Source organism: Cnephaeus nilssonii (genome assembly GCF_951640355.1).
Source record: "Cnephaeus nilssonii genome assembly, chromosome: 6".
Lineage (NCBI taxonomy): Eukaryota > Metazoa > Chordata > Mammalia > Chiroptera > Vespertilionidae > Cnephaeus > Cnephaeus nilssonii.
In genome coordinates this window covers 33565690-33637778 of record NC_137077.1, presented here as the reverse complement: position 1 = coordinate 33637778, position 72089 = coordinate 33565690, and the positions used below count along the sequence as shown (strand labels likewise).

Genomic DNA, 72089 nt, shown 5'->3' with positions numbered 1-72089 from the left:
AGTGACTCCCAGATCAACGTTTTCCTTCCCAGCATAAAATGGACTTCAGAATGTATTATTGTCAGGCTATTTCATTGCCACTAGAAATTTTCTTTAGATCCCCTCCCCACTTTTTTTCTTGTGGACTGGTAATTGTGTGACATCTCCTGAGAGGTCCATTGCAACCCCATTAAAGGCAAAAGGATTGACACAACACTGGGAAGATTGATGATTTGGTAAGAAATGCCTTATTACTTGTATACTGAACCTTTCCATGCACCTAGAAGGGCCAACACTGAAATCCTGGTGCTCTTTATTTATTTTTAAATATATCTTTATGAATTTCAGAGAGAGGAAGATAGAGCTAGAAAAATCAATGATGAGAGAGAATCATTGGTTGACTGCCTCCTGCATACCCCATACTGGGGATCAAGCCCGCAACCTGGGCATGTGCCCTGACTGGGAATCGAACCATGACCTCCTGGTTCATAGATCGATGCTCAACCACTGAGCCCAGCCAGCTGGGCCTAGAACTCTTTAGAAATACTAACATGTAGCCCCCAGAGGACAGGTCTGGCTTTGAAAAGGACATCACCAAAAGCATAGGAAGGTGACTGGGAAGGAATATCCAATGCATATTGGCAATAGGAGCATTTGGAGTAGAGTCTAAAAGTAATCCTATATTTAAAGATTTGGAGTTGATGGGACTATCATCCCTTATTGCAAATCTAGTGCCACAATGAGAAAACCTGGTGCATATTAGTTACAGAGAGGGTTGTTACATTAACCAAAGACCAGACTTTAACCTAAAAGTCTGAAGTCTATCAGAAAGTCCTCTAAGAAAGCGTAGTCTGGAAGCTGTTCTCTATTTTGAATGTTAATTGTGAGCAAGTATGCCTTGATGGCTAAAGCTGGGTTTAAGGATAGAAAAAAGGTTCCTCATTGTCAAGTCAAGCCATAACTGAGTAGTTTTCCTGAGCACCAGGTCAAACATAATAAAACAATTCCTTCCTCTTTCATCTTGGGCCCACGTTTTCAAATTCAAAGATGGGTTGGGACACAAGGTTGATAATAGGTAATGTTAATGATAAACATAGATTGAGCCCTTCAAATGTTCCAGGCACTATTTCAAGCACATTACAGATATTAACCCATGTGATTTTCACAATGATCCTATGAGGTAGGTGCTCTTATTCCAATTTGATGGATGTAGGAACTTAGGTATAGAGTAGTTAGAGAATTTGTCCAAGTGTCTATAGCTAGTAAATGGTAGCAAAACCTAGACTTGGACTATTAGCAATCTGCCTGTTTCTAGAGTCAATTTTTAACCAAGGCCGAGAGGAAGCTCCCTTGGGAATTTCAGTTACTAATGCCATATAACCACCATCAAGAACACATTCTCAAAGAGGCGGCTTTGGTCTGCTCCTCGGTATTTCCCAGTCACACTTAGAGCTCCTTCTCTTCAACAGGGTCTTGGGTCCCCCTGAATCACCTTTTCTGTTTCTCTACTCACTCAGGGTCATTGCGATTGGGTGCAGATGAGTAAATTTTATTATAGTCTTTAAAAGGAGTAAAAGAAATATCCTGGAATATATTAGCAAAATGAATGTAAAGTTTTCTTCCCATCCCAGAAATAAACAAGAACTTGCTTAGCCTACCTGAGAATATTGAGCAGGGGTTTCCAACTTGTTGAAATCAAGAGGGTTGCATAAATACAGATCCCAATCAAACAGTAAAATATTTTAATTTATATGGCAAAGAATAAAGAAAAAAATGAAAGAAGAATTTATGCCAAATATTTATGTTTAAAAGGAAAAAGAGAGAGAGAGATTGAACCAAGTAACCTTGAGCATGTCACTTACTCTTGTTGGCCTCAGTTTGCGCTTCTGTAAAATGAGCAAGTTGGACAAGAAGGATCCCTTCCAGCTCTAACACCATGGTTTGAACACAAGAAGCACATGTTAAAGAGAAAGCTTCGGCAGTAAACTAAGAGAGATTGTAAAACATTATTCTCTTTTTATATGTTTCCTTATTATAGTAATACAAATGTAATAAATAACTTTGATTGTAAATAATATGACTCAGAATTTAAAACTTAAAAGCAGAAAAATATTTCTCCCATGTGCTTCATGTTGAGGGCCATGACTGAGCTTGGCAAAATGCACAGATGTAGAGTGTGTATGGGAATATATTCAGGAGGTACAGGATAAAGGATGTTTCTAAAAAACATTTTAAAGTACGATAATTTCATTTTTTTAAAAGCCCACCTGAAACCTAATTTCTCTTACAAAAGAGCACATGAACCTTCAGTAAATCCTAAGTTTCTACAGAACATAGTATGAAAACCCTGATACATTTTAAATACCTCACATTTTATTCACTCTGACAGTCCACCCCTTTTTCATGCAGAACTGCTTTTGAGTTATAAAAGGAAAGAGTACAATACTCTGCACATAGATAGCCAAGGGCATTTGTGCTAATGTCTCCCTGGTCCTTCTCCCTGGTTGTGGTTCTTCCTCTGAATGAAAGAAAAGCAGAGAAAGAGAGTAAACATGGGGCGTGCGGGAGGTGGTTTGAGGTGGAGTTTGGTGCTCCATGTCTATTTTTTGATGTCATAGTTCTACTTTCAGAGCAATGGATGTGGCTTGGAATGTCTGCTGATGGTCAGATCAGATCCTATTACATGTATCCTAAAGGTAAGGAAGGCACCCTTCCCCCAATAGGATAGTTTACTAATGTCTGTATTTAATTTTCATTTTTAATTCACAGGCCTGTAGTGAATCTAAATCTCATTTATCTTAGAGCTTCAGAGTATGCAATTTGTCCATTTATAGCCCTCTGCATTTAGGATTGGACAGAGGAAGCTTGCATTTGAAGCCCACTTCTGGCACCAGCCCAAGGGGTTTTTGGGGCAGTCAACATGTCCTGTTAAGAACAGTTAAGAACCTCTCTTGGGTTCTAGTGTTGACCTCTAGTGCTGATCTATCTGCACATAGATCCATAAAGTTCAAAAATACCAGTTTGCTATGAGCCATCTTATTGAAACAGAAAATTTGGACTGGAAATGCGCGATGCTCCCCTGGGCAGGATGGTTCCCGGGCTATTTGTCTGTTGGAGTAAGAATGAAACCAGGGATGGAAGGTGGTATAGCAAAGGTGGGAATTTATCCTATATAATAAAAGCTTAATATGCTAAGTGTCCGGTCATCCAGTTGTCCATTCAACCAATCAATAGCATAGTAATATGCTAATGATATGCTAAGGCCATTCAACTGCTCACTATGACGTGCACTGTTGTCCATTCAACCAATCAATTAGCATAGTAATATGCTAATGATATGCTAAGGCCACTCAACTGCTCACTATGACGTGCACCACAGAGGGCAGACACTCCGACCGGTAGGTTAGCTTGCTGCTGGGGTCCGGTTGATCGGGACTGAGCGAGATGGGTCGGACACGCCCTGGAGCACTCCCACAGTCCCTTCCTGGCTGGCCAACCTCCCGTGTCCCTCCCCGGCCTTGATCCTGCACCGGTGGGGTCCCTTGGCCTGGCCTGCACCCTCTTGCAATCCAGGCTGTGGGACTCCCACCCCCAAGTGCACAAATATTGTGCACTGGGCCTCTAGTTGAGAAATAAGCACAGATTCCCACGTGAGGAGGGGGAAAGGATCCCACAGCACAGACTCCCACGTGGGGGGGGGAGAAGGAAGAGTCCCACTGAGTCCCTTTTCCTACAGTTTATAAAGGCTGCAGTTATTTTCTGCCTCGATATCCCCTCTGACTGGTCACTATCCCCCTTTGATTTGGTCACTTTAGCAACTCCTGAGCTAAAGCCTCATGTGAAGTACGTGAGGTTCCCTCCTTCTTTTCCCTTATTGTTCTCCTATTTCCTCTGGGCTTTCTTCCTCCCTCTTTGAATGAGGGGCTTCCTTCCCTTTATTCTGTAACCATGTACATTTTGCTACTCTCAGTTCCCTTGTCTTATGGAAATGCACCCTTTGCAGCTCTGTAGCCCTGTGCTTTTTCCATGGACCCCTTAATTTTTAAAATTTCCTACACCTGCCTATTTCACCCCTAAAAACTCCTATTTTACCCCTAAAACTCCCCCTTTTATTCTTGTCACACAGCGGTCCCTGTCAGGAATTTGCCAAGGTTCTGCCCCTGCATGGAGCTGAGTCACTGGTACTAGGCAGGGGCTCAGGGCTAATGCCTGGGTCGGAAGAGGATACTCACCCAGCTAGCACTGAAGAAAGAAGTCATGTGTATCTGTGCAAACACTGAATTCATAAATCCACCAAGTCTCCAAAGGAGGGATGGAAGTTTTTCTTGTCTCAGTGTATTCAGCCCATTGCTTGAAGCTCTTTGTGACTTTTTTACCCCCTTAAAGGCACATGAGATATTTATTATAACCTGGAGTCACCTGTACCTATGGGAGTGGGAGAACATCCCACAGGATGGCTCTGGGCTCTAAAAGTCTTATTCTGGCCCTGGCATATCATCCCCCCAGGTCAGTGTGCCCAGAGCTCTCAGATACCAGGACTTTGAAACCCTAATCCAGTTTGCCCACTGCATAGAGATCATGGCTAGAAAAGAAACACAAGGAAATCATGTGTATTGCTCTTCCCATGTTTGCTAGGGAAAAGGGATTACAGAAGATAAAATCCATTAATTTGTGTGTTTTTGCAGAGTGCTTAGCTATAGAAATTTTAGGTGCTAGCACTGTTCTCTTCGTTTCCTGATGTACCCCTAAATTTTAATTTGTTGAAAGTTTATACTCATCATCACTATCATCATTAAGCACTTACAGATAATCATTCATTCATTTACTTTTCACAAAAACCCTATTATTATTTTTCAGATGAAGAAACTGAGGCAGGGAGACACAGAGAGGGTGGGTGGCTTACATGAGACCACACACTGGGATTTAAACCCAGGCAGTCTAATTCCAGAACCATACTCTTAATGAGCATAATAGATGGCCTCTCAAAAACTTATAGACACTTAATTCAAAGGGTCCTTAATATAACATTCTGGGATTTCCCAAGTCTACCTAAAGAGGGCCATATTTTTGTATATTATTTTTATGTATGTGCTCAAAATATGTAGTCTGTACTTAAAGAATTTTTTGCTAGAAATTTTATTTTTATTGCTACCTTGAAGTGATAGTTTATTGATATTTCAATTCTAGTCCTTTATACTACCCCTTAATTTTCCTGTGTTGTTTTTTTTTTTTAATCCCGTCTTCAAAATTCCCTATGCCAAAAGTATGTTTAAACATGGAATACACCAGTGGACACATAAGAAGAAATAACGACATAATTAGAAGTTTGTTGGTTTGGTAAATTTCCATGATTTCCAGTTGGAAGAAATTTTTCTTGTAGCTTTTGGGTAGAATTTGAATGAAGCTATTCTTTTAAAAAGAGTGTGTTACTATCTATAATAATAAAAGCTTACGTGACCATCGCAACCAAATAGACGACCGAACAGGCTGCATGGGGTGACCAGGCCGGCATGGGGGTTGGTGAAGGGCAACCAAACGACTGAGCAGACTGCATGGGGCGACCAGGCCAGCAGGGGGCTTAGTGAGGGGCAACCAAACAACTGAGCAGCAGGCTGCATGTTGCAACCAGGCTGGCGGGGGGGGTGGGGGGGGCAGTTGGGAGTGACCAGGCCAGCAGGAGGGGAAGTTAGGGGCGATCAGGCAGGCAGGCAGGTGAGCAGTTAGGAGCCAGTGGTCCCGGATTATGAGAGGGATGTCCGACTATTGGACATCCTCCTAGGAGTTCCGGATTGGAGAGGGTGCAGGCTGGGCTGAGGGGGGACCCCCCTCCAATGCATGAATTTCATGCACCGGGCCTCTAGTATTATTAATAATCTTCAGATAAGATTATTATGCAGGGATAGAGTTTCTACAAGTTCCCTAGACGATTCCTTCCATATATTATACATTCGTACTTGGGGATTTTTTTTCTACTGTGTATTTTAAATCCTTCTTACACAGCAAGTTAGCATTATAAAGGAAAATGGATTTATAATGACACTTCCATGAGCTACCCTGAGCTCTGCCTTTTGAGTTGTTCTTGCTGTACAAGTAGTCACCACCCATTTTTGGATGCAGCTTGTATTCAAATAAAATGGAAACTATCCCATTTTCTCATTTGAGGTGGACTTGAATTCCACCTTGTGTCATGGAAATTAAGAAACCAAAAGAAGTAGTTTTTTTTATATATATATATTTCAAAATTGGTGGGGTTTTCCAATTACATGGCCTAAAAGTTTGCCCTATCGCCTAGGCAAGTAGCTTGGGCTTCAGAGACCCTTGTAGAAATCACTCTTTTAAAACTAGAATGGAAGCCCCCTTCTAATCTCAGCACTTTCTAATTCAGTGAGCTAAATATAATGAGACCTGAGCCACATTTGCACACAAAACTCAGCACAGCAAGATTCCTTACATGCTCAGTGTTGGCTGCTGCTGTCCAAAGATCCATGCATTGAACTTGGTGGATTGGTACATGAAACAGATGTGTTAGGGAAGTGGCAGGGGCAGCTGTAGGAGGGGGAGAGAGTCCCTCACCTCTTTCCTCTTTGCAGCCCAGGTATGCTTCACACAAGGCTGCTGGAAATGCTGCACTTCACCAAGTTCAGGGAGGGGCCCTTTCTGAAAGCGTGGCTGAGGGCACACACGCCACAGAGCAGCGAAAGAAATGTGTTCCTCTACCTGAAACTAATCACGTAGCTGATCCCAGATGAGAAAACGTCTGCTGCAGAAAGAAAGAAGTAAGTGCCTTGGGGGATCCTTGAAAGACTATGAGGTCTCTGGGGAAGAGAGAACAGGCTAGAGCAGGCTGTCCTGTCTCTCTCTCTCCAGCTTCTCTCTCCAGGGCTGCTCTGGCAGCAGAACCAGATGGAAATGTCACCTAATGCAGAGTGTTTTATTCCTCCTGGTCTACACCCTGCCTTATACACTGAAAGCTCCTTGGCAACACCACAAAGAGGTTCTTTTCATTTTTAATTGAATCCTAAGAGGTATATATTTTTTTCTAGAGGTGCCAGCTCAAAGTAATTGCTAGAACTCCCAATAGGGCTAATCAGAGATTCATTGAAAATAAAGATGGAGAAGAAGACCTTACCCAAAGGGTTTCTTTCATTCTGCTCAGAAGGCTCTTACAGTCCAGGGCAACGGTCACAGTCCTTCGCATTGTGGGCTATTAATAGGAGCCTCAAAATAAATCCCTGCCCAGTGAGATAAGAGAAACTGATTGCATTGCCTGGGTATCTCTCCTCTGGTGACCAGACACCTTCCATTTTCATCAGCTGTTTATCAAAACCAGATTAATAAAAGAATAATCAGATCAGAATTGTTTATGCCTGTCTTACTCTTGAATTACAAATGACTTTCATGTGCTGCTTGGGCAAAGGACTGTGACCTATAGATGAACTAGGCTTCGTATTTCCTGCACCTTGTCCTGAACTCAGAATTTCGCAAAGACCACAGTCGTTGAGCTGTTGCTGATTATTGATCTAAGCAAGATAGGCGAGGCTCGCTTCATTGGGGCTGTGGGTAAGTGGTAATAGAGTCTATCTTTCTGATAAGTCATAAGTCACTAATGGGTTATTTTGCGCTCTCCCAAGTGGAAGACAATGGAGCATTTAGTAGGTTGTGCAGTTACGTAAGACATCTCTTTCCAAACAAAGAGGAGGCAGGACATCCAGCCAAAGGATTGAGTACAGGAGGCTGTGTGGTCTGGTGGTTCCAGGGAGAGACGTGGGGCCAGGGCTTCCTGGGTTCAGCTACCAGCCGAGACTCTGACTCAGGAGGAGCAGAGCCAAGTCTCTTGGCTTGAGGCGGATAGACTGTAAAACCCAGGAGACAGAAAACCGCAGGTCTGTGCTCAAGGACTCTGGGGGAAAAGCACATTTTGAAAATTAAAAAAAAAAAAAAAAAAGATCACACTGTTAAGTTACAATTTGGGACTTTTTCAACAAGAAATGAGCATTTTTTCTGCTTATTGCCTGACATGTCCTCCTCTGGGCAGCAGTGGGAAGCCAAGCCAGTCTCTGAGGGTGTTCTGTGTGGGATGAATAGAGAAGCCGGGGTATGAGCAAAGTTAGTCAACCTTGGTGAGTTGTCACAAGTAATGCTCAGGGAGCCCGACACTGGGGGCAAAGAGATTCTACATGAATTTCTCCCTTTTCTTACTTTCTACCTTCAACAATAAAATGCCCTCTTCTGAAATAGCAGGAGGAAAAAACCCTTCCCTCAGACTTCTGAATGCTTCTCTTCAACCAGTTTGAGTAGAGATTTGCTCAGCTACAGACCCACAAAGGGTCCCAAGTGTCAGTGGGAGCAGGGGCTGCTGGGAAATGCTCTCAAGGTTCCACCAGCTCTGAAACTGGTTCTTCTGATCAGACAGAGTAGGTGGCCACCTACATGGTTGGGTTGGGAGGACTACTGGCAGGTGTCTCCTCCCCGGCATCATGCCTCATTTCTCTGGGCCTGAAAAGTCTTCTGATCTTTAGGAATATGCTATTAAAATGAAAACAATATTTATAGAGCTCTCTGAATTTAGAGCCTTAACCTTCAGCACTTGAGTTAACAAAACCACAGTCGAGTCTCCTATAAATGGGATAGGGGATAAAAGAGGGGCAGATTTTGCTGTGGAATGAGGTTGGGGCAGGGAGGGGGACTAGCAGTCTCTGCTCTGGAAGAGTCAAGAGAGCCCCGGAGAGAAGTATTTAAATCCCAGAAGCGGACGTGGCCTTCTTGATCATTTTACCCAGAGCTGTACAGGGAACTTTAAAATCTAGGTGTCAGTGAGTGTAAGGGCTGATTGCTCTTACTCTAACTCAAGCTATGTCAGATGGCATCCAGGGTTTCACTGGTGGTCACCTTATACAGGCCCCAAATATACTCATGAAGCCACTCCTCCCTACATTTGCCTAGGTGCCCATCCCCAGCTATTGGTTAAATAGCCAAGCTCAATGTCCCATGTCTTAGGCTTCTCTATGTTAAAATAAAGTCAACTCTCTCTTCTTTTTCAATTGCATAACCAGCCTTTAGTCACCTTTATTGCAACCTAGAAAAAAAACATGTATAAAAAATTAAAAGTCTGCTTTTGCCCATAAAGGTTCCTAAGGGAACATTGTCTGTTCTGTAAGAGCCCATGGATTTAATCCTGAATGGAGAGAAAGAAAACTTGCATTGAGATTAGTGCCAACCTTAATCACCTACTTTTCAGACTCTGGTTCCTCTATTTCTGACAACTCACTGTGGCCAGCACACCACTTTCAGGCATTCCCTTTGTAACCAACGGTCTAACAAACACATGCCTGAGAAGATGTAGGGAGACTAATTAGGTAGACTTCATGAGAGTACAGTCATCTTCTCTGGTCCCAAGTGCCACTGCTCCCTGTGGTCCGTGAGAGTCATCCTCTTACTCTTTACAATCACACCTGGTCAGGCAATGACTACCCAGGGAGAGTTTCTGGAGAGAGGGGTCTGAGGAGGAATGCAAATAGAGTAAATGGAACTCCCCACACAGAGGCCAAAGTCTCTAAGTTTAGGGACTCCAAAGTGCCCGCTGACATCTCACTGTTCAGCCCCCTCATCAGGTATGATCCAAGCCTCCTCCACAGTTCCTGGCCGCCGTAGGTGGGCCTGGACCCCATCTCAGAAACCTCTGCCTCTTTCCCCAGCAGGCTCCACATGGAAGAGGAAGGACAAGAAAGGTCCCCCAGGTGAATCTCCAGGCCTCCTCTCCTCACCTCACCCCCAGGCAGAGAATCTTGTTAAACAGAAGACTTCATGCCTCAGTTGAAATCTTTGTACTTATACTATTACCCTTGTATCTGCTCTTCCCCAAGAATAACAGAGGAGTATATGTCCCACACCTTCTGGTTAAAGGGTCTTCCCAAATAACAACAAAAAGACTTCCTCTAAGAACGCATGCTTTGGAATAAACATATATAAATATTTGTTGGAAGGAAATGACAGAATGAATGGTCTCCAAGTTGGCATGCCTATCATTAGTTTTATTTTCATTTGCTTACAATCTAAATTTTTTTAAAATACTATAACCAATATTAGTCCTGCACTTCATAAAGAATAACTTATAAAAGATAGAAATGTGTCAAATGAAAAAAAATAATTTACAATAATTTATTATAAACTATAAAGATGGACTCTATTAAGAGAAAAAGTAGATTCCTGGCTGTAAAACTTCAATAATTAAATTTGCTACAAATGTAAAGATTCATGTATTTTCATATCCAGCCTGGAGAATGAAGCTCCAGGTGGTATTTCCCAACTATGCTCAAAAATAAATGTTTTTATGATTCTTGAATGGGAATCAGTGACCCACAGGGTCAAGCATACCAAAGGTATTTGATGGTTGGTTTTTAAATAAATAAGGGCTTATATATATACAGTGAACTGATAATGTATCAAAGCTCAATAAAGTATTGTGGGGGGTTTTTTACAGGAAATCAACATTTTCGTTTTTTTCTTTTTACTTCTTTTTTTTCTCTTTTTTAAAATCTTTATTGTTGAAAGTATTACATATGTCCTCTTTTTCCCCCCATTGACTTCCTCTAGCCCACCCCCAACCCCCACCCCAGGCAGTCACTACCCTATTGTCTGTGTCCATGGGTTATGCATATATGCATACAAGTTCTTTGGTCAATCTCTTCTCACCCACCCACTCTCCCCTGCCTTCACTCTGAGATTCCACAGTCTGTTCCATGCTTCTATGTCTCTGGACCTATTTTGTTCATCAGTTTATTTTGTTCATTAGATTCCACCTATGAGTGAGATCATGTGATATTTATCTTTCTCTGATTGGCTTATTTCAAAAGTTTTGTTTTTTTAAGTTGGGGTTACACATGCTTCTGTTACATTAAATGAGAAGTAATCCTATCTAATAAAGATGGAATATGCTAATTGACCCTCACGCCGTCGCAAATATGGCATCGCCCACAGCCAATAATGAAGGAATATGCTAATTGACTGCCCGACCTCAAAGATGGTGGTGCCCACAGCCACAAGATGGCGGCACCCAGTCCCCTCAACCCCACCAGGGTGGCAGGTGGGCCCTGCCTTGCCGAGCGCCTGCCTCTAGAGTTCCCCAGTCCCCTCAGCCCCCCAGCCACCCAGGGCAGGCCCAAGGCACAGGCAAGCCTCGGATGGCAGCTGCCCAGCTGCCCAGGGCTGCCCGAGGCTCAGGTAACCATGGCCGGCCAAGGCTTGCGCTGCCAGCAGTGGCAGCAGCAGAGGTGTGATGGGGGCATCGCCTTCCCCTGATCACCAGGTCGCCTCCCGCCCCTGAGGGCTCCTGGACTGTGAGAGGGGCAGGCTGGTCTGAGGAACCCCCTCCAGTGCATGAATTTTCATGCACCAGGCCTCTACTATGAAAATAAGGAGAAATGTCTCAGCTTCTACTTCTGCCTGGGAGAACCGAGAGAAGACAGCTGCATTCAAGAAATATCCAGGTGTATAAAGCAACAAACCCAGCCATCACACCATTCCGTGAGCTGGCATCAATAAGACCTGGTGTTATCTGACAGTAAAAGCAGAATTTCTGTTTGAGGCCCATTTGCTAATGTTTCTGGTTTATAAAAAGGAAATCACAGAGGGAAGAGCAAAACAGAGCTACTTTGCTAGTTGGATGTGGGGACAAGAGCCTGCATCAATAAGTATCACAAGGTACGTAAAACTCAGCTAAGGAAGGAAGAAACCAAATGCGTATTAAGCTCCCTCTAGGAGCCAGGCACTTTGCTAAGTGCTATTTCATTGAACTTTCCCATGATTCTGTGAGGCAGTGATGTTTTTCTCCACTTTACAAAAGAGGAAGTGAAAGACTAAATGGTTTATCCAAAATTACAGAGTCAGAAAGTGACAGATGTCCAAGCCTAAGACCTACAGCCCTGACAATAAGGATAGGAAATCCAGCTCAGAGTGTGTGTCCTAAGTCGTTCTCTCTTTCCTTTTGCATTCTACAAGTTTTTCTAACTAAATTAAACAAAAAGAACCCGTGCATTTTATAGCATAATCAACTACCTAAATAGCCTCAGAGTTGGTAACAAGGACTCCTTGTGTTCAGATTTGAAATGGGCTAGGCCAGCTGATTTTCTATGTAACTAAATGTATACTGTGATCGAACATGTGACACTCAGCATGGATCCCTTTCTTTAGACCAAGCTTTACTTGACATTAATGGATATAAATGAAGATCAGCATTCTAAGTACCTTTGGCAAGACATTTTCCAGCTCAGGCTCCCTTTGCCTGGGGAGCATTTACCACCTTAACTGCTATGATAGGTGTAGTGTACCAAAGTAAAGATAGTCCCTGGAACAATGGGGTCAAAATGAATATTAGTTCTGGTCTATCCCAAAGCCAGATTTTTAGAGTAAACACGAATCTGAGAGATTGTACATATACCAGTTTATGTGCAATGTTCCCGCACTTTAAAGCACATCCAAACACGGTGTCTTCAGAGATTATGAAAATTTTATTAACAAAGAAAATCCGCATGATACACATCCCATTTAAAAACAACCACCTCAGACACAGGGGTAACAACTGTGTTTTCTTTTCACTATTTCGTCAATGCCAGAAGAATGAAACCACAGCACCAAAGCACAGACCGATATTTTTGAAGGGGATAATCATTTGAGATAATAATTTACTAGAAAATCAGAAGAAACAAATCAAGATATTCATTTTATAGGCTGGCCCACTGAGTCTTTATCCAAATAATGTTTCCACTGTGGGTAAATATACTTGGCCATCAGCTCTTTTTAAAATTATCCTGAATATACAGTGTACATCTAAAAAATAATAGAGTTATTTGAGGATAATAAGAACTGAGAGCCAACGTGACTTATAGAAATGTATGGCTACATAGCAATAGCCCAGAGATAATCCCTACAAAAGGTCAAGGTATACTTCCCAATAGGGTATGATCCATTTAAGTTCCTTTCTGATTTTTCTTTTTTTCTTTTTTTATTATGTGTGTGTGTGTGTGTGTGTGTGTGTGTGTGTGTGTGTGTGTGTGTGTGTTTAATTGATTTCAGAGAGAAAGGGAGAGGGAGAGAGATAGAAATATCAATGATGAGAGAGAATCATTGATCAGCTGCCTCCTGCATGGCCCCTACTGGGGATCAAACACACAACCCTGGCATGTGCCCTTGACCAGAATCAAATCCGGGACCCTTCAGTAAAAAAATTAAAAAAATTAATAGGTCAATGGTCTATCCCCTGAACCAAACCAGCTAGGGCATGATTTTCTTTAAATACTGCTCACTGTTGTCCCTCAGAATTTCCTTTGTATACCCTCTACCCAACCCTTTACTAAAGACCTATAAACATATTCAAGATATACTGCATGCAAAAAGGGAAGTATCCTATATAATAAAACCTTAATATGCAAATCGACCAAACGGCTGAACAACTGGTCACTATGACACACACTGACCACCAGGGGGCAGATGCTCAATGCAGGAGTTGCTCCCTGGTCGTCAGTGTGCTCCCACAGGGAGCACCGTTCAGCCAGAAGCCGGGCTCACAGCTGGTGAGTGCAATGGAGGTGGCGGGAGCCTCTCCCGCCTCTGCGGCTGCGCTAAGGACCCCTCGGGGTCCTGGACTGCAATAGGGTGCAGGCCGGGTGGAGGGGTACTCTCCCCCCTCCCCCAGTGCACCAGGCCTCTAGTAAGAATAATAAAAGATTCTGATGTCCTGGACATGAACAGAGAACACACACATAATGGGTCCTGGCCATCAGAACAAACACATTGACATGCGCAGCTGGGACCCCCCTCAAGAAAGAATATAGACTTTTAATCCAAAGAAGGAGAAAAGTTAGGCCTGTGACTTGACTACAGTTTCTAGGGCCTAGTGTAACTATATTTTTAGGCCTGGCTCCAAGGAGCTGCCTACACAAATTTGGATGGAGCGGGGGAGGCACAGATGGTGGTCATGTGAAGGCACAGACTGATCGAGTGGGCTCGGTTACAAAGTCGGTACATTTAGGCTGCTGTATTCCTCCTATTTCAAGTACTGCCAAGTCCAGGCTGTTTCCCCTCTTTCCAAAGTCTTGATTCATTTAATTCTCCTGAAGGAGGTGGAAGAGGAGGAGGATTGCACAAATCTGAGTGTTTTATGGTTTAGAGGAGACAGTCACCATCTTGGCTTCCTGTCAGATTTTAAATGTAACATTTTGCTAAGTGTAAAGCTGTGTGTCTGTTCCTTTTCTGTTGCCGTTATCAGAACTTCAATATTTGCAAAACAGAAACTCAAAATACTTCAAATCAAGCCCAAAGCAGTTTGTTATTCACGTAACACAGTTCTTACACGTATCGATACACAGTGGGTTCACAGAACAGGAATCTTTTCTTTGCTTCTTTCTTTTCTTTTCCTTTTGTTCCTTTTTTTACTTACAACTTTCATTTCTTTGGTCATTTAAGAATGATTTGATTACACAATAGCAAAATCCCCATTATATATATATTCTGATTATTACCAAGCTTATCACCATGTCAGTTCTTACTGGTTGCATTATTTAGAAAAAGCAAGCCCATCAGCTAAAGTATTCTGCTATTTGAAATACCCTGTGAATCTCTTGTAAAGCATAGAGCACCTTAGTGATGTGCAGAATTCTAATTTTTTAATATAAAAATCTGTAGTGTTTGCTATAAAATATTGTTAAAGGTATTCAGTGTGTGCTTCCAGTGGTGCTGAATTCTTAGGAATTAGCATTAAAGCACTAGTTTCTCACTCTTTAAAGAACAGCCTACAACATTTCAGATTCTCAGTCTTTTTCTTCTTTATAAGGAACACTGTCAAAATCAAAATGGATTCAATTATTGAGATTTTTAAAATCGGGACACAAAGTATTTTTCAGGTCATCATCAGGATGCTTGGTTCTGTCCATGTAATTCTTGCATGCGATCAAACATCTGCTCCAGAGTCTTATCCTTTAATCCCTCCAATGTGCCTTCTAGGCCTGAGCTAGTGTTATAAGAAGGCCATTTTCAAAAAGCAAGTGAATACATTAAAAGGTTTTAACATCTGTTAATCAGGTGTTTTATCTGGAGGACATAAAATATAGTTATAATCCTCCAACTAATTGACTTAACATTTTTCTTTTTATTTGCCTTTTTTTTTTCAAATATATTTTTATTGATTTCAGAGAGGAAGGGAGGGGGAAAGAGAGATAGAAGCATCAATGATGAGAGAGAATCATTGATCGACTGCCTCCTGTGCGCTTCTTATTGGGATCTAGCCGGTAACCAGGCATGTACCCTGACTGGGAATCTGAACCGTGACCTCCTGGTTCATAGGTCGATGCTCAACCACTGAGCCACACCTGCCAGGCTTATCTGGTTATTTACATTGTGTAGAAATCAACACTATTATCACCATTAGTATAATTATTCATCTATCTTCTAAGGCAAACAAGAAAATGTTTTTCTTTTAGGGTAGAATTTCATAATTAGTAAAGTTTATAAGCAATGTGGAGAGGCAACTTAAACTCAATTATTATCTTGAATTTCAACAGAGCATAATAAGAGAAAAAGTTCTTGGTAACATTCATGCTGCGTGAATTTGCATTCTGAGATCCTTCCTTAAAACACTGACATTGTTCCAAATTTAATAATAGCAATAATAGGGAACTTGTGCTTTTTTATGTCAGTTACTTAAAAACAAAACAGAAACTACCCTCCAAGTCAATGTGCAAATGCTCAATCAAATAAGGACTTCAAAACGTTTTAGTCTCTAGGTTTCACTGTGCATACAAATCAATAATAGGATTGCATATCAAATACAGTTTCGTGAATGAAACACATGGGCATTACCCAATCTTACTCAAAAGTACTTAGCTGCCAAGAGAGACACTTCACAACCTATCACAAATGTGCTATTTGTATAACCATTCCTATTACAAATGCTCTTGTTTTTGTTTAAATGAGTATATTTAACCTGCGCTATTAATAAAATTGTTTTCTCCCTTATAAAGCAAGAAACCATCTTGAAGCCTCTCCTCTGTGAGAGTCACGTCTCCTAACACCGACTGTGCTGCCTAAGTTCAGCTAGGGCTTGTTAAATAGACTTCTGAGCATAATTATAATGAACAATTAGCTAGAAATTGGTTTTAATGATTTGTTTTAGATGATAGAATAGAAGCATAATGTGATTATTGTAGGCCTTCTACATCATTAAGAATACAACTACTACCAACTTTCAATTATGGAGACGCAGACAATCACCTGAAGCATTTAGCAAGTGATCTACTTACAGAGCCAAACCCAGGCAGCTGGGGAGAGAAGGCTGCCGCCCCAGCCCAGGTGTTCATAATTATTGAGCCTTTTGCAAAAGTCTCTTCCTTTTCTACTCTGCTCCTTTAACCTGTTTCATGCCTCGAAGACATCTCTACCATGGAAAATAGAGTCCACCTGGCCGATCAACTCTTTCCCCAGCCCCTGTCTTTCTCCCAGGCACAGTGAGAACATCCTGGTGGGAGGTAGGAGGGCCTGGAAAAGACTCGACAAAATTGAGCATGTGGGCCTGAAATGGCAATTCGCACCACCAAACTAGACTAACAGGAAAGAAGATTATACAAGTAATGGATAAAATGAATATAAGGAATAAACTCCAGACTGTGAAGATAAATCTATGCTATCCTTTCCCTATTCAGTGTCCTTTTACTGTCCCAAAGTCAATTTGGATCTCATTATTTATTTTCATAAGAATTTGTAAAAAATACTATAGAAAACTTGAAGAAATGCTCTTTCATTTTCTGAAAAATATAAAAATATTCATTTAGAACCGTGAATACTAGTTATTGTCAGAGTTTTTACTCTCTCTTCTTTTTCTTTTGTTTGTTTGTTTCTTTCTTTGTTAACCTCAGCTAGTCAGTGTGCTGTTTTTCTCTCCCACCTTTGAGCAAGAGTGTTAGACCTTTTGCTGCTGGCCTTCAGAAGTTGTGAGGGAGTACATCCTGTCACCCACATAAAAGACCTGGTACCTGTGCTTCCACATCACAAAGCAGGCCAATAGGCACACAAGGCCACACACCAAGTTAAGAATCATCTGGGTGAGTAAGAACACTTTGAAAGTGAAAGTGATGCTGGTACAGTCAGTCACATCCTGGTACACAAAGGTCCTGCTGAGTGGCTCGGAGGTGGGCAGTTTGCAGTGGCAGGCGTCGAGTGCGGTCCCACAGGTAACCCGGTTGAGCAGTGAATAGTGGTGTGCAGCAAAAGCTGCGGCCAGCACACAGACCATCAAGCCCAGGGCGCTCAGCAAAAAGTACAGTAGCTGCAAGGAAGCAGAAGAAAACCTTTCTGGTTACAAAGTACATTGAATGACTCTTGAGAAAGCTAATGAATAATAACTGTTGTTGTTTTTTTCTTCTCTCCCAGGAAGTGCCCTGACAGAGGAGCTCCTCAGAAACTAGTACCCAAGACATGGAAGTGGCTCCACGTTTGTCAGTAAGCAATCCTTAAACGCTCATCATATTTTCATTTGTCATACAGATGTTGGGCGCTTTTCATGAACGGAGCTGAGGATATTAGCTTGACTGTGGCTGCTTGTGTATGGATGTAGCAAGCAGCTTCGATGAATCCCAAACAAAGAGGCATCTCTGAAAGGCATGCTGTGCTTGTTGTGACCTCAAGAACTGCTGATGTAACAATTGAAACAAGAAAGTAAAGAACAAATTTCTGCAATGTCAATTCTGTGTTGGCCAAAATTGGCAATAATTGATGAACTAGCAACACGGGTTAACAGAAAAGATTATGTTCAATGCAGTAGTTGCCAAACTGTGTCCAGGAATGGCAGGATCCCCAATAAGCAGCTGCTGGGAGGAAAAAAATATTATAGCTCCAGAAGGCAGGTGACTTGATGTCAGCTTCATCACCTACAAGTCTCGTCCCAGATCCAACTATGTAGTTCCTGAGCATGAAAATAAACTCTAAACCTTCCCTCTGCCACCAAGGTTGAACGTTGTCGACCTGCATGTTAGCCTTGGAATGGAAACGTCAGGTTAAAGCTCTAACTCTGCTGCTGAAGAAACCTGGAATGTCTGAACAATTCAAACATTTAGCTTACACCTAAAGTATTTTGGTCAAAACTGTGAGTGTGCATTGACATGGCCACAATAGAAACCCTTTCACAGAACAAGAAATGTTCTCGTGATTGATCTCATTAACTGGACACAATTCTCTAAATGGTCCTGTCTACCAAGGTTCTAGATAAGGAAAAGAGTCCCTCACCTTTGGGACTAGTATATTCAACAGAGTGCAAGATTTATATTACTACTAGAGGCCCGGTGCACGGATTCATGCACCAGTGGGGTCCCTCAGCCTGGCCTGTGAGGATTGGACCAAAACCAGCTCTCTGACATCCCCCGAGGGATCCCGGATTGCAAGAGGGTGGTTCTCAGGTGACGCACCCTGGAATCAGGGCTCCCTCCTCTCTGGTTCCAGGTGTGTCACCAGAGAACCGCACCTGCCAAGTCACCACAGCTCGGCAGCTCCTGCATTGAGCGTCTGCCCCCTGGTAGTCACTGTGCATCATAGGTACTGGCCGGTTGGATGGTTGAATGGTCGGACAGTCACTTAGGCTTTTATATATATATAGATAGTCAAAAGTTGCTCCTTATAAGAAGCAGTTCTGGTGAATGTGAACTCCCTAAAGTAAAGTTAGTTCCAATCATGTCTAGGTTCAGATTAAAGTAGCTCTGAAAAGATTATGCCCTCCCCCCACCTCCAACTATATGTAACAAATAAAAACATATATATGATTATAAAATATGTGTACAAAAGTCCTCCAAATGAGTGATTTTCCACACATTGACAATTTCAAGTGTTTCTAAGTCTTAAAGATAAAATATTTAGCCCTGGCCAGTGTGGCTCAGTTGGTTGAACATCATCCCATGTACCAAAAGGTTGCTGGTTTGATTCCCCAGTCAGGGCACATGCCCGGGTTGTGGGATCTGCCCCCAGTATGAGGCATGCAGGAGGCAGCTGATAGATGTTTCTCTCTCACATCGATGTTTCTTTTACTCTCCCCCCTCTCCCTTTCTCTCTCTCTAAAATCAATAAAAACATATTTTAAAAAAAGATAGAATATTTAAAATGTTGTTTTTACTTTGAGTAAAAGTGTGTGTGTGTGTGTGTGTGTGTGTGTGTGTGTGTGTGTGTACGTGCATGTATGCACATGTAGTTGCCGTTGCACTAAGCATGTGTCTGGTTTGCCTGGCAGCTTGACTGTACATCTGGTTTGCCTTGATTGTATACCTGCGGGAACAGGACGACAGTGGAACTGGTTAATACCATTTTGTCTTAAAATAGACAGCCAAGGATTGCATGGATTCTTTGGATCTTCTCATCAAAGCTCTCTTAACCATATACACTATTTCTAATTTTCAAGTCATTTGAAGGATTATCAAAAAACAATCCACGTTTCTTCACCTGTGAAACAGTTTATTGAAACATCTTACATCTCAGGCATATAACAAGAATAATTTATACTCAGCACATTTATTCTCCCTTGGAGAAAGGGAGCCAGATAAATACAAAATGGCACCTTCACAAAATTTAAGAAGGAAATAGTTAATTTGTATTATTAAATGCCATTGCCTTGGTCCTATCCCCAAGATTTTCAGTGGCCATATTTCCTTCCATCACTGGCATACTTAGGCTAAAAAGTGTAGGTTTATTTTGAGGGATCATTGGGGCAGGATATTTGAAATATTCTGGGTTGTTCTAGAATATTCAGGCTTGATGACTGACTTCAAATTCTTGGTGCCAAGAGCCAAATTAAACTGTGCTGGCCATGTTGTGTGTGTGCGCGCCCATTGCAGCTGCCTTTCCAATGAAGCCAACACAGAACTTGGAATTATTTGCTCTGGGAACATAGGTACATCTATGACTTTACCAGGAAGGCTCAAATAAAAGAGATAATCTGCCACCTGAGGGTCATATACTTAGTAGAATGGTCCAAAATTGAGTTTTCTCTACATATTTTATTGCCATTAATGGATGGAATTGGAGGAGGGAAGGTTGTCTCATAATAACCTTTCTACCTCCAACACACACACACACACACACACACACACACACACACATCCTTAGACAGCAGATTTCTACAGCATTTATTGGGGCAATATCTAGAATTAACGATGATAATCCCTCATTCTCAATCTGTAAATAATTGAAATAGTTGCAAAAATATTGTCTTCATAAATGTCACAAAAATTCATTTGTTAAAATGAGAATTGTGTCTAATTCTTAAAGATGACCTTTGGCCCAGAGATCAAAAGATTTGCCCAAGACATTTAATACGTGTCCAGCAGTACTTGGTGATGGTTAGAAGCATGGACCAGGGCACCAGACTGCCTGAGTTCAAACCCCGGTTCTCCCCTCACTGGCTATGGACCTTGGGCTCATTAAACAATCCCAGGTGTACCTCGGTTTCTTCCTTTGTAAACTTGGAATGATGATCATAATAACTTCACAGGATTATTATAAGAATCAAAAGAGTTGGTATCTGTAAAGGGCTGAGAACAGTGTCTGGCGCATAGTAGCACTATTTAAGTATTTGTGAAAGAAATAAAGAAATTAGTAGAGATGTAAACAGCTGTCAGATCTCAGGACTCGTAGGCCATCAACTCTACTGGCTTTGTCTTATTCTCTGTCATGTGGGAGGAACAGTGCAAACTGAGCTTATAGGAAGGATGTAAAACATTTAAACACGGAGATTGCTCCGTTTTCATTGAGCATCTTAAATGTGCTCGCAGCCGGGGAGAGCACAAACCCTGGTCAGCGGTGCATAGCTCACACATTGGGATTCTGCTTCTCCCTCTCCGTGAAAGCATCGGGCCGAGTAAACAAACAGGAGTGAGCCACAGCATCAAGTTTCTTATCCATCTTAAAACACAAATGTATACTTGATCCCCCAAAGCCTGTGGGCTACATCTGCAGCGCTGTAGCATTTTTTCCTTCGTGGCTTGAGCTCATCTGACAGCAACAGGCTTCTGGGTTAGAATCTGTAATTTAAAAATCAAGGGGCTTGTTTTACCTCCCCGGCACGAATAAACTATCAATGAAAGTGTTTACGATGACCTTGGGCATGCGAGCAAATATCTTTTGATAAAAGCCCGGCTGGGGACGCATTAGTCTGCGGGTGTGCGCCTGGCGCTGGGCAGCGGGCGGGACGGAGGCGCGGTGGCCCCGGGCGCTTATGTAACCGAGCCCCCTGCGCCGCTGCCGCTCCTCGCGCTGCTGCCTCTAATTGGTACCGGGCTGCAGCTTCAACGTTTGGGAGCTACGGGAGGAGGGAGTTTCGGCTTCGATTTAATTACCTTCCCGGGTGGCAGGCACGGGAAGGCCCCTCTGCAGCATGCTGCGTACGAGATGGCAGCTGCAGCCCAGGGGCCTCCGGGATGAGGGCAGGAAGCAATTGCGCCTTAAACGCCCTTGTGGGAAGGTGGCCCCGCCGAGCTCCTGCAGGCACATGAATCAGACACGTTTCCCAAAATCCTCACGGTGAGCCCCTAGAAAGCCGGGCCACCAGGAACCGCAGGAGGCCCAGTCCACGAGGGAATGGCCTGCCAAGCCCAGGGGCCCGTGGGAGAAAGAAAGAACATGATGGTGGCATCCAGGGTGTGCCAAAGGGTCTCTGGAGAAGACTGTGCCAGCTTGAGATGAAAAGACAAGCTCCGTGGCTATTGTATCTTAAGAAAAAGTGTGTGTGTGTGTGTGTGTGTGTGTGTGTGTGTGTGTGTGCAGGCTACATCAAGGTACCAGGGTCTTCAGTAGGAGGAAATAAATTCTCAAAGCTAAGGCCTGGGCTTCAATGCGGGGGCATTAAAATGTGGTTATGCCAGTGAGGAACACCACAGGAAAGATGTATTTCATTCCTTCCCTCCATCCCCCACCAAACGGTGTGAGAAGCTCACGGGAAGTCTGCTGGAACCTGTTGTGGCTTTGGAAAGCCTTGCGATTGACTGAAGTTCGTTTTCTAAGGGAAGATAATACAGCGGGCATCTTAGAGAGCTGGCAGGAAGAAGCATGACTAAAGGTCACCGGCAGGAGAAAAGGGCCTCAGTATTTGTCAGTGTCTGTCACAGGTGGGGAAAAAGACAGCTAATGAGATGCTCCTAGTGGGGAATTCTCACCCTGGCTGACATTGGCAGTGACATTTTTTTTCTTTTTTTTTTTTGCCCTTGCTCCTTATTTTACCTGCAGATGTTGGGGAGGCTTTGGAGGACTCTGTGAAGCTGATGCTTTTGCCTCTGCTGTTTCTAGGATCGTCTGGGGAGGAGTGAGGGCCTTTCACACACTATGATGAATCCAGGTTAGAGCATTTTTTACTTGGTGGATGAAGTCCCTGTAATTTAACAGGCCATTTCTTACGAGGCTGTCTGGCTTTTTGCTTTTTTTTTTTTAATCATCACCAAGCCTCGCCTTACAACAAAATAAACATGGACTGATGCCTGCTTTATCTGGCCTTCTTTTAAGGAACACCCTCAGAAAAAGTAAAATTTCTAACTGTAGGCATATCCACCAAGATTTTTTTTTAAATAGCATCCATTAAATTTTTTAATTAGAAAAGTGATGTCTAACTGGAGGACATTTCAAAATTAGAGAAAAAACTACAAAATGCAGCTATCATCCCACCACTCACAGACAATTTTTTTAAGCACATAAGAGCTCATTTCTTTCTGTAGGATCATGCTGTACATTTTGTGTGGCCTGTTTTTGCAGTTAATATAATGTGAACTTTTTTTTATTCAAATAACTACTCTTTTTTCAACGTTATATATGTACATATATATCAACACACTGCTTTTTTATGCCAGCAGCTCTAATTATACTAGAATATACTATCATCTAATTTTCTGCATCTTTGTAATTTCCACATAATATAGTTAACTTACTCTTATGCCTTATGCTTTCTTGTTATAGTGAACAAAGGAGTATCCAGTTTTTATGTATTTTCTTGTAGAAGAAAAGTAAACGCGATGTGAGTGGACAAAAAAAATTACAGAAAACTTTTTTGTTCTCTGCTATAGCAGTTGAAAGAAAATGTAGGAATTGGATTTCTACTCACTCTGGTTGCTGAGTTGGGTGTTTATCTCCCTCAACTCTGAAAGGGTGTGTCTATGTTTGCCTTTAGAGTTGATTCTATGTGCAGTGGAAATGCTGTGCATTTGAACCGGCTCCAACCGAGCACACTGTCTCTAACAGAGGAAAACTACATGCACATGTTAAGACACACACATACTTGCTAACCCATGCACATCCCCACTCCCTGTCCCCTTTGCCCCCAGACTCTTGGCATAGATCATTTGGATGCACCCAATATTCTTTTTCTGCTTTAGTGACCCTGCCTACAAGAGGAAATACACTTAGACTGCTTCGTTATTAGAACATTTGAAATAAACCCCAAGATATGGAAGTGGGCACTGATATAGGCATCTTTTCCCTGGCAAAGTGTTTTTGCTGAACTGATGAATTTTCAGTATTCCTTTTAAGGGCACTGAAAGGCAGACTTCATATGCCAACCCAGTTCATGGAAATTAAGACTTAAAAAAAATTAGCATTACATTTGAAGTCTGGATCAATGCCCTCCTAAAACATTTTTTGGCCTGCCTAAAAATGCAATTTCTGGGATAATCAGATATGCAACCCCTTAAAAAGCACTCCTTTATTTTGTACTTGGGTTTCTTTCTATGTGACAATAAAAGGAAAAGAAAAATGACAACTTACTTTCATAACAAACTGGATACATGTCTGTTCGTCAACTTGATATGAGACACAAAGCATAAACAAACCAAGATAGGCCACTAAGCAGACCTGCAATGGAAAACAGGGATACAGGATGTTATCAGGGCGAACCGTGCATTCTAACAGCATCAGTCTCAGTGTCTTCCACCAGAAATGTCCTTCTGATCCAGGTGTTCATTTCATTTACTTATCTTTACTTGCTATTTTTCTCAGCTTGTGGAATTGAGTTTTTAAAATAATAAAATCAGTTTAGCCAGGATTTATTAAGTCCCTTTGATGTGTCAGGTGCTATACAAAGTCCTTCAGAGTATCCAACGATGAATAAAAGTTCCTCAACCTCAATAAGTGTACAGTCCAGTCCAGGCCAAGATAAGTGCACACACTATTCTGGAGTAGGGCATTATATGTCAGATGCTATTCAGAGATGGACAAAAAGAGGGAAATATAACATTGAGTTCGGCAATTCAAAAAGGCGTCACTAAAGAGGTAGATTTGAAATGGTCCTTGAAAGGGATGATGATCATAATCATGATCACTAGCATTTACTGAATACTGACTTTGTGCTGGGACTCTCCTAAGGGCTTTGTATGGATTTCTTCACAGAATTATCACAATCCCCTCTTAAGTAGGTGCTAATCGTCATATCATAAACAAAGAAACAGAAGCACAAAGCTAGTCAATAATGGAGCCAGCACTTGAACCAGGTAGCTGGAGCGAAACACCATGAGCAATAGTACAGAAACGGGATCTCACAAATTGTGCGGAAAGAACAGCCAATGTGTACCCAAAGTTGAAATAAAAAATATATAGAGCTCCTTGAAAAAAAAAAAAAAGACTAAAACATGGAACCATCAGAAAAGGTAGGTTACATACAAATCTGGTGTTGTAAGATTAATTTAGCAAGCGATGGGGCTCCCTTGAAAACTTTTGAGCAGGAGAATGATATGATTCAAGACATGTTTTAGGAAAATAAGCAGTGGTGTCATGTCAGGTGGGTTAGCAGTGAGAACATCAGGATATTATTTTACTAATCGAAGTAAGATTAATATGCCAGGTGGGCCAGGGCTCAGAGGGTGGCAGGCAAAGTCGGAGAAAGAGGCAGAAAGGAAAAATGTAGCAAAAGCAGAAGCTGTACATCTTGGCTATAGCATGTCAGGGAGGACCCTGGAGAGGGAGAAACAGAGCGACTTCCAAGCTCTTGAGTGTCAGTGATGGAAAGAGAGGGGGTGTGCCTGGATGGAAGATGGCTGGCAGGAGGAATGGCAATTTTGAGGGGAAAAAGATACCCGACTGGTTAGTCAAACCAGATTTTCTTGTTAGTGGAGCTTTTGAAACTATGTTTTAGAGTTTCTAATCAATGCATATCTCTTCACACTCAATTTTGAAAACCCTAAAATGTTGCTAAGTTCTACTTTAAGATGGAAAATATAAGCAACAGTACTGCATTTTCTGATAAGTACAACTTTCCTAGAGACAGATGTTGGAAGGGTGACTGAGAGTCACCTAGCAAGTCATCAAATAACTAGTTTGGTGATATTCATAATTCCTGCCCCTAGGGCCTCCTTCAAACCCTAGCCTAGACCATTCCTGCTAGGGAGGCAGAGCTGTTGACTTACAAGCCAACACAGCATTTGAAGGTAACACCTCTATCCTATTCACCCTTTGACTACAAACACATTAAGTTGCTTGTGCCCTCATGGGTTCCCAAGTTGAGAGTTTCTGTTGGGCCGTGAGGCCAAAAGCCAAGCCTCTGTAGTAGAGGCATTTGCAAGGTTTTCCATCATTAGGACTAGCTGCATGGCTTAACAGCAGTAGATAACAAGCGTAGTGGAGAGACTCAGATTTAAAATATGTGAGCACGGTATGGGCTGGAGAAGTCCAGGTAGAAAGCAAAGCAGACAGGACCCACAGAGGCAGGTTTTCAGCAGAGGACTGGAAGATTTGGAAATAACGACAGTGAAGTTGTTTGTGTAGCCCACACCGTGGGTGAGGCTTTCAAGTCAGGGATGAAGTTCTTTCTCAGAACTCATTTTAAACATATATCTAAATGAGGTATACGCTTGATAAGGACTGTAAAGGCCTACTATGTATTCTCACATTAAGAATTTACAGAACAGAAACAATGGGGAAAAGATCCCCTTTTTGTTTATTGGCAACAAACAAGATGGAGGCTTCTAAACCTACTTCTAAGGGGATTGTCAAATCCCTAAGCGTGCCTATGCTCCCTGTTAGTGTCTGTCTGTAAGGTGCACGCGGTCAGGCTCTCTCCCGCGTATCTCACTTTGTCCCTCGAGGCTGCTGTGCTGCAGTTGGCAATTGCCAAGATTTCTTCTTTGTGTTTCTGAGAGACACATTCCAATAATCAGGCCTCACTGAGTAGCATCTTAGAAATCTGACTTCGTACGTTGTTTGAACACATTTTCCCACTTCAGTAGGATCTACTTCGTAGCCTTAACCTAGGCTGGTTTCCAGCAAGAGGTTGCACAGGAGCATATGACCTCATTGCAGAGGACTTCACTTAGTTGATAGACTGACGTTTTTTGAGGACATGCAGTAGCCAGACCCTGTGCACAGCTCTGGGAACTGAGGTGAAAAGATAGTGTCAGCCTTCTAAGCGCTCTCAGCCCCGTGGGAAAAGAGAGAAGAATAAAGTCACCATACTGTGTGAGTACTAGGACCCTGTCTGCTGGGATTTACCGAAGGGGTGATTAACCCAAGGATACCTTGGGAAAGCTTCCAGGAGGAAGATGGGTTTTGAAGGATAAAAAGAAATGAGCTGGGAGAAGGAGGTGAGGAAGAGTAGAGAGAGTAGTTACAGATACAAAAGCATGGAGAAACACAGAACATGCAAAGACTCTGACAGCTCCAGTTCAGAGGGTAAGAGAAGAGACAGCAAAAATGTGTTCACAGAGATGGACAGGAAGTAGGACACAAAGGACTGTTAGTTCATTTGAAGCAGAGGAAGGATATGATCAACTCTGACTTTTAAAATGGTCCCTCTGGCTGAGAAGAATGGATTGGGAGAAGAAGACCCGATAAGAGGCTGCTCATCTCTGGAGAAACGATGAGTTGCTGAGCTCAGGTAGCAATGGGGATAGAGGGTGGGTGTGCTTGAGTGACAGGCAGTAAGCAGAATACATAGGCTCTAAGGACTGACTAGATGTGAGGGCTGAAGGACCGGGAGGGGACAGGCAGGTGCTGGCTACCTGACCTGAGCTGCCACGTGGATGGTGTTGAAATTTAATAAGTCATGAGATACAAGAGGAGGAGCAGAATGGTAGTGGGAAATGATGATGCCACATGGACTCAAAGCTCAGCCACATGAGTCCAGAACTGTGGACCCATGTGTGCCGGAGACAAGCATTCGTTAGTCATCAGCATTCGTAAAGCAGTAGAAATCATCAGAAATGCTGCACCATCCAGAGAGAGTCCAGTGAAAACAGAAAAGGGCCAAGGAAGTTACCCAGTAATGGAGAACCTTTAACTCTTTTGAACAGAAAGCACCTCAAATACACTTCTTATAATCATGGTTGTACATTATGACATGTCTAAATATTATGAAACTAATCACCTTTTGGATTTTTATTTTATTATTTTTAAATATGTATGAATTTTAGAGAGAGAGGGAGAGGGAGAGAAACATCGATTGAGAAACATAGATAGATTGCCTCCCACATGTACCACAGTCAGGGATCAAACCCATAATCAGGGCATATGCCCTGACTAGGAATTGAACCAGCTGACCTTTTGGTACATGGGGTGATGCTCAACCAACTGAACCACACCAGCCAAGGGCTCTTTTTAGATTTTTTAAAGTTTCACTTCTAGGTCTTTGTATATGGTATTTGCTATAAAGCCTGATTAATTCAACATACTGCAATTTCTTGGCCTTCTGATAGGGCTCAATAGGATACAGGAGGTGGTATTTCATTTTCTTACCTACAGCTTTGCATGATAAGACAATACCTCTTTATTTATTAAATACTTAAAACTGAAGTCTTTATGGCCATGAGGAGGAAACCAGATTTTTCACGCCACACTAAGGGTCTTGTTTCCTGAGCTGGCAGGACGTGGGTGCACCAGGGAGACAGAGTGTTCTGGCTTCCCAGGCAGGGGAGGGGGAGCTCATGGTAATGAGCAGTGAGACCCGCCAGCCCTACCTGGAACAACATTCCTGGATTCTGGGCCAGAGCTTCCATTCGATATGGTGCACAAGGCCCGTGGAACAGGAAAAAGGCAGTTATGTAAGGTTTTCAAGAAGGCATTTGTTGGACCAGGCCTGGGGCAGACAGGTGGTGTCACTGAGCGCAAAGCCATATATGAACTGGGTGACATCAGGAAAACCAGTGCTGAAGGAAGGGCCGCGAGCCTTTAAGAGCTTGCTGAGATTTAGTTCATGGTCAGATGGATAATTATGTTGCTAATAAAAGCTTGACGTGCTTTTTAATAGAAAAGAGAAAGTGACAATCGCCATCATTTTCAACCCGTTTTTGGATGCACATTTCTACCATTTGTTTAGGGTCAAAAGAAGAACTAAGTCTTGAATTCTGCTTCCTGTCTAAAGATATTCTTTGTCTGCTCAGAGGGAAGACTGCATTCTCTCTTGCGAGTTAGGAAGTTAAACAGGGCTGAAATGTTCTCTGAATGTTAAACCCATCTCTAGATGTCTGAGTCCTGAGTCTTGTCACACACCGGATCTTGTCTTTGTTTTGGTTATCCAGCGGTGTCTTTTGAAGGTTGGCATTATGAGTAAAAGGTGAATGCTGGACCAGTGTGTTGGAGATTTGCCTACATATTATTTTTTCCTTTTCATTTTGGCCAAGTTAGAAGGTATCACCCTAAAACACTATGTGATATTTTGTGGTATTTACTTCTCTCGGTGTCATATGTATTTATATTCTGGTCTTGTGACATTCACACAACCTCCAATTTATTTGTTTTCTCCTTTTCATTGTCGACAGAGCTGCTTGACAGGGCTATCTGGGGAATACAACCTTCCCTTGTCAAATGCCTTTCAAGGTTTCTCTCCTTTTTTTCTTCATCACCCCCCTCCCTGCCATGTATGTACCTGAAATGTGACTCTATTTCTGTAAGTTAATGAACTTTTCATCTTTGTATTTAAAGTGCTTTCACTCAGTCAATATACCAACAAGATGAACTATCTTCTCATGTTTGCAGAGCCCACTGATGAACAAAGATACAGCGGAACTGTAAATGTTCCTCTGGTATTTCTCAAGAGCATTCCTATGGATTTTCATCTGTTCAATAAAATTTGAGCTAGACTATTAGAAATCATTTTCAACAAACTATAACTGTATTGCAATCTGTCAACTGAACGCAGGCTCACTCAGGAGAACTGCTGATTAGCACACAGTGGGTTAGAGATTTAAACAATGTACAAAAGAACATTTCATGAGGATCTATTAAAGGATGCATATTGGATCAAGATTTCAGAAGGATCGGAGAGAATATTTTAGCATACCTTAAGCATTTTTTTACTGGATTCTCATTGCCACTGCCTGATGGCAAGACCAAGTCTAGGCCCCTGGTTGAGAAACACTTGAAGGGCCTGGTACAAACTGGCCCTATCCCCAGGATTTCTGATCCAGTAGGTCTGGGCTGGGCACCTAGAATTTGCATTTCTAACAAATTCTTGGGTAATGCTGATGCGGCCGGTCATGAGGCCATGCTCTGAGAACCACTAGTCTAAGCGGAAAAACAGTCTCCTAAATGCTGACACCTGGTGTGAGGTCTGTCGGAATGGTTAGGGGTCTTAGTGATTCACTGACTGGTGGAGTTTCCTATGGAAGAGTTGATTATAATAACAAGATGTAACAATAGTTTCCCCATTGAGATATTTAGTCTTTGCTCTTGTGGGAATCCTTAAAATGAAGGGGAACTCTTTGTCTTCATTGCTACTTAAATATGACCTCACTTCAGAGCCTGTAGCCTACATGTGTCTGGTTGGTGGTTTGGGAAGCATCTCTCGTCATCAGTTAGTGTGTGTGATGTGACACTCTGCTATGGCTGACAGGCATGGCTCGCTCCACCCCAAGTCAGAGCAAAGCAATCACCTCCAAAACTGCACCGCCTCTACAGTGGCATGCTGGGAAATGTTTAACCAGCAGCTGCAGGGGCAGGGGCTGATATCTGTATTGTGGCTGATTTCAAGCTGCCAACGTGAAGTCACTGCGCACAGCGTCAGGAAGGAATGTGCACAATCAGCTTTCACAAACTCATCAGAGATATTCTAGCACACTTCTGCACTTCCACCACATTTTCTGCCTCCTCTGAGGCCCTGCTCTTACAGAAGCATCTGGTTGCCATGTGAGATTAGTTTGTAATTACAAATTATAGTTTATAATGTGTATCCATAGGGGATTCCTTCCAAGGCCCCCAGTGAATGCCTGAAACTGTGGATAGCACCATGCCCTACATATACCATGTCTTTTCTTATGCATGCATACCTATGTAAAGTTTAATTTTTAAATTAGGCATAGTAAGAAATGAACAATAATAACTAATAATACAATAGAACAATTAAACAATATACTGTAATAAGAGTTCTGTGAATGTGCTCTCTCTCTCCCTTCTCCCCCACCCCCTTCTCTCTCTTTCTCTGTCTTTCTCTCTCAGCAAACTAGCATGAATTGCTTTTTCCTTCACAATTTCACAGATAGAAGATTTATTCTTACTGTAGATCACAGCAACCTCAGCATATGATTTTTTTTCTTCCCTTATTAAGAACTTCCATGTTTTCACTTTAAAGGAATTACAGCTTCTCTTTGGCATATTTTAATTGCCAGCATCACTACTCTTGTGTTTTGGGGCCATTATTAAGTAAAGTAAGGGTCACTTGCACACAAGTAATGCAACACCGCAACAGTCAATCTGATAACCCAGACAGCTCCTAAGTGACTAATGGGTGGGGAGTGTCCGCAGCGTGGAAACGCTGGACAAAGGGATGATTCACGTCCCAGGCAGAATGGAGTACAACAGCACGAGATTTCATCATTCTCTTCAGCACAGCACCCAATTTAAAATGTATGGATTGTTTATTTGGGGGATTTTACACTGAATATTTTCAGACTGGCATTGCCCGTGAGTAACTGAAACCATGGAAAATGAAACCACAGACAAGGGGGACTGCTGTATATGGCAGGAATTAACCTAAGCACTCTGCAGAGTATCCCATTGGGCATTCCCATAAATCCTATAAGGTAGTTGCTATTATTCGCCCCATTTTGTAGGTGAGGAAACTGAAACTCAGAAAGGTTTTATGCTCTTAAGATCTCAGAGCAAATACAGAGCTGATAGCTGTACCCGTCAAAGCACAGAGCCTATCTCCTAACCATTGCATGGCCTGGCTGCTTCCCTGGTTGAATTTTGACAGCACTGTGAGTGAAGTGAGAATTGCAGAAGTTTGGAGAACATTCCATCATCTGTTCCTCTCCTGTGCTGAATGGTTTGAAGCCCACTCCTGAGACAGAATGGAAAGAACAGTCCTTGAGGTCCAAACAAGTGTCTATGCTGCAGGAAGGTGGACACAGTCTTGGAGACCCGGTCTCTTCATACATAAAATGGAGAAAATAATACTTAGCTTACAATTTGTTTTAAGGATCATAAATAATGTGCCTGGAATTATAGTTGGCATTATTTTTTCCCATCTCATATGACCTCAAACTGTGCTACTATAACTTACTCTGAAGTTTGAGCGGAAATAAATAATACATGTAAATGTAGGCCTCTATCACATCTTAGAAATAATCTCATCCTGTTCATTTAACAAATATTCATTATGTACCTACCACACGTGCCAGGTACTCTTTGAGGCTCTGGAGATATTACAGTGGACAAAAGAGACAAAAATCAATACCTTCATAGGGCCAATGCTTTAAAGTGGAGAGGCAGATCATCCTACATAATAAAATGGTAATATGTAAATTACCATCACTCCGCTACGCCCACGATTGGGCCAGCAGGAGGCGCAGGGGGCGGGACTCAGGGTGGCCGGGGTAGCTGATTGGGCCAGCAGGACGCTGAGCTCGCGGCGCCACTGGCGCCACGAGCTCAGCGTCTGTGCCATGGCTGCGCCGGAGGCTTTCGGAAGGCCTGGTGCACCAGCGGACAGCCGGCCAGCTCCCCCGCGATCAAAAGCCAAAGCGGGGGAGCTGGCCGGCTGTCTGCTCCGGCACAAGGCCTTTCGAAAGCCTCCGTCGCGCCGGAGGCTTTCGGAAGGCCTGGTGCACCGGCGGACAGCCAGCCCGCTGGTGCACCAGGTGCATGATTAAATCATGCACTGGGCCTCTAGTCTATAATAATAAAAGCATAATATGCTAATTAGACCAGACATCCTTCTGGGCGACCTTTCAGACAAAGCTGGGGCTGCGAGGGAAGCCTGGTCCCTGGTGCCTGCCGACAGCCAGGGGAAGGAAGGCCTACTCTTGCACAAATTTCATGCATCGGGCCTCTAGTAAACATATAAGTCGATGGATGTCAGTTGTTGAGAAGGGCTATGAAGAACATGGCATTTATCATCATAGCTTCTTTTTCCCCAAAATATGATCTAGTGTAATAGGAAACTACAAACAATAAGTCTTTAAAGTGATATATTTCTCTTAAGAAATCAATTGGTAATGCCCAGCAACACCTGAAAAAAAATATGGTGGCCCTAGCCAGTTTTGCTCAGTGGATAGAGCGTCAGCCTGTGGACTGAAGGGTCCTGGGTTCGATTCCGATCAAGGGCACATGCCCAGGTTGCAGGCTTGATCCCCAGCAGGGGACATGCAGGAGGCAGCCGATCAATGATTCTCTCTCATCATTGATGTTTCTTTCTCTCTGTCCCTCTCCCTTCCTCTCTGAAATCAAAAAAATACTTTTTTTTTAAAAAAAAGATGGTGGACTCATGGTTGTTTCTTAGGAGAGCCTTGCTGGTTCTGTTATTTTAACAACACATATCCACTATAAGTTATCTACGATCTCAGGGGTGCCATAAAAGATAACATACCTGCCCCTGAGAAGGGCAAAAGAGAATATCTATATAAAGTTTTACAGCAAAATGGGCCGCATACCAAAAGACAGAGTCTGAAACAATATATCTTAGCTCTGGATCTGACAGACCTGGGTTCAAAACCCACCTCCACCACTTTCAGCTTTTGGCTTTGGACAGGTTAAACTCTCTGAGACTCACTTTCATCATCAGTGGCATGATAACAATAAGTCACTGTGAGGATTACGTAAGACAGCATATGTAAAGGGCTGAACAAATACCCAGAGCTCATGAAGTCAATACATATTTGTCAAATAAATAAATGAATGCTTTCATTTAGTGACTTGGGCTACTTTTGCTTTCATAGCAAGGACCCACTTTTCACAAATCTTTCCAATAGCGTTGACATACACAGTTTGCAAACACTTAGCGTTATAAAACGTCTTTCCTTTCTGCTACAAGCCTGTTTATTATCTACTACCCAGGAAATACCAATCTTGGTAACCGTGCCACACTGTATATATTTCCCTGGTTACTATTGTGGTTTTACAAAGACAAGCATTTAATTTCTGAAAAAATGCTGTTCAGCTAAAAATTTTTCTCTCCATAACAGATCCAAAATTAATATTACTTTTTTTAAAAAAAAAAAAAAAAGCATAATTGCTTCAGCCAAACTTAGTGCACTGGTATTAATGGGAAATTCCAAAAGTTATAGCCATGTAAGATTCCAACTCATGAATCTATGGCAGAGTTGACCATCGATCTGAGGGAGCAGACTAACCATCTGTCTCTAAACATTACAGACATTAATGTACAGACATTAAAATCCGTAACTTACCAAAAAATGTTTATTATTGATTTTCTATTAAACCAAGCTCAAAGTGGTCGCTTATTTTCTACTACAAACAAAACTATAGCTAGCAACTTTTGCTTAGAATTGTTTCACTTGGCCTAACATATATCAGGAAGATATACCGCTTCACTGTTTTGCTCTTATTTTTCTTTAGAGTGAAAATTGCCTACAGGGAGTTCTAGTGCAGAAATGCTCTCTTCATGCAAGAACAAAGTTCCACCCAGCCCAGGAAGAGGTTGGGTTTAACATACATCCCATCTGTGCATTTCCACATCTTCCTGCGGGGGTTGCATAGACCAATTTGTAATATTTACTTTGCAAAGACACCTCAGAGATTTTTTTTTAAGCTGGTAGAGATCTAGGTGAAAATATGTCAGTAAAAAGGTAATTCTAGAAGACTAATTCTGTCCTAGAAAATTATTTATTTTCAGGGTCTAAAGAGAAAAACACTTGCTCAGCCATATCCATTCAGTCATTTTCCCCTTTTATTATTATAACTAGAGGCCTGATGCACGAAAATTCGTACAAGAGTAGGCCTTCCTTCCCCCAGCTGCCGGCACTGGCTTTCCTCCGGCACCCGGGACCCGGGCTTCCCTCCTCCGGCTGCGGCCAGGCAACTGAGACCCAGGCTTCCCTCCCTCTGGCACCCAGCCGCAGGCACCCAGGACCCCAGGCAGCTTCGCTTGGGTCCCAGCTTTGTCAGGAAGGACGTCTGGAATGACGTCCAGAAGACGTCAGGTCTATGCGGTCTAATTAGCATATTACCCTTTTATTAGTATAGATTATCCTTTTGCCTGAGGAGTACATACCTGATAGGTTTATGTCTGAATTACTGTAAGTGCACAGGACTTTCCACCTGTGAGTACCCAAAGACACTCAAACTGATTCAAAATAAATTATTTATGTGCTATTAATTGAATTGAAAAACAAAAGCAGGTCTACTCTTATTTAGAAAACGTTGCTAAAGCTAGATCTCTGGAAAATAAATGGTAAACATAAAATTTCTAAGAATGTATGAGGCAATCTTTTTTTTTTTTTTTTTAATGAGGCAATTCTTAAGGACATGATTGCTCATGTAATTGCCTGTGATGAGAGTACATTCGCCTGCTCTGTTGTGGTAAAAGCTCTACTTGGTTGGTCAAGAAGTTAAGGAGCACTTACATACGAGGCTGACATCTTTTGTAAGTCACATCCTTTCTAATTCAAAGTGGCGGATTTTATCCTGATTTAAAAATATCCCATAACCAGAAATATACAGATTTCCTCTGTGTCTGTGGAGTACTGGTTCCAAGATCCTCACAGATACCAAAATCTGTAGATGCTCAAGTCCCTTATATAAAATAGCATAGTTTTGTACACCATCTACACACATCCTCCTGTGCACTTTAAATCAAGCATGTCAAACTCAAAGGCTAACACGGGCCAAATAAACAAGGTTTAAGTTTATGGGGCTGCAAAAAACAAAAGCTTCAATTTTCATAGAAACGTAGGTTTATTTGGAAAAGAATAGTATAAAAAGAAAGTACAAGAGCAATGATAAAATTAATGTTTTTTTTCCTGACACTTGGCATCTCTTCTCTGCTACTATCTTTCCTACTTCGGGGGAAATCTTGTTCGCAGTGATTACTTTCAAAACTGACCCAAGGTGAATGTCAGTAATTCTGGATCTGACGGGAGACTTATTTCCTTTCATAATAGTAAATAACTGCTCACACTATTATATTGGCTGGGCCACAAAAATATTCATTGTGGGCCACATGCGGCCCACGGGCTACGAGTTTGACATGCTTGCTTTAAATCATCTCTAGATTACTTGCAGTTCCTAAGCCAATGTAAATATCATGTAAATAGTTGCTATACTATATTGTTTAGGGAATAATGACAAGAAAAGGCCAGAACATGTTCACTACAGAAGCAACCATCGTAGGCCAAATTACATAGAACACGTCAGCAACACTGTAATATTTTTTCAAATATTTTGATATGACATATACATATACAATTTTGATGTATATATGCATGTTATATACACTGAGTGGCCAGATTATTATGATCTCTGAACGCATAATAATCTGGCCACTCAGTGTGTGTGTGTGTGTGTGTGTGCGTGTGTGTGTGTTTGTGTGTGTGTGTGTGTATTAGAGGCCCGGTGCATGAATTTGTGCATGGGTAGGGTCCAGCTAGCCTGGCCAGGGGGAGGGGACATGGGCGGTTGGCCGGCTTGCCTGCTGGTCGAACTCCTGGTCGTGGGGACAATTTGCATATTAGCCTTTTATTATATAGGATATACACTGAGTGGCCAGATTATTATGGTCTCTGAACGCATAATAATCTGGCCACTCAGAGTATATTATATATCCTTTTACATATGACATACTAGTATATCTTTGATTTTCTTAACCAGTGTTGCACTGTACTTTGCATTGCCGTGTAGTTTAGCAAGATCTGTTGTACAAGCACAGAAAGACGGGGAAGGAAAGGTAGAAAATGATCCTGATGGAACTGACAAGAAGTTGGAACTTGTGACCAGCAGTCAGATGAAGGGCATGTGAATCCCCCAAATCCTATGGATAGAGTGTGCTTTCCTTGATGTTGCTGCCAAAGTAAAGCTGGAAAGCCAAAGAGATCTGCAAGAGATGGACCAGCGCAAAGTTGCTGCAATTTGTAAATTCCAAACCCTTGCGTGACCATGATTGCAAATAGCTCACCATTTTACGGAGTGTTTCATCAATTCACAGAAAACTCTGACAACTATCCTAGTGCATGACTTATCACGGATGGAAACATTCAAGTGGAATTCCTTTGGTTTGGTCTTATTTGAAGACTAGAACAGACTTGTATATCCATGTTAAGTTTCATATTTTATGAGAACTGCTGGGAATTTCTGCAATTATATCCTCAAAAGACAATGTGCACAAACAACAGAATTGGGAAGTAATTAAGTTGGTTTTGGATGAAAACTGAGCTTACTAGTCATAGGACACAAATTGTGCCTTTGACCTAAAATGTCCTTTAATTTCTTCATCCTTCAATTATGTACTCCTCCTTCAACCATTTTGAATCCAGTAATATTCTTTCTTCAAACCCTGCTCAAGGACCTCCTCTGCCCAGAAAGGCTACCTTGTATGCATCACCCACTTTGTATACATCACATCATTTATTCCTTAAAACAATGCAATAAGTAAATAAAATATTATCCATTCTACAGAAAATAGTGACTCAGAAAGGTTAAGAAACTTGCAAGTTAATTCAAAGATTTTTTAAAGCATCAAGAAATTTTATTTCTGCATAATATTAAGGACTAAATGATGTGACAACCTTCTTCCTATAAAACACTTCTAAATGTTCTGAGCTTCTACAGGTGAAGAGATGGAGCTAAGACCATGGCATAAAGGTAGGCTACACGACCTTACACGACCACAAAATAATTAACCCACTAGCACTGAACAGCATCACAAAAATTGTTTTGTCTCAGCTGATGGTGGGCTGAAAGTTTTAAGCGTTTCCTACTACCTGAATGGCCTGAAACCTCTTCAGGTGAGAAAGTAGAAACTAATTTGACAGAAATTCTGGGGGTGGGAAACACAGGCTTTTTTCAACAAGTAAGTTGTAGGGGAGAGAGAGGGAGGGAAGGAAGAGAGAGGAGAGAAAAGAGAGAGAGGGGGTAAATCTTTGAGCAAAAAAAATATATATATATGAACCAACTGCAGTTTGTAGATCTTATTGAGAACCTGATTTTGACACACTATGAAGAAGAAATATTCATGAATTAATCATAGATATTTGAACACTGATTTGATCCTTGTTAGGTGTGATTGGTACTTTATTTTCAGTCTTCATCTTTTGACTTACATAGTGAAATATTTATGGGTGAAATGATATAACATTTGGGATTGATTCACTTCAAAATAATCCAGTGTGGAGTATATGGATATGGATGGAGCACAGGGACATACAAGTAAAGCAAGATTGATTATAAGTTAATAATTATTGAAGCTGGTTGATGAGAACATGAGATTAATTAGATTATTTTACCAACTTTTGTGTATGCTTGAAATTTTTCATAATAAGTAGGTTAAGGGAAAACAGTAGCTCTTGGCTCATGATACCAGTGGGACACCTGGCAAGACAAACCGTCTGGAAGGGTTATATTATTCAATAGGCCACACAAAATTATCACATATTAAGCCTTTTGGAAAATGAACTCACAAACCAATTATAGAAGACACATGAAGAAGCAACTCATTAGTGAAGGCCAGCATATAAGCATGTGCACATGTCCTCTCTCTCTCTCTCTCTCTCTCTCTCTCTCTCTCTCTCTCTCCCTTTCAAAATTAAGTCACCTGAATTTCAAATGATAGAACTAATAAATACAGCCTATAAAATTTGACAAATCTGCATGTAAGTAGGAGGTTGTTTTATTATTCTCTATGTAGGCTACTATAGACTTAGAAATTTTCCTAATTAAAAAATAATCATAGAATTGCTCAGATTTATTCAAATCCACACAAAAATGAAAACAAAAAGTATAACCAAAAATTTTTAAAAATAGTTACAAATTGGTAGGCCCTTCGGTCTACCTACATTTGTTTTATGGCAAAGCTGGAGCCCCTCGGACAATCTCAGCCGGCCCCCCCTTTATCTTTTCTGAACCGCCCAGGTGGGACTAATTACACCCTCCATTGTGCTACTTTCTTCAGGGCACCACTTCAACACTTAGTTTTTTAAACTGCATTGTAGTTATTTGTAGGAGTGTCTTCTACCAGACACGGAGCCCCTGAGGGCACTGGATTGACATATGGAAAGACAAAGAGACACGGGTTAAGATGTGAAAAGTTTCTGTCTTACGAGTAAGTACTCTTTCTTTCAATAGGGTTCTGTTCTACTTCTTATCAACCACCTAACTCATTCTTGTGATGATTTATCAAAAGCTAACCGCCAATAAGTTTTATAAATATCTACTTTGCAAAATAATCCATTTTCAAAGAATGTAAGCAAAACGAAGATTGTGTTCCAACATTGCTCATGAATCAACAGGAGGGGTATAATTGCTCCATATTTGTGGGGAAAATAAACAACCTATCAGTGTATTTGTTTCACTGTGGGGTTTCTCAAGTCCTCAGAAGGGAAAGGAATCATGTACATGTGGGTTTTGTCTACTCTAGGAGTATAGTTATAGGCTGGGTTTTATTACTCAGGCATAATTAAGTAGTTTCTCAAAGTAGGTCCCTCTTTAGAAATGACTGCAGAGATAATTCTACATTAATACCCCTGGTTCATCTATCTGAAATAGTAAAATAAATAAAAACGTAGGAAATAGCACAGTGTACAGCAGTTATAAAGTAAATCAATATAAATTCAATTATATAACATTGTAACAGGAGTATGAATGACAAAACCGTCCAGTTCAACCTTTAAAAAATATTATCAAGTGGCTTTCTAATTGAGAGCACTTCAAAAGACACACACACAAACAGAAACCAGGATATAACGGAACATTAAGGGATATATAATATTATTTCTCATTTGAAAAGTGTTTTGTTCTTTTCAACATGAAGAGGTCAGTGTCCCCAAGCAGCCTGCAGCCTCTCCAACATTTCTCCTCTTCCCTTCCATGGCAACATGGGTTAGCGAGACACTGAGCTTTTTGTGAGCTTTTTGTGATGTGTGTGTGAGGAGCGAGGCTTCAGGGAGGTCTCGAGGTGGAAAAATTTGTGACGCACTGGCTTCGGTGACTGAATGAGAATTATTTATCGAGGGTTCTGTAACACAATAGTTACGGTCACCTTATGCTCATTTTAAAAATTATATTTGGTCTCAAAGCTCTTAACTTTGATCAAAGCCCTTGAATAGGCACCCCACACGACTTGTTCATGGAAAGATTATGAGATGGAGCCAACCAGCGTGCATTGGATCCGTCTGGTTTGGAATCTCACCAGCTGAAAGCATGAGAGAAATACCCTTATTGAACAAGTAACGTGTAAACTAACACGGCCACATTCTGTCTTGAAACTGTGTGCAGTCACGGGGAGATGACCTTTTATTGATTACTAGAGGCCCAGTGCACGAAATTCGTGTCCCTCAGCCCAGCCTGCACCCTCTCCAATCTGGAACTCCTTGGGGGATGTCCCTGTGGGATCAGGCCTAAACCGGCAGTCGGACATCCTTCTCACAATCCAGGACTGCTGGCTCCCAACCGCTCACCTGCCTGCCTGCCTCATTGCCTCCTAACCACTCCCCTGCCGGCCTGGTCACCCCTAACTGCTCCCCTGCAGGCCTGGTCACCCCCAACTGCCCTCCCCTGCAGGCCTGGTTGCCCCCAACTGCCCCCCCCCCGTAGGCCTGGTCGTCCCCAACTGCCCTCTTCTGCAGGCCTGGTCATCCCCAACTGCCCTCCCCTGCAGGCCTGGTCCCCCCCCCAAACTACCCTCCCCTGCAGGCTTGGTCCTCTCCAACTGCCCTCCCCTGCAGGCCTGGTCACTCCTAACTGCCCTCCCCTGCCGGCCTGGTTGCCCCTAACTGCCCTCCCCTGCAGGCTTGGTCCCCCCCAATTGCCCTCCCTCCCCTGCAGGCCCGGTCGCCCCCAACCGCCTCCCCTGCCAGCCCGGTCACCCACAACTGCCCTCCCCTGCTGGCCTGGTCTCCCCTAACTGCCCTCCCCTGCTGACCTGATTGCCCACAACTGCCCTCCCCTGCCGGCCATCTTGTGGTGGCCATCTTGTGACCACATGGGGGTGGCCATCTTGTGACCACATGGGGGTGGCCATCTTGTGTTAGGGTGTGATGGTCAATTTGCATATTACCTCTTTATTATATAGGATAACGTGTTCACCTTATGAGTCCTAGTTTGCCCTCTCCTGGCCTTGGCTGCTCCAAGGGAGAGTCATCCCGTGTTCTCCCTAATTGCACAGCACCCTCCACTTTCCAACAGAACCGATCAAGACTGGAATGCTTTTCCCTTATCTTGGAACGGGCCGTCTTCATAGCTTTCCTGGCACAGCTAAATGCAAGGTAGAGCTCAGCCCGAGCCTAATAGCCTGATCTGTGTGCCACACCTGATACTTTAGAAGGAGCTGGAAAGTGTTTCATTTTGCCTCTCCTCCCCTTCCCCCCCACCAGTAATAAAGCTAAAACTCTCTCCCTAGTCAGGGTCTTGTTAACATATTCACAATTCCCCCTCTTTTCTTGTCACCTGTCACTATCTTCCACCGGAGAAAAGCCTTGATAATACCCTGTCTTAAAGGGGGGAGGTTTCATGGCTCATTACAATGAATGCTGAATCCAACACTTTCAAAACAACAGTGGAGTGGGATGCCACTGAAACAGCATCCTCCAGCTTCCTTGCAGCCTCTCCCAGCCCCATGGCACCCCCGGCCAGAGGCGGGGAGCTGCTTGTTTCTGCACCAACAGAAGCAGGCCCAGAGAGCACTTCTTCGGCAGAATCTGAGAAGGCTTATTCATGGACAAACCCTGTGCTTTCTAATGTCCACTCACTTGCCGGCCTTTAGCCAGCGCCCGGGACACAGCACTGAAGTACATTCACGACTGTGCTAGGCAGGGCAGACGGCTCTAGCAACATTAGATCAAGAGGATCAACCTTCAATATGCTCCAGATATCACAGGGTGCCTCTGGAACGCCGGCCTGTGCCACTCATTTTGGAACTGGGATTGGACCAGCTGTTGAACGAGGCATATTGGACCGCTCCAATCAGTCTTATCTTGTCTCCCCCTCTGGGATGGCTGGGGTGTGTGTAGCACTTGACAGAGGAAAGCAAAGCTCAGGGGGGGATTTGTAAGCAGGACAAACAGGGTCCTATCAGCAGCCTTTGAAGGCCTGCCAAAGGGAAGGGCTACCATGGAGATGCAGGCTCCTTCCTGTAAGAGGATGTTTTATCAAGAGGCCCAAGGTGGGAACACCCCGGGGGGTTATTCTGGCCCTTTCCACAAAACCAAGAGTATGACTCTCATTTTCAGAGTCATCATAAAAAATGAAAGCAGTGGCTGCATATTGTAAAGAAGACCTGAGAGGCTTTCCTTGGGTTCTGAAAACACCGCGCATGAGATCACTGCCCCTCAGAGGACAGAGGGCTCCTCTAACTGCTGAACATCTGCGCATCCTCACAGCACCACTCAGCGGACCACCCGCATTCCCTTGCCCCAGAAGCCAAGGCGTCAGCCAGCTAGAACCTGACAAGCCACTCTCCCAGCACTAAAGGAAGGAAGAGACTTACCAAGTGGGGGCTCCTACGCCTTAAAGAGCTAATGCAGCAAGGAAATGCCTACGCTACCCTCAGAACTGTATTCACTAGCTACTGTGTTTTACTTTTACAGAAATTTGACAAAAGACAAAAATCTCTAAACACAGTTAAAACAACCGCCTCCGTATGTTGCATGCGAGCACAGAGCCACACCACCTCGTTGCACCGTCACGTGTCAGGTTACTGGTTCAGAATTCTCATCAGAAACATTCAGACTTCTAGCTGTTCCATGAAAACCACAGAGCCTTCGCGAATAAGCGGACAAATGAGCTTAAGAATGGAATACTACGCCGCTATAAAAAAGAAGGAACTCTTACCATTTGCAACAGCATGGATGGAACTGGAGAGCATTATGCTAAGCAAAATAAGCCAGTCGAAGAAAGAGAAATATCACATGATCTCACTCATATGTGAGATATAATGATCAACATAATTTGATGAACAAGAATAGATCCAGAGACAAATGGCAGGGAGGGGGAGTTAGCAACCAAAGGACTTGTATGCATGCATATTAGCATAACCAATGGACACAGACACTGGGGCGGTGGGGGCTTGCCCGGGGTGGGAATGGCTTGCGGTGGGGGGGGGGGGGGGGGATGTTAAGCGGAGAAAAAGGAGACATATGTAAAACTTTAGACAATAAAAAAATAAAATAAAGTCACACATCATATATAAAGAATAACAGGTATGAACTTATATCCCTCACTGAAAGTGCTATGGACTGAATTGTGCCCCCTCCCCCACCCAGTTGCATATGTTTAAGCCCTAATGCCCAACCAAAGTGACTGAATTTGAAGATGGGCTTTTAAGAGGAAATTAAGGTTCATATAGAGAGAGCAGGCTGACAGCTCAAGGAGGTGGGGGCTGGGAGGGGGGAGGGGAGGAGAGAGATTCAGCAAAAAAGAATTAAAAAAGAGAAAGAACTCATGGACATGAACAACAGTGTGGTGAGTGTGGAGGGGAGGGCGGCAGAGGCGGATATAGGGGGGACAAATGGTGATGGAAAAGTAAAATAAAGGAAAAAATGATGTTCAATATATAACCGTTAAAAAAGAGGTAATTAAGTTAAATGAGACCATAAGGATTGGATCCTGATCGTACAGGACTGGTGGCCTTATAGGAAGAAGTGAGAGAGCGCCCTTTCTCCACGCGCATGCGCCGAGGACAGGCAGGTGAGCGCACAGTGAGGAGGCGGCCCCCTGCGAGCCAGGGAGGGACCCTCGCCGGAACCTGACGCTGTGGAGCAGACCAGGAAAGGACAGGGAATGTATTCTGCTTGTTGCCACATGTGTAGGCATCCACATATGAATTTTAAAATTAACCAGGGTGATCGAGTGTGCTGCCTCGCTCAGGCATCTGACAGTTACTCCTGCCAAGTTTTATATCAATATACTGAGATCTGAGGCGGCATCCAAACCGGTTAAAAGAGATTCTTCTGAAAACGGCTTATGTATAGTTTATGATTTAAATGCTATTGCCAACATTCTTCTTTTTAAAAAAAAAAAATGTTCCTCTTCAGCTTAAGAACTCACTGTAATAAACCTGGACTGGAATATTCACAAGAAGCAAAAACTACCGAGTTAAAATACAACAACATGAGGTCCCATCCAGCTCTAGATTTTGATGGGCTCTTTGGATCAGCATTTCTCCAGTTTGCCAGGATCTGGGCCCTAGCAAATGAACTGTATTTTGCAGTGAAATGATATCTGATTAAACTTTAATGATGAGATTCCATAACTGTCCTACAGCAACATGGAAATATGCAACTGAACTCTTCACATACCCTTGTGCATAACCTTTAATGCTGATGCTAACCCTTCAGTGTACAGCATAGGCAGAGACCCAGTTAAAGAACACCCTTCACAGAGATGTCATAGACAAGGCTAAAGGCAAGAAACAGTCCAGAAAACACCCATTTCCTCAGAAGAAATTTAAAGCAGACATTATATTGGCAATCTAAGAAAAGGTTAGACCAAATATTGGAAAAACCTATGTCATTGCTTTCTTTGTTGAAGGAAGACACCCAGCATTCAGTTATATCCATCCTAATTTGCTCTAATTTATTCTAATTAGGGGAATGTAAAATAAATCAAACAATCTCTTTTTCCTCTTTTTTATTTTTTAATCCTACAGGGCATTTTATGGCATGAAATAAACATCTCTACAATACTAATCTAATGTGTTCTGAATATTTCTGGAACCCAGGACCCCAAGAGATTTCTTATTATTACCTCAGAGTTCTTTTAAATGCTATCAATAAACTTAAATTTCTCTGCAACCATAGTTTTAAAAATGTTTTTCATAAGTTCAAACAGAAACTCTGATCATGCAAGTATAGAATAAATAAATAGAGTTTCATTCTATACTTTTCAGGTACCCATTATGTGTCAGGAGATACATAATATCTCCATGGACATATATTTAAAGAGAATAAATTTCTCTATTTTGATTGGCTTGCCCACAAATTCTATATACTAGTATTTCTATGATAAAAAAAAATAAAACCAAATGATGATTGACATCTCCAAAGTATCCAGAGATTGACTTTCTGAGTTGAACGTAGTCACACTACTGGATTGAAAATATCAGGACCTGCCCCTTCTCCTCCTTATCTTAAAATGAGAAAGAAGATTCAGGGATCGCTGTTTCCTTGTATAAGCACTCTCCCTCATGGCCTTTGTGTGTCTGGCTTAGTATGAGGCCAGTCGAAAGGGGAAAACACATTTCTCCTAATATTCTGAGTATCAAATGATTTTGTTCAATCTTCACCTGCCTTATTCTTTATTCTCTATTCCTAAAATTCTTTCAGGCAACATGTTATTAAATTTATTGATATTCCCTTTTATTTTCATATACATTTTACATTTAATTGTTTGCCTCATTAATTTGATTACATTTTATTTATACTTAGTCGGAGGCCTTCATGTATAAGATAATTTTCCTACCATTATTTATTATAATAAATTGAGTTAGGCCATGTAATTATCACACTTCAGCTCCCAATAACCCTGTGACAGTTGCTATGATAAAATGATTTCCCAGAGGTATCATATATGCAACATTAGACTTTGGAAGCATGTTAAAGTCCCAATATGAAAAGTAATGCAGCCAAAACCGGTTTGGCTCAGTGGATAGAGCGTCGGCCTGCGAACTGAAGGGTCCCAGGTTCGATTTCGGTCAAGGGCATGTACCTTGGTTGCGGGCACATCCCCGGTAGGGGGTGTGCAGGAGGCAGCTGGTCGATGTTTCTCTCTCATCGATGTTTCTGGCTTTCTATCCCTCTCCCTTCCTCTTTGTAAAAAATCAATAAAATATATTTTTTAAAAAGTAATGCATTATTACGCAATGTATTTCTAAAATATAATTCCAGACTAAATTGCTTAAATGTCAATAAACCTATATAGAAAATTGATACCATTTTTAGTTCCTGACTTGCTTTAGGATCTGTCCATAACCCAATGCCAAGCCTTCCTCACTTCCAGTTTCGTTTCATAACCGTGACTAAATCATTTAGCTAAATCATCATGTCTTAGTTTCTCTACTTATAAATTATGGACAATAACAATATCTGTCCCAATTACTTGCTATATATCATATACCTAATTGTGAATTTCAGGGTATAATCTATTTTAAAATAAATAACCAACCAATTTTCCCTTCCATTAAGTCAAATTAAAAATAGATTTTTAAAATTGAATAAATCTGCATTTTGAACTCCTTAGAGTATGTCAGATTCTTGACAGGACTCTTAATCATGACAGATTCATACAGTGAATTTTATGAATGATATTAAGGAAAGGAAATATTCTTCCCTTCCTTTTAAGCCCTTTCCTTAAACTTTCTGATGTGATCTCTCTCTCTCTCTCTCTCTAAAGAGAGAGAGAGAGAGAGAGAGAGAGAGATCGCAGGATTTTTATTCAAGTTGGGTAGGGTATGGGAGCAATAGAGAGAGAATGAGGAAAGCTAAAAACTACAATAGGACAAAGAAACCCCCATTTTCCATGAGAATATTACCTCATTGGTAAAGGCCAAGAGACTAACAAATACTAAGCATCCCCATTGGGGATGAGAGACAACAGTCTGCTCTTAAATTGACTTCAGAGTAGAGGTGCCAAAACAAATAAATCACTGCAAGTGAAATGCTTTGAAAGGTAAATGGGCTTTAAAAATGTTTGTGTGGGTTAAGTTTTGTAATCGGAAGTATTCATTACTGCCAGATATGGTCAAGGCACATGTCCATCAGGATCTCTGGAGATCTCCTCCTGGTAGATAATTCATTATTTTTTGACCAATACCTAGCGTAGTGGACACCCCCAACAAATGTTACTGAATGAAGAAAAATAAGCCAAAGTTCAAACATGTTATGCTTCACCCACTCCAAAACTGTATTCGTTTGAGTAAGAAGCAATGAAAGGCCCAAAGTTCTCAGATTCCTTCAATCCATACTCACTTTTCATCAGTAAGAATTCTGGAATGATGAGCAACCTTACATGCCTATTTGACCCAGCTACTCAAGCACTGATAGAATAAAAAGCAGAGCAAACTTCTACTACTTAGAACCCCCTTCCTCTAGCCAAGTTCATCCTCAAAGACCCTGTTTCACTTTGCATTGTCATTGTGGTATGGCTTACAATCCTGAAGCCATTATAAAGAAACTGAGAGAAGAATGGCACTTTGACAAGTTACTTTGGTCTCCATAGTGGCTCCATTCTATTTTTTTCCTTTACAGGAACCTTTTGTAACTCAAGTAAAAATACTTCAGTCATTTCTCTGATATGAGGAAGTCACATTTGTGGATAGGCAAGAAACAGCCTATTTGTCTTCCTAAAGTTTCACTGGACATAACTCTCTGGTCATAGATCACCACGGGCTTCTCCAATCTATAACCAGAAAGCCCTTGAATATTCATCGTCACCTAAACATTGGTCAACAAGAAGTCACTTCAGTGGCTTAGTCCATATACCAAGATTCAATTATGGGAATGGCAATGCCCAAATCCCCAGGTCATTGAAAAATGAATAAGTAACATGAATTAAGCATGCAAAGCTATTGATGGGGTGAGTGCATCAGTCTGGGGTCCCTGCTTGAATTCAGCCTAAATTCTGAAAGGAGGTTCGACTTTGCCTTAGACCCAGGAATTGACCTGCCCTGCTTTGGTCTAACAGGTCTCTTAAACAGGGCCAGAAGCACCCCATATTTCTAAGCAAAATTATCTGGGAGTGGGAGGGGTCTTTCCTCCAAGTTAATTTTTATAAACCTCCAGAGAGATTCAGAAAGTACTGGGCTAATATAATACCACTGAGATTGCTCATAGTAACTTGATAGAGAACAGAAAAAGTGAGACAGCCAAATTGATATCTCCTTCGGGGTTCAAACTGGTCTGGAAACTGTAGCGAGTCCAAAATGACTGTTCTGCAAGACCAGAGATCGAATGGAGCCACTTCTAATTTGAAGAGTGCCACCACCAATGATGGTTTCGCTCGTGGCTAATAAAAAGAGCTGACTCAGTGAATACTCACCATCAGCCAGCACTGTCCTAAGTATTAGACCATGTCTTAATTTATTTAATCCTCAGGACAACCCTAACAGGCAGGAATTATTATAACCATAGATTTCATCCATGACAAAATGGAAACCTAGAGAGGTTAAATAACTTGCCCAAGTTACTCAGAGAATAATGGCCGAGGGAGGACTCAACACCAGGTGCGGTGTTTATGCGTCTGCCGGGCCCCATCCTGCCTTTTCCCACCCCTGAAAGCTTGGAAGAGTGCCCACGCACAACCACAGGCAGTGAGTGGAGGACAACAAGCGCGGTGTCTGTGGGAGGCAGTGTCACGTTGCCTGCGGTGCTGGCCCAGCTGGGATGAGAGTTTGTCCTTGCCTGGCTCCTCTGAGGCACTCCTCATCTGCCTCAGGGCATCTCCATGAACTGCTCAGCTCTACACACACCCTCTACGTTTTCTAAAGAAAGATTAAGGTTATAAAGACCGGGACAGATTTCACTACAAAAAAACCTCAAGTCGATCCTACCTTATAAACTAGAAAACTGGAAAGAAGGGAGACCTGGCTATAGATAATACTTTTGGTACCACACCCAAGGAGTATCCATGGGATACTCCTCCTAGGAGCTCCTGAAACTTCAGAGTTGCATGATTTGTATGGTCAGGCCTTAAACATCAAGACCAAAATTTTTTCCCATTTAATGTGCTTTTTTTTGGTACTGGGCTTTTCAAAGTTGAAATCAAGAAAAGATAGAAAACACATTCTCAAATGATATTCAGAACCATTGATGAAGGAGTTTCATTCCTTTTTTTCTTTTAATTTGCCTAGCATTCAAGTCCTCTCGTAACTTGACAGTCACTGGGGTGACTAAAATACCCAGTGTATCTTAGTGAAAAGCTATTTTTAAAATCACTTGATTTAGAAAACTCCAATCATGATAATTTCGTGGGGATTCTTAGTACACAAATTAAAAGTTTCAAATTGCTCGGCAAGAATTTGTGAGTTCAGATAATCTTAATTAGGAAAGCCCTACCTTGATGCATATTTATCAGTTGTTTTTAACATCTGCCCTGATACAAAATTATTTTGAGGATTGCTCTATGAGTTATAGCTCCTGTGGTCAGTAATAGCAGTAATGATGCAATAGGAGACCAGGAGCCAGAAGGGTGATTCCAGTCTTGTCTGACTCTGCCACTCTTCATCTCTGGATCCTGAGAATGTCCCTTGACTTCTCTCAATCTGTTTCCTCCTGTCCAAAGAGGAAACACAGTTCCCACCTCAAAGTGTTGTTTCATGGATCAATGGGATTTCAGTAAACCACGAGGCACCATCATATAGCATAATATTAAAACTGTGTTCTGTACAAAAATGCCATAGTAATCATTGTAGGACATTTCTCTTAATTCCAGGCCCTTATTCTGCAAGAGGTTTTAAAAAATAAATCAGACTCTATAGATATAGATATAGATATAGATATAGATATAGATATAGATATAGATATAGATATAGATATAGATATAGATATATTACAAACCAAATGTGGTGGCAGTGTGGCTCAATGAGAAAAGTGCGCATGTAGTCTGGTGCAAAGGGAATCAACTTGGCTGATGTGGCAACTTTGCCAACTCATGACCCTCGGTTCTCTCATTTGAGAAATGAAATAAGAAGTATCCGATTAAGAATGATGTGGGAATTAGAAAAAATATATATATGTAAGGCCTCTAGCAGGACAGGCACACAGTAGGTGCTCAATAAATGGCACCCATTTCACATCAAAGAAGCCATTTAATTAAGCCCAGTATGCTGTGCGTCTCCACACTCCCAACAGCTGAGCCGTGTTCTGCTCAGAACAGTACATCCATTAGCAGAGTCCCGAATAAACCTCTGCCAGGGCCAGAGCCCTGGGTTTATCCCACTGGAGACTCCAGCAGATTAAGGTTGTGCTTGCTGTATTCGCGTTTCCTGCTTTAGACCACTATTTTGTAAGATGTACTAATGGAACCTCAAATGTGAAGAATAAAATTAATGCGAACCCATAGGGCAACTCCAAGGACAGGATTTTTCCAAACCTACTTTTTTACTTAGATGAACTACTTCGCTGCTCGTTACTTATTTAGGGATAGGGGTGGGGTCCAGAGACGAGGATAAGGAAAAAGCCAAAAGTGAATCTGCTGTTGTTCTGGGGGGGAGCTGCTCAATTTGATCAAAATAAAACAGCCTTTGACCGCCCCAGGTCCAGAGCGCGTTTAGAGTCAGGCCCGTTGGAGGCGTTCGGAGCAACAAGCAGGAGAGAGAGGGCGCAAGTCCTCGGTCGCCCAGCCCGGGCCCGGGCGAAGCCAGGGTGGCCGGCATCCGTCACCAAGCAGAGGGCGAGTTAGAGGAGTGGGGCTGGGGAGGGGCGCATGCAGCTGGGTTAGTGGTGACTCGATCATGCGGCTTTTGCATTCCTGTTCGGCAAACGCGCTCAGGCAAAACAGACTCGATGCTTACAATGATCCCAGCCCAAAATGGAGTGTCTCTGACTAGCAGGGAGGGGCTGATGCTCGCCATGAGGAAGCCCACCACGGTCACGGCGATGCCCAGGGCCAGCTGCAGCAGGGCGAGCAGCAGCGGGAACCGGCAGCCGCAGCACGTCCGGGCCTCCTCCTCCCCGCACTCCTTGGGGGCCCCCTTGCCCTTCTTCGGCCCCATGTCGTCGGGCCCGGTGGCGTTCCCGGCCGGCGGCCCCCCCTGCCTCCGCTGGCCGCGGGGCTGCTTGTCCTTGCCCATGGCGGCTGCGTGGGTGGGTGGGTGCGTGCGTGTGCGGCGCGCACTGGGCCCCGAGCGGCGCTGGGCGGGCTGAGCCTGCCCTGGTATTCGGATTACGGAGGCTGAACAAATATGGAAAACATTTGGAGCCGACTGGCCAGAGCCTCCAAAGGCCACAGGGAGCCCGCAGTACAGGGGGGAGTCGAGGGGGGTCGCCAACTGCCAACGCGCTGGGACGCAGCGCCTGCTGGGCCCGCGGGCAGGGTTTGCCCAAAGCCCGTGGGAGCCGGCGCGGGTCCCCTGGCCTCTTCCATCCCGTGCACTTTAAACAGGCTGGCTGCTTGGGGGGTGGGGGGGTGGGGGGGTGGCGGGGGAGAATGTCTGTTGTCATCATTCCAAACCCCAAGGTTTTTGTTTTTTGTTTTCTGAGAGGTGCAATGCAAGGTGATGAATGTTTAAATCATTTCAGTTTAATTAATAGACAATTTAATCTAAAATAGGCATCGCTGAGCTCCAAGCTGTGAAATCGTTTCCAGAAGCTAAATTGTTTCTTTCCCAACAAAGGCACGGGCTCTTTTTCTTTTTTAAATTCTGCAATCCAACTGACAAAGGCGTTTCTCCCATTGAGGGATTTGCTTTGGAAATAACTGTTTATAGAGAGGCTGGGCTCATTGTGAACTCTCTCACACGTATTTGTTTTTAAAAGCTCTTTTAACTGTTTATGTGGAGTCCCCAGCCAGTCTTCACTAATTTCCACAACAGTGCCTAGAGGGGAGTGGGGGGTGGGGGGCGGGCGGGTATTATGCACCAAGGACTCCCGCAGTTGTCTCAGTCTACATTTAAGAAATTTTAAAAGCACCTACAGTGTGCAACAATATTAAGGATGTTCAGGACAGAATTTGGACCCTGCCCAAAGTCATAGAACTCATCAATAAAACGGATTCTTCCTATTCCCACATACTTCTCAGTAGCACTTAGAATTTCAGTTGAAACCACTAAGACATGATCCCTTCACTTTGGAGTGTTTATATATTACATTGGTATGGTCATGTGAACAATCAGAAAGCTGTATTAAAAAATAATACATGATGTTGCCAAGATACTAGAATAGATACTCCTAGATTGTTCTACCTCAGCAGATTTAAAGTCTAACTCTCTGCTCCGTTTCCTCAGAATTATACCCTAATTGTCATCAGCTCGCCTTGTAAACAGCCTAGTCCACACAAAGGCACCTTTGAAGATATAAAATGTATTCTTCCTTAAGTTCTGAATGTCGTTGTTTTCCTCCTACCTTGCTGCTGGATCAGTGAGAAAAAGAAGGTCCTTGGAACGCATGCAGTAGCTTAGGAAGCAGAATCCAAACCATGTGCCCCAGTGCTCCCCCTAGAGCAGCAGAAGCAGCCCCTCAACCTCGGGAGCTGCACTGCCATAGGGCCACTGTCAGCTGCTTTGGGGCCATTACACCATTTGGATTTCTAGGGAGAACAGACAAAAGCTGGAGTTACACAAGGTACCCACCTGGTTTGGGCATGACTGAGAACAACACAAATGACGAAACAGAACAAAACTTATTTTTTTTTCTATTTAAATATACTAAACATTTTCAGGAAGCTAACTGACCACCTGGAGTTATTTGTTAGTATGAATAATATAGCTTCCAAATACTGAGTCTCTATTCTATTCTGTAACAAACACATGCTAGGTGCTTTACATACTTTACTGTTACTCCTTAGAAACACCTTACAATTACAGTTTCTACTTTTAAAGATGCAAAAATGAATAGCAGAATTATTAAGTAACCAGATTAATAAGCCACACCCCTAGTTGGGGATGGAGGTGAAGGTAACCAAATGTGAACTCTTGTGAATTACCTATAGGCAAACAAATGGGTGTTAGGCTGTTTAAATTGTTTGTTATTTTAAACAATTTAATGATCATGGGTAGTATTTCATCTATCGCAGAATTAGCTATTGGCCTTGAACCTATAGCTACCTGAGAACTGTACAAAAATATCTTGATTCACCACCATAATATACAGGGATGGGCAACAGTAGGCTTACAGTTGTGAGTATGCAAAAAAATAGTTTATTCTCATATTATTATTTATTGATTATTGTACTATTTATTTATATTACAACTGTAAACCTACTGTTGCCCAACCCTGTATACAATAGTTGATGGAGACCATTATTCCTATTACAAATTTATAACTAGATACAGGCTCTATTGGCTAACCATACTGCTGGGCTGTCATTTAGTTAAGAATAAAATATTTCTATTCCTCAAAACCTTAAATTAAGTATAAATTAGAATAGTTAAAGAGTTGTACATACATTCTTTTCTAAAGGCTTCCTTTTAATTGCCCAGCTGAGACAAGTTACAAATGAAACCAGTAGCAGTGAACAACAGCCCAGATAAATTGTAATCCTCTAGGCTGATTACAACTGCCTACTCCAGTTTCCAGCTTCCAGCATGCTGGAATCTGGGCCTGAGGGCTTGATCTTTGGCGATACCATGAGATGATATTGATGAGGACAATATTTTCACTTAATTCATACAGGAAAGTAGAAACAAAGAACAGGGTGAGGAAAGTTGTCCAAAGGTTATTGATAGAGAGTAATCAGGGCTAAAATGGGATCAAAAGGTCCTTAAGGATACAATAGGGAGAGCGCTCCCTTTAATATATCTTTTCCATGAGAAAAAAAATCAGTTTCCAGCTCTTCACATAGTTTAACAGAAATGAACACGGTTTTTTTTAGTATTCATAAATTATAATGTCTCTTTTTTATAGGGTAAGCAATAACCTCTTCGGATATTTATATTACCGGGAAGAAAGGCAAAGTAGAAACGAAGTGTTTTCAGATACTCTATTGGCTTCTCCTATAACTCAAAAATGACAGAGATTATAAATTAGAAAGTGCAGGAGAGTAGTCAACATATAGGATTTGAGATTATTTTGATTCTCTGGGGAAAATAACAAAATTAAGCTTAGTATCTCTCTTTGCTATATCGCAAATTCAACATTATTTCGAAGTGTTTCTGCTTTAGAAGTTCAGAACTGGGATAATGGTAACTCTTTTTAAAACTGGTGTCATTAACAAAGTGGCCTTGGGAAATCCACCTGAAAATAATCTCCAGACCAACATATTTCTGAACACATGATCTTTGACTCACCAAGAACAAAAAAGATTTCATGGAAAAGATATTACAGTTCCAAGGTCTATATCAAATCTCTTTAATGTGTAATTAAATATATCAAAAATGCTCAGTCAGATTTGATTTAAAGAAGTATCAGACACTCCACAGAGAACAATTGAAATCACCATGGGCTCATATGTCTCACTGGCCTCCATACATGAGTCTAGAAATATTGCTGATCTGTGTGTGTGTGTGTGCAACAAATAAACTCTCTATTCTTTTCCTTTTTTTATTTCTGTGTCATTAATTCTAAATGTGTCTTTTGGCTCAAGTTTCTTCTCAAAATAATTGACCTATTTATGATTTTTTGCATAACAGTTTGTATTTTCAAGTTAAATGTCTTAGGGGCAGTGTACTCACTGTGGTCAACAGAGTGCTTATAATTCTCATTCTATAAAGAGTCTATAGAGATGGTTACTATCAAGCATTCCCTAATGCATTCTCCCTATTTATATGATGTGATTTATAATGATATCAATGTTTTCCGCATAACTTTGTACATGTAGTTTTGTCCATGTAATGTTGACATGTCCACAATAATGAAGAAGAAATATACTTATTTTACTTAAGAAATAAAGGGAGGCTGTGCCTGGTGGTTCAGTTGGTTGGGCATTGTTCTGTGCACCAAAAGGTTGCTGGTTCAATTCCCTGGTCAGGGCACATGCCCCAGTTGTGGACTCAATCCCCAGTAGGGGGAGTGCAGGAGGCAGCCAATGGATGTTTCTCTCTCTCTCTCCCTTCTTCTCTCTCTAAAATCAATTTAAAAAGACAAACTTAAAAAAAAAAGAAATAAGAAGAGGAGAATGGATAAACAAATTGCAGTGTATTCATACAGTGGAATACTACTTGCTAATAAGTAGGAGTGAACTACTGATATACGCAATTACATGAATGAACCTCACCAATAGTTTGCTGAGTGAAAGAAACCAGACACAAAATAACACTGCATAATTCCATCTACCTATACTAATAAAAAGGGTAATATGCTAATTAGACCAGGAGAGGGGACATCTTCCGACTGTCCGGCTTCCTTCCAGACAAAGCCATGGTGGTGAGGGCTGAGGCAGAGGTGGTTAGGGGTGATCAGGCTGACAGGGGAGGGCAGTTGGGGGCCATGAGGCTGGCAGGGGAGGACAGTTGGGGGCCACCAGGCCAGCAGGGGAGCAGTTAGGTGGCGATCAAGCCTGTAGGCAGGCAAGCAGTTAGGAGCCAGAGGTCCTGGATTGCGAGAGGGTGCAGGCCAGGCTGAGGGACCGCACCCACCCCCCCACCCCCCATGCACAAACTTTGTGCACCAGGCCTTTAGTATAAAAATAAAAATGCAAAACTAACCTATGATCATTGAATTTAAAAAGTGATTTGGACTTGAAATGAGAGAGCTGACTAGAAAGGAGCAGGAGGGGGCTTGCTGGGGTGACAGAAGTCTTCAGTATCTTGCCTTGGGTGGTGGTTACATGGGTATAAACAATTGTGAGAACTCACTGAACAACATTTAAGGTCTGTGCATGTTTATTGTATGTAATGATGTCTCAATTTTTTAAACGTAATAACAAGAGAAATACAAGGAGTCACTGTGTATCCATAACTAATTAACAATAAAAAAATAAAGTTTGTGTGATTTTTTTAATTTAAATTACCTTACCAAATTCTTTTCTTTCCTGCCTTTCTGGCTCCTCAGAATTAATTATCTATTCCTGTCTAATAAACCACCCCAAAATAGTAGTTTGGAACAACAATAATTATTTATTCCATGGTTTCTATGAGTCAAATATTCAAACAGGGCAAAGCAAGAATGGTTTATTTCTTCACATTTTCTGGGGTCTCAGCTGAAAGACTCGGAGTCATCTGAAGTTTTGACTGAGGCAGGAAGATCTGCTTTCAAGGAGGCTCACTAATCTGATTGGCAAGTTGGTGCCTTTCCATGTGGCCTCTCCCGGCATTGGCCTCCCTACAGGGCTGTTCCGTGTCCTCACAACATGGTATCTGGCTTCAATCAGAATGAGAGATTCAGAGATTGAGAAAACATGGTGAAACTATCCTTTTTATGACACAGCCTCAGAAGTCACTTAGCAACACCTGACCCTCATTCTGTTCTTTCGAAGGGAGTCACTACATCCAGCCCACATTCAAGAGGAGACAAATTAAGAAAGAGTATCAAACAATCAAAACCATATTTTAAAACCCCCATACCTCCTCCTCAATATCTTCACGAACTGTACTTCCTTTGCTGATCTCCTAAATGTTCGTTCCTTTCTTGGTCCTCTTTATTCTAACACGATACACTCCATGGTTTCAATGAAAACTCCCAAATCTCTCCAAAGAGCCCAGACTTTTTCCTGAGCGCTAGATCTGCAAATGTAACTACCTACCCACATTTCCATTTGAATGTCCCAAATGTACCTCAAATTCACTCTGTCCTTGAACTTCACAGAGAAACCAAATAAGATAAACATAAAGCTGCCACAGACTTTAGTGGCAAGATGGTCATTGGTTGCCTTTGCCAAGAGCAATCCCATATAGCAGATTCAAGATTCCAGTGAGTTTAAGAGGACAGAGGGGGGAAAGAGATGTAAAGAAATCTGTGGAAAATCTTAGCTATGAAGGGAAAGAAAGAGAAGAAGCTATAGCTAGAGGGACAATATCCTTTTTTGCACAATCGATCAGATAAGTTCCTTGAGGTGGGAGAATTAGTCAGAAGGAAAGTCCCCTTGGAGACTGAGAGAGGAGGAAAGAATGAAAGACTAGATAACGTGCAGTTGTGTTTGCAGGAGTGGGAGGAAAACATTTGAGAGAACTCATATCTTCTAGGCTATGTGTATAATGAATGTAGTATCAATATTTTTATCCTAAATGAGGCGGATTTTAGATATAGAGCCATTCTAACTCTACATTCTACCCCACAGCACATGTTATTGCTGTATCTCATAAGTATAGATAAATTTTAAATAAAATACATCATTTTCTGAAAATTTTCTCTAAAAGAACAAAAACATAATTTTCTATAAATTACAATATGAATAATGTCTATAATATATGTATGTATATATGTATATATAATACACTATTTGTAAGTTACAAAATACTCTTACATATTATATCTTTAAGTCTAACCAAAACCCAATGACGTTGAAATTCGTTCAGAGTAGTTAAGTGACTTGCCCAAGGCTACATTTTTTTATTCTTGCTCTAAGTCCAGATATTCCTGCCAAGGCCCAGGATAGCAAGAACAGATGCTGACTAGGGTCTAGAGCAGCAATTTTAAACTGGTGTACTGCAAGAATTTTTAAAACATGTAATACCTGACTATTTAGTCAGAAGCACTGACGTCTTTTCCCTGAGACTGTCAAATAAAAAAATGACAACAGTCAACACAATAGCCATCTGGTGTGAATGAATCAAAATCATACCTACTTTTTGTCAGATCAGCAAAAAATATATTTTTTGGTGTGCCGCAGAATTTTAGTAGTTTATGCGTGCCATGAGATAAAAAAGCACCATGAGGGCAGACACCAGGCTTTCTTAGTCATGATTGGTCCTACGCACAGTACAAATAACATTATGTGGTGTTAATAAATATTGATAAATCATAAATACAGTTTACATACAAGATTCATGAGGATTCAGATCTTTCTGATATAAATAATATTCCTTTAAAATCCTAGAATCTCATATTTTCTCTGTACATTTAAATTTTTGTTTTAAGAATCATCTTGAGGAACAACATGACAGGGATACTTTAGATACATTATAATCAGGTTTTTTTTAATAATAACATTAAAAAACACATCAAAGTTATTTTTCAAATCCTGTGTGTTGTAAGCAAACTATATGATTTTCACTTTGACTACTAATCTTCCTCCTTAGTTTGAATAACTGAGTCATTGTCTGACTCTAAGCAGATTGATATCTTTTACCATTTTTATAATAATGTAAGTTTCCATAGAATTACAAGCCCCTGAATTTGTTTCCATATACAGTCATTACCACATTAAAAGACATCTTTGACCTTCAGACAAAACCCTGTAGGCCTTGTTCTTTTTCTCCAACCATTCTTCTACGAATTCGCTCTCATTTTCACTCAGCTACAAGTGCAAGTGCTAGACTCAGACTGCCGGACTTCCAACCTCGTCTCTAATTCTTACCAGCTGTGTGATGTGGACAAGTTCCTTCACCTCTCTCAGCCTCAATTTCCTTTCTGTAACATGTAAATATTAGAAGTGCTTGCCTCAGAGGGTTGCTATAAAGTATAAATACAATAGTTCATGAAAACACAGAGAACGTTTCCTGGCACGGGTAAGTAACCCGTAATTGTTAGCTATTATCCTAACCCTGCCCTCTTTTCTTATTCCCTTCCCTTTCCTATGCATTATCTTTCTCTGAAATTTCTCTTTGGCAATTCTGCTTTCATTGTTTCTCCTCCTACACTCTCCACAGAAAAATAGAACCCTCCCTGTCCTTCTCTTTTACTCACTGCCTGATGAAGTTTCAGCTACTGAATTAGTGCTTACTTCACAATATAATTTTTCTTCCTCACCACCACCTCTGTATTCTCACCCAAGTCTGTAATTCTGGGACTTTTCCAGAATGATCCCTAGAGAAAGATGACTCCCCCCCACCCTCCTCTTCTAGTGTTTTCTGTTTCTTTTGAGTGCCTCATCTGACCTTTGACCCCATCCCCTGCTTCAGGGAAGTGACCAGAATCAAATGCTGTCTTTCACCCACCCCAGTGATCTTAAAAGGACCTCATTTTATTGTGTAATCTTTTGCTAAGCATCTTGTGAAGGCTGCCTCAAAATAAGCAGGGAATTCACGCTTGGTTTCCCCAGTGGATTTCAAATTATTTCACAGAAGTGACCGAATTGCTGCCACTTTAAAAACAATGTTTTCAGAGGGAAAGGGAGGTGGGGAAGTAGGAGAGGGTATAGGGGGGATAAATAGTGATGGAAGGAGGCCTGACTTGGGGTGGTGAACACACAATACAATATACAGATGATGTGTTATAAAACCGTACACCTGAAATCTATGTAATTTTATTGACCAGTGGCACCCCAATAAATTCAATAAAAATTTTAAAAACAGTGTTTTAATAATCTAACATTAAGTTAGATTAAAGTTTAACAGAAAAACGTTCACATTTTTCACATGTTATACTCCCTAAAATATCACTCATGGGATGGTGGATGTCTTTGTTTGGGACCTAAAATCCTTCTATGTGTTGGGGAATGACCCCTCACCACCCCAACATGGTTTTATGTGACTGCTGCCCATGCCAGGACCCCAGGAGTTGGCCTTTGGACTTGATCAGGGCGCTGGCAGTATCCCTGCCCCTCCCCCGGGTTTAAGGTTCAGGCACATGAAGGACAATGCCAAGGCAGGATGAATCAGAGCCCTCCATCAGGCCTGGGAGAAGGATGCTGGGATGGAAGCAGTCCTCTCTTCCTTTGGGAAGGGAGGCTGCCAGAGGGAGGAATTCTGTCTCACCACTTGGAGGGAGTCTTTCTATGGCACGTGAGAATAAAGCCAATGAGCAAAGAGGCTAGAATGGTCAAAACAAAGGAGGGGGAGAGGTTTCTGGAGTCTCCGAAAACAATGATGCCTGAAGCAAGCTCATTCTCGAACGTCACAAGACAGGAGATCATCTCGCTCACCACCGCATCCCCCTTCTCGCAGACACTAGGTGCTCCATCAATATTTGTTGAGTGGTTAAACATACACGAAGCCAGTAGACATCCCTTAGGTTTAGTGAGTTATTTCTAACCCTTGAAACTGGAGGTGCCCTGACTGCCGAATGCACCCACCAAGGTAAACCTCAGTATTGCCCAGGAGCACCCTCGGCTCTGCAATTACAGCTCTACAGCATCCTTAGGAAAATGTATGGAAGTGACAGGTAAGCCATACAGTTATTTCCAAAAAGATAGGAATGTTAAAATAACACATTTCCTGTCAAACTGTGTAGGAAGATACAGAGCCATTGTAGGGCAGACATTTTATAAGTTGTCTGTTTACAAAACTGTTTAATTTGGCACATGGGGAAATGCCGAGTGCTATTTTAAAATCTGTATCACCTTTAGCTTAATTGTATTTGTACTAGAAGAGCATCATGCTCAGTTAGTTATTTATACCTGGAACTTTTGTTGCTCTTTTATTAGCCTAAATCATAAAATTAAGTAGCATATTAGCAGATATTTGCATGCACTGATTTTTAGCCAGGGATGCAGGTCAGACTCACCTGTAATGCATTTTAAATGTTTTCTTTTAGATATAGGCACCCCTATATTCATTGCAGTGTTATTTTCAAAGGCCAAGATATGGAAGCAACCTAAGTATCCATTGATAGATGAATGGATGAAGGTGTAGTGCATATATATTATAGAATATTACTCAGCCATAAAAAAGGAATGAAATCTTGCCATTTGTGACAACATGGATGGACCTAGAGGTTATTATACTAAATGAAATAAGTCAGAGAAAGATATATCATATGATTTTGCTTATATGTGGAATCTCAAAAACAAAATAAGTGAACAAACAAAACAGAAACAAACTCACAGATACAGAGAACATTTTGATGATTGTCAAATAGGAGGGGTTTTGGGTGCTGGGTGGAAAAGGGGAGGGAATTAAGATATACAAATTGCCATTTATAAAAACAAACATGGGGATATAAAGTATAGCATATGGAATATAGTCAATAATACTGTAATGACTATGTATGGCGCCAAATGGGTCCTAGACTTATCAGGGTGATCACTTCATAAGTTATATAAATGTCTAATCACTTGTTGTACACCTGAAAGTAATATAATATTGTATGTCAACTGCAAAGAAATCAGAAACACCAATCAGAAAGGATATATGCACCCCTGTGTTCATAGCAGTGCAATTTACAATAGCTAAAATTTGGAAACAGCCTAAGTACCCATCAACAGATGAGTGGATTAGAAAACTGTGGTACGTCTACACAATGGAATACTACGCTGCTATAAAAAAAGAAGGAATTCTTACCATTTGCAACAGCATGGATTGAAGGGGAGAGCATTATGCTAAGGGAAATAAGCCAGTCAGAGAAAGATAAATATCACATGATCTCACTCATTTGTGGAATATAATGAACAACATAAACTGATGAACAAAAATAGAACCAGAGTCATAGAAGCATCAAACAGACTGTCCAACCTATGAGGGAAGGCGGTGGTGAGGGGGTAAGAGATCAACCAAAGGACTTGTATGCATGCATATGAGCATAACCAATGGACACAGATAGTAGGGTGGTGAGGGCATGTGCTAGAGGGAAGGCAGGGGAGAGTGGGCAGAGGGGCAGGGGTAAGCGATCAACCAAAGAACTTGAATGCATATAGGCATAACCAATGGACACAGACAATGAGGAGGGGAGGGAGGTAAGGGCCTGGGCTGGGGGGCAGGGCGGGGCCGGGAAGAGGACAATGGGGGGAAAGGGGGACATATGTGATACTTTCAACAATAAAGAATTTTTTTAAAAAATTAGAAATTATCCAGGTGAGCCTGGGTCCCGGGTCCGGGTGAGGCCGTGGGCCCCTGGATCCGGGTGAGCCTGGGTCCCGGGTCCGGGTGAGGCCGTGGGCCCCTGGATCCGGGTGAGCCTGGGTCCCGGGTCCGGGTGAGGCCGTGGGCCCCTGGATCCGGGTGAGCCTGGCCCCGGGTCCGGGTGAGGCCACGTGCCCCTGGGCCCGGGGGAAGCTGGAGCCCGGGTCCGGGCGAGGCCGTGTGCCCCTGGTTCCGGGTGAGGCTGGATCTCGGGTCCGGGAGAGGCCACGCGCCCCTGGGTCCGGGTGAGGCCATGCGCCCCTGGGTCCGGGTGAGGCTGGGTCCCGGGTCCGGGTGAGGCCGTGGGCCCCTGGATCCGGGTGAAGCCGTGCCCCTGGGTCCGGCCGAGACCAAACCAGAGGGAGTCAGACCTGCATTACCACCATTTGTCCACCATCCAGAGCTGAGGGGTCAGTGCCAACATGTACTCATAAGGAACTGGTGGACATTGATATTGGGTCTCAAAAGAACTGTTGGTCCAGAAAGAAACTCACTACAGACTGATTCATTTGCCTGTCAGCATAACTATTATTGCTCGTCTCACATTCAATTCTTATAAGTATATCTCTAGTGACACATGATTTCGCTCATCTAGGGGAAATGATGAACAACATAGACTGATGAACAAGAACAGAACCAGAAACAAGGAGGCATCGATCGGACTATCGAGCCTCAGAGGGAGGATAGGGGAGGGTGGGGGGAGGGGGGAGAGATCAACCAAAGGTCTTGTGTGCATGCATATGAGCCTAACCAATGCTTAAGTTCAACAGAGGGTTGGGGCAACCATGGGGAGGGGTGTGGGATGGGAATGGGGGGATGAGGACAAATACGTGACACCTTAATCAATAAAGAAATTTAAAAAAATAAAAAAAATAAAAAATAAAATAAAAAAAATAAAAAAAAGAGGGGAAAAAATTAGAAATTACCAAAAAAAAAGAGGAAAAAAATTTTTAAATTAAAAAACAATAGTCCTAGCTGATTTGCCTCAGTGGATAAAAAATAATTTAATTTTCTTGTACATCCTGTTTAGGGAGAACATAGGAAGTAACACAAGAGAAGAAAAGAGAGGAAATGTGAAATGTTTATTGAAGCGAGGTGCTTGAGTTTCAATAAGAATGAACCAGCATGTAGGAAAGACTCATCGAGATGGTGTGAGCAGTTGCTTGGGGGCAGCAAGACATGGATGATATTTCTGATTTTTTTTTGTTGTCCTCTAAAAGGCCATCCTATCTAATAAAAGAGTAATATGCAAATTGACCATCACTCCAACACACAAGATGGCCATCCCCATGTGGTCAAAGATGGCTGCCTCCATTTGGACACAAGATGGCCACCACAAGATGGCCAGCAGGGGAGGGAAGTTGTGGGCAATCAGGCCTGCAGGGGAGGGCAGTTGGTAGGGACCAGGCCTGCAAGGGAGAGCAGTTGGGGGTGACTGGGCCAGCAGAGAAGGGCAGTTGGGGGGAACCAGGCCTGCAGGGGAGGGAAGTTAGGGGCAACCAGGCCTGCAGGGGAGGGCAGTAAGGGGCAACCAGGCCTGCAGGGGTGGGCAGTTAGGGGTGACTGGGCCAGCAGAGGAGGGCAGTTGGGGGGAACCAGGCCAGCAGGGGAGGGCACTTAGGGGTGACCAGACCTGCAGGGGAGGGCAGTTTGGGGGGACCAGGCCTGCAGGGGAGGGCAGTTGGGGGCGACTAGGCTGGCAGGGGAGAGCAGTTAGGGGCAACCAGGCCAGCAGGGGAGGGCAGTTAGGGGCAAATTGGCTGGCAGGGGAGTGGTTAGGGGGTGATCAAGCCGGCAGGCAGAAGCAGTTAGGGGCAATCAGGCAGGCAGGCAGGTGAGCAGTTGGGAGCCAGCAGTCCTGGATTGTGAGAGGAATGTACGGCTGCCCGTTTAGGCCCGATCCCAGTGGGATCGGGCCTAAACGGGCAATCGGACATCCCTCAAGGGGTCCCAGATTGGAGAGGGTGCAGGCTGGGCTGTGGGACACCCCCCCCCCCATGCACAAATTTCCTGCACCGGGCCTCTAGTCTATAATAATAAAAGCGTAATATGCTAATTAGACCAGACATCCTTCTGGACAAAGCCGGGGCTGTGAGGGAAGCCCAGGTCCCGGGTGTCAGAGGAAAGCTGGTGCCAGCAGCTGAGGGAAGGAAGGCCTACTCTTGCATGAATTTCGTGCATCGGGCCTCTAATTACATTATAATGTTTTAAAAAAAACACCTTAGTTTCAAAAGGACCTCACTCTAATTATTCCACAAGCTAACATTTTTGATCCCTTCTTTTCTATGAGATAAAATGTTTCTATTAACTTATTAATTTCTATGATAGTCTTTCTTCTATGGGTGCTCATCTAGAAGAGAAATGGATTATGTCATTAAATGGAATAGATATTTACCAATGATGGTCTTTTGTCAGATTTCCAGTTTATACTAACTTTCAAAGTGACAGCTGACTTGTCACTCTTCTCCAACATCCAAGGAGAGTCCACAGTCCCGGTCACGGGTCACACCTCCTGTGTATAAATACAAGGTTTACTTGAAAGGTCTACCTCAAGCCCACCATCTCCGTGAAGATTTTCCTAGCCATCCAAGCTATTGAGCTACTTTTTTAAAAACTTCCATAGCATTATATGTATCACATAAGTTTTATTTATATGATCTTACATTCTATTTTATTTTGTACAATAGACTTTACTTATAAAGCATTATTGGTTAGCTACTGTGTTAGCACAAGGAGAATTGAATAGGACAGATTGTAATAGAGTGTAATAAATAATAGCAGTTTCTGCCGAAACCGGTTTGGCTCAGTGGATAGAGCGTCGGCCTACGGACTGAAAGGTCCCAGGTTCGATTCCGGTCAAGGGCATGTACCTTGGTTGCGGGCACATCCCCAGTAGAGGGTGTGCAGGAGGCAGCTGGTCGATGTTTCTCTCTCATCGATGATTCTAACTCTCTCTCTCTCTCTCTCTCTCTCTCTCTCTCTCTCTCTCTCCCTTCCTCTCTGTAAAAAATCAATAAAATATATTTAAAAATAATAATAGCAGTTTCTGAATATGCACAGTGCTTTGAAAATCCAGAAAGAAAATACCTCACTCTTTGCCCATCCAGATTGTCATCTGTAGGCTATGGAGCAGTAATCTTCTCATTTTCCACTCCACACATTGATTACACCCCAGGAAGTTGCTGTAGGTTTTTAGAATCCAGAGCACCCACTGTTATAGTGGTTGGAGGTAGGACAAGCTTGCTTGCTCCTTCTCCCTTCAAGTTTTCACCTATAAGCAAGGGTAGCAGGCTGAGTCAGGGGCTGCTTCATTGGAAGGCTTATTTAGGGCCCCTTGGTGCTCTTAGTTGATGGCATGTTCCTTTTCCCCAGTTTCTTCCTTCCATGCAGCCAGCTAGACTGCAGTAGGATTTGGGATGATGACCAGGCGCTGTGACATGGCCAGGATGACCAGCCTCGGCTTTGTGGTCCAGCTGAGAATCACACTGCAACCTGCAAGGGTGTCTGGGTCTAAGTCCAGTTAGCAATTTCCCACATTTCCTGTGTTTATATCCCTCAAGAAACTCATGAGGAAGGGTGACTGTGGTTTGGAGTAGATCTGTACACCCCTTTCATAATACTATCAACGGTGTCTCCAATTTCTTACATTGGCCATTTTGGATAGAAATTGGACCATAGATTTATTTTTTTTAATTTATCTTTATCTTTATTACAGGAAGTATTACAGCTGTCCCATCTGCCCCTCTCCCCCCGCCCCCCCCATTGACTCCCTCCTCCCCGCTCCAGGAAAAAGGAACAAAACTTTGATCTGTATTTTTGTGTCTCTGTTTTCAAAACCATTCTTTTTAAGATAAGATTGCCTGATTGCCTTTTGTAAACTGTCCTGTAGAATCTAGAGAAACTATGGTTTTAGAATGCATGCTCACCACACCCCCCTTCTAAGCCACCACTGAGAAAACGATTGTAATGATAAAACAGTGTTAGAGGGCTATCACTGTTGACTAATCTCCCTTCAACCATCAGAATGATGGAGTAAAACTTTGGTCCTAAATAACAATGTTGTTTTACCACATCACTTTTGCTACTATCATGTCTTCAAATAAAAGATAACATGGGATTTGGGTAAACAAAGAAGCAGATAAAATAAAAGTTTTCCAAACTATATTGACAACAGCTTTTTTTGGATTAAAAAAATATATATATGAGTACTAAACTCTAAGCAAGGAAAAAGATTTTCACAGAGATCACAGCTTTTTTTACTGATATGACCAAAGTGAGAAAGAAAACAAAAGTAGAACTTGTGTGAGATTCTGTGCAGTGTAAGAGATTCGTTCTGCTTCCTGTTAAGGCTACTTCTTGTCCCCGAACAATATCTTTCTTGGAACACAGCCCAACTGGCATGGATTCTGGCATGGATTATGGTGGGTACATCCGTGTGTACATCTAAGTGGACTAACAGACAATAAGGATGTTTTAATTTATCCCTTCCAGAGCCATCCATTCTGCTGAATATCTTCAACTCTGTACGAGATGCTGTATGATTATGGAGTAGATGAAAAGACAAAGAATCTGATTTAATTTTCATTCCTCTCAAAAGATGTCAAATACCTTTCAAGTTTCTATGTATCATAAAATAATGTTTCTTTCATTCCAGAATCTATCTCTGAACTAAAATTGCTTAGTTATTTAACCATGAACTTGAAAACTAAATTTTAGATTGGGGAAAAAATATGCTGCGTACCCAGAAAGTCCAGAGGACAGTTAAGGAGGAAAAATTAAATTTTTTAAATTTAGTGGTTTAGTTTCTATTTTGTAGCAATGAAATTTTGTATGTGATGTTGTATAATGGCGGTGCTTTTTGGAGTGGTGTGGGAGGTGAAGTAGAAAGTCTCTTCCCGCGTTGTGCCTCTGACTAGGCTCTGCAAGCGCCCTAGCGTCTAAAGGTGTCAGGACATTCTGTTCATTTTGTCAAGAAAAGAAATCTTGCCACTATGTGCACAATCGTGTGAATGAATATTCAGCACCTCCAACTCAGATTCACGGCTAATGATCTAGATTTTGAATTTTCAAGGGCAAATTGCGCGGCCTCCTTCTAGCATGCTGCCTTTCCTTTTTAGCAGTTTCATCATTTGTTCACACTTCCAGGAGAAGTAAGAAAGCAGATGAAACATAAATTCACCAACTTATTTCAACTAAGTCCTTAATCTTGCCAAGGTCTCTGGTTCCAAGAGAGCTTGTGGAAGAGCTCTGTTAAGAAACAAAATTTAACTGAGTAAATTTAAAGATCTAATTGGCTTTGTTAAATGATTCATGAATTGAGCAGCAGCTCATCTAGCAAGCAGGGAGACCCTCCAAGGAGTTAAACAAGGTGGAAGGCTTTATAGAAAAGAGGGTGAGGGAAGGAAGTCATCAGCAAGAGAAAAATATAAATTCATTGGAGGAAAGTAAGAGTTCAGGTGAAGACAGTTTCTCATTGGTTGAGCCCTGGCATTTCCATTGGCTGGGCTTGTTGCTGGGCTAGAGGAAAACCTCCCTTCCTCCTGCTGGAGTGGTAAAGTAGCTGCACTTCCTGTTTGGGGATGCAAGGTATGTCTCCTCCTGTTGGGTCTATAACTGCTGACTTCTTGTTTGGAGTAATTGACAGCTTCCTGTTTCAGGTAATTGACCTTGAGTGGTAGGACATGAGAGGTCCCTCCGCAGACCTTCCCTACTCCGATTTTAGTTCAGGTTGCCTTTATTAATTTTCGAAGCATGGAGCCCTCAAGGGGAGCCATCAGAAAACATAACAGGGCACACATTGTCACACCTGGACAAATTGATCTCTTCATACAAAAAGACAGCAACCTAAGGAAATATTTCATGGCACTGTAATAAACAAACAAACAAATACAAAAATAATAAATAAATGCCTGACTGAATCAGGATCCAGCCATCAGAAGGTTTCAATTACCCATGTGCTGAGCATCAGCAGAGAGACTGTAACACTGTGTGTGTGTGTGTGTGGGGGGGGGGGGTGGGTGTGTGTTTGTGTGTGTGTGTTTGTAGAGAGCCTAAGAGAGGTAAACAACTGAATTTGGTCTGTTGCCTCCTTCAACAGGTAGCCTTGAACTAAGGGGCACAAAATTTTGTTTGTTCTTGAGAAGTCTTTTGTCTGATTTGATGGGATCATTTTATAGGGCCTCGTCAGAGGCATTTGGAACTAAGGTCAGTATTTCTGATGCTATATGGGTGTAGTCACCAGAAACTGAAAACACACCCATGCAGAGCTTTTATTTACTGATGGCAGTTTAAGGAACACAGAGCCCAAAGCAAAACTGTGAAGTACACGCCCTAGCCGGTTTGGCTCAATGGATGGAGTATAGGCCTGCAAACAGAAGGATCCTGGGTTCCATTCCTGTCAAGGGCCTGTACATTGGTTACAGGCTCCTCCCTGGCCCTGGCCTTCGTCAGGTCTCATGCAGGAGGCAACCAATCAGTGTTTCTCTCACATCAATATTTCTCTCTGTCTTTCCCTCTCTCTTTCACTCTCTCTAAAAATCAATGGGAACTATCCTGGGGTGAGGATTAAAAACAAACAAACAAAACAAAACAAAAACTGTGAAGTACATGAGGCTTCTCTTGACACAGACCCACCTTTGAATCCTCCTCTATCCTGATAGTACCATGGCCCCTGCTCCCCACTCCCCATGTATGGCAAACAAGCACTTGAAAAGATGTACAATATCATTAGTCATTAGGGAAATGCAAAATAAAACCACAAGATAGATCACTACATACCCATTAAGATGGCTAAAATGAAAAAGATGGAGTATTCAGAGGGATGACAAGAATGTGGAGGAATTCTTATACACTATTGTTAGTATGCAATATAGCACAAACTTCTTAAAAAGTTTAATATACACGGACCATATGACCTAGCCAAAGAAAAATGAAAACTTACACTGAGTGGCCAGATTATTATGATCTCTGAACGCATAATTATCTGGCCACTCAGTATATATCCTATATAATAAAGGCTAATATGCAAATTGTCCCCTCGACCAGGAGTTCAACCAGCAGGCAAGCCAGCCAACTGCCCATGTCCCTTCCTTCTGGCCATGCTGGCCAGACCCCACCCATGCACAAATTCATGCACAGGGCCTCTATACACACACACACACACACAAACACACACACACACACACACACACTCACACACACACTGAGTGGCCAGATTATTATGTGTTCAGAGATTATAATAATCTGGCCACTCAGTGTATATCCATACAAAGATGTGCACACAAATGTTCACGGCAACTTCATTTATAACAGTCCTAAAGTGGAAACAACCACAGGGAAGAACTGCAAAGTAATTAGTCCAAGAGAAAATATCCAGACCCAAAAAGTACACACAGTGTTAAGAAATCCTAGAAAGAAATGCACTAACCTATAATGGCAGAAAGCAGATCAGTGGTTTCTTAGAGATGGCAGTGGAACTGAGGAGGGGTAGGAGAGATGAACTGCAAAGAGAGGAGAAGTTTTTAAGAGAGTGATGGATATGTTCGTTATCTTGATTATGGTGATGATTTCATAGGTGTAAACATATGTCAAAACTTATTAAATTTCTGCTTTTAAGATTCTCTCTTTGTCTTTAACCTTTGGCATTTTAATTATGTCTTTGAGTTCATCTTGTTTGGGACTCTCTGCATTTCCTGGACTTGTAAGCCTATTTATTTCACCAGGTAGGGGAAGTTTTCTATCATCATTTCTTCAAATAGTTTTTCAAAATCTTTCTCTCTCTCTCATCTCCTTCTGACACCCCCATGATGCAAAGCAGCAAGAAAAAAGCAGTTAGTTACCTACAATGGAGCACCCATCTGACTGTAAGCTAATTTATCAACAGAAACTTTGCAGGCCAGAAGCGAGTGGCAAGAAATATTCAAAGTGATAAATATCAAGGACCAACAATCAAGATTACTATACCCAGCAAAGCTATCATTTAGAATTGAAGGTCAGATAAAGAGCTTCACAGACAAAAAAAAAAAAAAAGCTAAAAGAGTTCATTACCAACAAACCAGTATTATGAAATGCTGAAGAGTAATCTTTAAGAAGAAAAAAAAAGATAAAAATATGAATAATACAATGGCAATAAATACATATCTATCAACAATTGAATCTAAAAATCAAAATAAATGAACAAGCAATCTAATGAACAAAATAAACTGATGAATAAAATAGATCCAGAGGCATGGAAACATGGAACGAATGGATGAATCTCAGAGGGTAGGGGAGATGGGGCCAGGAAGAGATTACCTAAGGATGCAGAAAATAGGGTGGTGAAGGCCTGGGGCTGGGGTAGGGGGAAAAACCAGGTAGAACTGGGCAATGAGGGTAAAAAAGGGGGACATCTGTAATACTCTCAACAATAAAGATTAAAAAAATAAAAGCGAAAAGAAAAATAACTTACTAAATTATATGCTTGCAATATGTACCATTTGTTATATATCAATCATATCTCAATAAAGCTGTTAAAAATGAAAAAAAAATAGGTAGATGTGATCAGTATCTGTAGTTTAAGTGGAGCCTGAAGAACAATCAATATTTAAACAAGATAGTATTTAAAGATCAGGTGTGTAGAATAAATTAGTGATGATGCCCTGAAAGTGTGATTTCGACCTTCAAATAATGTCTAACATTTTTCATGGCTACTGCAAGGAAGTTTCCTGATTTATTTTTACTTCATCTTTACTAGGTTGTAAACAATGTATATTTATTTTCTTGGTGACCAATGAAACCCTGGCCATTTCCTCCCAAGCACTCTTTCAACCATGAGAGTTCTGCCTTCCATGTCCTATGATGTTCCACTAAAAGAAATTTGTGAACTTAAGACAGAAATCACATGTATCATATATTTTATTTGAGTTTTTGAGATGGATGCAAATGAATTTTTCCTTGTCTACCAGTTTTATAGTATTAAATAAATCTTCATTTCTTTATTTATCCTTGAACACACCATATAAGTTTAATCATCCACATGTGTGAGCCACCATCAACATAATACCAAAAAAAATAATAAGAAAAATGATCAGGGAAATATATTTTAATGTTCTGGGATTTAGCTTCTAAATATCTTGAAACAGAAAATTTTGAAGATACAATGGCTAGTCCATCAATTCCCTACAACAGCTTTCTAAGAGAAATACCATGGGCTTCTTATACAAGATAATGATTAAGCATTTGCATTTGCCTATCCTTCCCAAGATAATTTATCCTTCCTATTTAATTGGCCATAAAGAAGTATAAAAAAAGAAAAAGAATAAACCTATAAGAGTAGAGAGAAAGGGGAAGGAATCATCTGCATATGAAAGACATCAACAAATATCTGGACATTGGGAAGACTAAAGGAGCATGTTAACAGGAGTAGCAGACCTGGTTATTCCCCAAAAGAAGGGTTGTGAGTCAGGATTTCAAGTAGAGCTGTAGGTAGGCTCTAGGCTCTGAATCTGCAGGTATAGAGGGCAGAGTTCAGAGGTGGCCCTGAAAACTGGGGACTTAACTAAAGATCTCTTTAGAGAACAGTTGCACCCGTCATCCCTATCTCCACCTCCACTCTTCAATGCAGAAAAAACCTTCATTCCACCCTGAAATCTATCCCCACACTCTTTTATAAGGAAATGAAACAAATTGAGATTCCTAGGATGGCAGATCATGCTCCAGAATAAAGTTTCCCCAATTCTGGAAGTTGGAAGTCACCCGAAGTCTGCCAGTCATTGTATCCTGTCCCTTTGTCTAAGTATGAACAGGCACCCAAGGGTCACAGAATCTATATATATAAAAGCTAAAGTGACTGGCTGACCAGCCGACTGGCCAACTGGCCGACTGGCCAGTAACTATGACGTGCACTGACCACCAAGGGGCAGACGCTCAACACAGGAGCAGAAACCACAGGCATGGAAACATGGAACAGACTGATGAATCTCAGAGGGAAAGGGGGAAGGGGGAGGGTGGGAAGAGATTAACCAAAGATCTTATATGCATACTAGAGGCCTGGTATACGGATTTGTGCACCGATGGGGTCCCTCGGCCTGGCCTGCAGGGATCAGGTCAAAACCAGATCTCCAACATCCCCCGAAGGGTCCTGGATTGCGAGAGGGTGTAGGCCAGGCCAAGGGACCGCACTGGTGCATGAATCCGTGCACCAGGCCTCTAGTGTATAAATAAAATCAACAGGACAAAACAGAAGGATGCAAATGAACAACCCTTAAAAGGAACAAGGAAAATCTCAGAAACAGAAGAGAAGTAGCTAAAAATTTTAATCAGTGTCCTCACAGCTATCAATAAAGATATGGCATCCAAAGCATAAGAATTGGAAACCATCAAAACAGCAGATTAGAACAAGAGGTCTGATGATTCAGAGAGAGAATGAGTAAGAGATCGCACATATGACTGAATAAGTGGCACTAAAAGGGGGGAGAAATAACGTGAAAAAAGGACTTATTCAATAAGTATTTATTCAATAAATTCAAAACAAAATATCAGATTCTGAATTGAAGCAAATTTCCTCTAGCTTACTTGGAATTAGCAAATCATAGACCACAGAGAAAAATTAGAGTAATGACAATAGATGATTAGAGAACAAGAAGTGGAGCATACAATCCAGGGATGTTCGTATAGAATTTTTTTATAGTGCTTTGATACTTTGAAAGGATTTCAATAGTGTTCATCAATCCACTTGTTTGGGTCTTAGTAAATACATGAAGACTTTTAAAATAGCACTATATTCTGAAGTCTATTTTTAATATCATTGGACAAAGATGGTCTATTATTGGCATAGGATATTTCTTACTGAGAGCAATTGGAATTAATGCCATACATTTGAAGACAGGTTTCTTAGTGTAGCTTTATCCAAGATTTATAGAGTTACACTGAACATAGTATATTCCAGTCAATCCTCATTTAACTCCTAATTTTAAGGATGTGTAGCAGTGGTTAATATACACTAACATTGTATATACTCACATATACAAAGAAGTACAGTTTCTTTATTTCATTATAATTTTTCAGATTTTTTTCCTGAGTCCCACATTGTTAAGGAATTGGAGATATGTGGGGTGGCTGGTGGGTACATATTTTGCTCAATCTGCAGATGTTTATCCTGTCCAATCATTTGCAGTCTTTTCAGATAACTCACCTCCTTCTTGGATGACCTCAGGTAAGTGCTCAGGCATTC

General features: G+C 42.0%; 1 protein-coding gene across 2 annotated transcripts; it reads right to left on the bottom strand.

Annotated features, from left to right (window-relative positions):
- Positions 1-14283: 14283 nt before the first annotated feature.
- On the bottom strand, positions 14284-50230 carry SSPN (sarcospan). 2 transcript variants are annotated; one of them, XM_079775218.1, is made up of 3 exons: positions 49862-50230; positions 23752-23838; positions 14284-17293 (listed from the first exon to the last, which is right to left on the bottom strand). In XM_079775218.1, the coding sequence occupies exons 1-3, from the start codon at positions 50138-50140 to the stop codon at positions 16928-16930; spliced, it is 732 nt and encodes a 243-aa protein (XP_079631344.1). In that variant the 5' UTR covers positions 50141-50230; the 3' UTR covers positions 14284-16927. The 2 variants fall into 2 exon arrangements, with proteins under 2 accessions (XP_079631344.1, XP_079631345.1); XM_079775219.1 differs by having other exon boundaries at positions 49934-50230.
- Between the last annotated feature and the right edge of the window lie 21859 nt (positions 50231-72089).

Coding starts and splice junctions, on each gene's coding strand:
- SSPN (XM_079775218.1), bottom strand. CDS start 50,140: ATGGGCAAGGACAAGCAGCCCCGCGGCCAGCGGAGGCAGGGGGGGCCG. Junction 23,839..49,861: donor CATTTTGGGCTGGGATCATT/GTAAGCATCGAG, acceptor TTTCCATTGCAG/GTCTGCTTAGTGGCCTATCT. Junction 17,294..23,751: donor GTATCCAGTTTGTTATGAAA/GTAAGTTGTCAT, acceptor GCTTCCTTGCAG/CTACTGTACTTTTTGCTGAG.